This window comes from Dysidea avara, chromosome 6, assembly GCF_963678975.1.
Source record: "Dysidea avara chromosome 6, odDysAvar1.4, whole genome shotgun sequence".
NCBI classification, from domain to species: domain Eukaryota; kingdom Metazoa; phylum Porifera; class Demospongiae; order Dictyoceratida; family Dysideidae; genus Dysidea; species Dysidea avara.
The window spans coordinates 14,933,281-15,005,369 of record NC_089277.1 but is presented as its reverse complement, the minus strand read 5'-3'; the positions used below and the strand labels follow the sequence as shown (position 1 = coordinate 15,005,369).

At 38.0% G+C, this 72,089-nt stretch overlaps 6 protein-coding genes and 2 long non-coding RNA genes across 14 annotated transcripts; 3 read left to right on the top strand and 5 right to left on the bottom strand.

The window, feature by feature from the left end:
• The first annotated feature begins 2,190 nt into the window (after window positions 1–2,190).
• LOC136258074 (uncharacterized) lies at window positions 2,191–6,386 on the top strand. The gene is made up of 3 exons (XM_066051379.1): window positions 2,191–2,305; window positions 2,354–2,644; window positions 3,630–6,386. The coding sequence occupies exon 3, from the start codon at window positions 4,971–4,973 to the stop codon at window positions 6,282–6,284; it is 1,314 nt and encodes a 437-aa protein (XP_065907451.1). The 5' UTR covers window positions 2,191–2,305; window positions 2,354–2,644; window positions 3,630–4,970; the 3' UTR covers window positions 6,285–6,386.
• A 103-nt stretch (window positions 6,387–6,489) lies between these two features.
• On the bottom strand, window positions 6,490–9,492 carry LOC136259280 (uncharacterized). Its single transcript, XM_066052770.1, has 2 exons — window positions 9,395–9,492; window positions 6,490–7,477 (listed from the first exon to the last, which is right to left on the bottom strand). The coding sequence occupies exons 1-2, from the start codon at window positions 9,490–9,492 to the stop codon at window positions 6,490–6,492; spliced, it is 1,086 nt and encodes a 361-aa protein (XP_065908842.1).
• Window positions 9,493–12,529: 3,037 nt separating this feature from the next.
• Window positions 12,530–14,183, top strand: LOC136258107 (uncharacterized). The gene is made up of 3 exons (XR_010702586.1): window positions 12,530–12,778; window positions 12,831–12,886; window positions 14,059–14,183. It is a non-coding gene; the product is annotated as an uncharacterized lncRNA (long non-coding RNA).
• A 1,822-nt stretch (window positions 14,184–16,005) lies between these two features.
• On the bottom strand, window positions 16,006–29,276 carry LOC136259147 (tripartite motif-containing protein 2-like). 4 transcript variants are annotated; one of them, XM_066052585.1, is made up of 4 exons: window positions 28,776–29,276; window positions 28,628–28,718; window positions 28,084–28,578; window positions 16,006–18,538 (listed from the first exon to the last, which is right to left on the bottom strand). In XM_066052585.1, exon 4 carries the CDS (start codon window positions 18,530–18,532, stop codon window positions 16,343–16,345), a length of 2,190 nt encoding a protein of 729 aa, XP_065908657.1. In that variant the 5' UTR covers window positions 18,533–18,538; window positions 28,084–28,578; window positions 28,628–28,718; window positions 28,776–29,276; the 3' UTR covers window positions 16,006–16,342. The 4 variants fall into 4 exon arrangements, with proteins under 4 accessions (XP_065908657.1, XP_065908658.1, XP_065908656.1 ...); XM_066052586.1 differs by having other exon boundaries at window positions 28,073–28,578; window positions 28,628–29,276; XM_066052584.1 differs by having other exon boundaries at window positions 28,628–29,276.
• Window positions 29,277–29,403: 127 nt separating this feature from the next.
• Window positions 29,404–45,401, bottom strand: LOC136259149 (tyrosine--tRNA ligase, cytoplasmic-like). Of its 2 annotated transcripts, XR_010703227.1 has the most exons (20): window positions 45,228–45,401; window positions 44,895–45,041; window positions 43,645–43,746; window positions 43,524–43,597; window positions 43,073–43,118; window positions 42,892–42,975; window positions 42,138–42,218; window positions 41,544–41,595; window positions 41,440–41,480; window positions 41,021–41,159; window positions 39,814–39,899; window positions 39,693–39,743; window positions 38,292–38,373; window positions 38,062–38,186; window positions 37,733–37,784; window positions 37,568–37,672; window positions 33,109–33,145; window positions 32,973–33,052; window positions 31,023–31,115; window positions 29,516–29,653 (listed from the first exon to the last, which is right to left on the bottom strand). XR_010703227.1 is itself a non-coding variant. In XM_066052589.1 (19 exons), exons 1-19 carry the CDS (start codon window positions 45,399–45,401, stop codon window positions 29,493–29,495), a joined length of 1,719 nt encoding a protein of 572 aa, XP_065908661.1. In that variant the 3' UTR covers window positions 29,404–29,492. The 2 variants fall into 2 exon arrangements, 1 of the variants encoding a protein (XP_065908661.1); XM_066052589.1 differs by lacking the exon at window positions 31,023–31,115 and having other exon boundaries at window positions 29,404–29,653.
• Window positions 45,402–45,437: 36 nt separating this feature from the next.
• Window positions 45,438–54,323, bottom strand: LOC136259148 (alcohol dehydrogenase [acceptor]-like). Its single transcript, XM_066052588.1, has 2 exons — window positions 54,166–54,323; window positions 45,438–47,367 (listed from the first exon to the last, which is right to left on the bottom strand). Exon 2 carries the CDS (start codon window positions 47,364–47,366, stop codon window positions 45,582–45,584), a length of 1,785 nt encoding a protein of 594 aa, XP_065908660.1. The 5' UTR covers window position 47,367; window positions 54,166–54,323; the 3' UTR covers window positions 45,438–45,581.
• A 5,012-nt stretch (window positions 54,324–59,335) lies between these two features.
• Window positions 59,336–66,500, bottom strand: LOC136258171 (L-sorbose 1-dehydrogenase-like). The gene is made up of 2 exons (XM_066051491.1): window positions 66,399–66,500; window positions 59,336–61,334 (listed from the first exon to the last, which is right to left on the bottom strand). The coding sequence occupies exon 2, from the start codon at window positions 61,331–61,333 to the stop codon at window positions 59,525–59,527; it is 1,809 nt and encodes a 602-aa protein (XP_065907563.1). The 5' UTR covers window position 61,334; window positions 66,399–66,500; the 3' UTR covers window positions 59,336–59,524.
• Window positions 66,501–69,449: 2,949 nt separating this feature from the next.
• Window positions 69,450–71,017, top strand: LOC136257859 (uncharacterized). 3 transcript variants are annotated; one of them, XR_010702217.1, is made up of 10 exons: window positions 69,450–69,497; window positions 69,646–69,689; window positions 69,740–69,914; window positions 69,969–70,004; window positions 70,136–70,244; window positions 70,295–70,435; window positions 70,486–70,566; window positions 70,618–70,705; window positions 70,759–70,827; window positions 70,879–71,017. It is a non-coding gene; the product is annotated as an uncharacterized lncRNA (long non-coding RNA). The 3 variants fall into 3 exon arrangements; XR_010702215.1 differs by having other exon boundaries at window positions 70,060–70,244; XR_010702216.1 differs by having other exon boundaries at window positions 69,969–70,008; window positions 70,060–70,244.
• The last annotated feature ends 1,072 nt before the right edge of the window (window positions 71,018–72,089 follow it).

Below are 72,089 nucleotides of genomic sequence, written 5' to 3'. Positions count from 1 at the left end.
CCACTTGTACTTGTTCAAGCACTTTCTTCTTTGGAATATATACTAAGGGGCAGATCTAAGATTCACAAGGGGGTGGGGGGATGCTAGTGCATATATAGTAGCATAATATATAAAAAGTGGCAAAAAAAAAAAAAACAACTGTAGCAGCTAGATATATAGTACAGTGTCAGTGTGCAAATCACGCTCAGCATGCTCCATCTATATAGAGGAAACCATAGGGATAGAACAGACAATTTTTGTGAATTTAATTTTCTGAGATACGTTTGACTGCACTTATTGAATATAATAATTCACAAGTAATAAGCCAGTAGCAAAAGCTGAAGGTAGTGTAAGAGCTAAATGAGGAGTAATCTTATCATTGGTTCCCCACACATTTTAACATAACATCTGTTGTCACCCCTGAAAATGATCACTATGATAAAACACTTGAGTACTTTGACCATCAATAATATCTAACAAAAGATGTGATCAAAAGGACTGAGAAGCTAACAACTTCAAAACCAGCATCATCCCCTTCTGCTATCGTGAGTGGAATTATGGTTGCTATGGTGGAGCAGGTTCAGTACATGAGGGACATTGGGAATTCTACAGAATTCTACAGATTCCTGGACTGTCAAGAGAGTCAGGTCGGTATCGTGTAGTGGAATTTAAAATAAAATCATTGCCATAATCATTATGATGAAGACACTTTATCATTCTCTGTCAATATAAAAGTAAAAGAACTTAATGGTCATAGTATTTATCTGTGTGTCATTGATACATCGACTGTGTGTATGCATATGTACTGTACATGTGTGCCAGTGTGCATACTAATATATAGAATCACATCAACTGTAGTATATAGTGTGTAATCGATACAATTCATACCGTATAAAATTCTGTTCTATTCCTATGTATATCTCTGCTAAGGAAAGGTCTGTGTGTTGGACTCCACGAATGACTTACGGCACTACATACAAACAACAAACACTTGATCTCCAAACAAAGAATTTAGCATATACTGTATTCATATGTCCACAACTTGAATATGCTGCAACAGTCTGTGCGACCCTGGCTACCCTGAAATTTCAACTACAACATATCCAACAAGTTGGGTACTTGGACTGATCATGAAGGAACAAAATTTTGAAGCTACAATTGGTCTAAAAATGAATGTGGGTCCATATAATACCGTGCCGGATTCTCTGTGGATCCGATATTTCAGGAAAAGTTGGAAATTTTTAAATAGCAACATCTGTGAAGTCCACAATATTTTTGACCAGGAGGAGTAAAACAGAGCTGTCATTTAACAAACCAATGCAGAGATTTGTCCAGTCCACAGATAATTATACCCCCAGTATGCCTTTGGAAACTAGTTCCCCTTGTGCCCCCTCTATATTTAGAATGCTATGGTTATATGGGTAGCAATTTTAGGGGTTTTGAGGTGGTTTCCTGGAGTTCCGGAAACCCCCTTTGAAATTTGAACTCATACTTGTAGCAAGAACATCAAACCAATACAGTTTGGCTGCACAAATACACAGAAAACTGGAAGAACTACAGTTAGGGAACTTGGTTTTAGGGAGAACAAGAGTATGAATTTAATTTACAAGGAAAATGTTAATAGAGATACTCTAATAGAACATTCATAATGGATTGCAGGTATAGTGTTTAAGTATATGCAAGACTAGCTTAAAACATTAAATTTTGAGTCACAGTGTTTTAAACTGGATAATTTGGATATAGCTATTTGGATCACTGCAATACTCCTGGCCAGCCATAAACCCAGCCACGGCATAAATATTGATTAATTGATAGGACTCAAACTAAGGATTAAAGATGGCATATATTAGTAGTTTAATATCCATAGAGCATGAACTAGTAAATTTTGAAGCATTTGATGTTCAAAATCTGTCAAGCCAAATCTGAAAACCCGTCCATGAAGAAATCCTGGATATGCCCCTGAATTTGCAATTGCTAGAGATTAGATATACAATAACATAGTCATAAAATTGCATCAAAAATGTTAGAATTATGTCTAAGGTGCCTAGCTATATGCGTTCAATGAGCAACACTATAAAAAATCTTGAAGGGGGAGGGTGGGCACTGGCCTCCCCTAGATCCGCCCCTGGGAGCGAAAATTAAACCACTGCGGCAACTCCATTTTTGTCACCACGTGATCGCATTATTCTAGGGCCGTATCCGAAATTACGTCACAAATAAAAATGGCGTCTTTAGTAGGGGGACACGTGAACTGATTCAATGGAAGATTCGAGCGATTTGGAGAATATCTCCGTAGTAGTGGAAGATATTAAGAGTCTTTCTACAGGTAAAACAGCACCATGGTATAGCGAATTAATTTATTCCTACTGTACAGCGCGAGAGGCACGAGGCTGCTCAGCTGATGTTGGCGATTATGACGGTGCCGAAAACTATGACGGCGAATTCGGTTGCAATGAAGAAGTGAAACATAGACCGCCCACCAAGAAGGCACCAAATGATTGTAACAAGCCTCCGAATGGCGATATTTTGATGTTGACTGAGACTGATATTCCTGGTGCCTCACTTAATGGAAAGTCACCGAACCAACTGACTGTGGTGCAGCTGAAAAGGTGGCTGGTTTGCCGTGGTGCTCCAATTTCAGGGAAGAAATAGATCTTATTGAGAGGTCAGTAGTAAATAGCATGCTTTTTCCAGAATCAGTGTCTAGACTGTGTATATGCAACATATCAAAACTTGAGTAAGATATTCCGGATTTCCGAATGGGTTATGCCCGTTTCGTATAAAATAACACCGTCCTCTAAACAAGGCGCCATAACTTCCGCATACTTTGGTTGACGGACATGAAGTTTGGTTTATCAGATTCCTTGATGAAAGGCGATTCGATTCATGTGTAAGTTCTTTGTGTGGGAAGCTAGAAAGGAGCCTTGTACCGCAAAATTTACGTGTTCAGAATTCCCGTAAAAACACGTGTTTTTAAACATATTTCTATAACCTAACCTGTTTAACAATTTGTACGGTCGGAGTCTTATTAAGCATCCTTCGCTGCGTAGAATGATACCAAATTTAGCGAAATTGGTTGAGGATAACAACTTGTAAATTGGGATTTTCCCGACGAGATAATTTAATTTCCAATAGGTTAATGTATGGAGCGCGTATTATATCATCATCAGCAGTAAATAACTGTCGCTATGACGACATTTTCCCATTTGTACGGTCGGAATTGGATAGAGAAATTCAAGGGCTTTCTTTTATTGTATGGTGTGCTGTAGAAATTTTGTGAGTTAAAGGTTGTAAATTAGTGTTTTTGCGTGTAGTGTAAAATACATGTATTTTGTATTGGACAAAAAATGACAAGGAATGATGAGATTTTATGATCAGCCTGTTTTACCAAGTTGAGGTTTCAAAAAGGATATTAAACAGATATTAGATTTATTTAATGCATAATTCTTAATTTTTAAAGGGTTAACCCAGTGTTTGAAAACTTTTAATGTTGACCACCTGAAAATGCTTGATTTGACAAATCCCATATGTTTTGATATGACCTCAGGCCAGTTCTTGTACGAAATATATTTCAGACAAGTAATGGCTAAAGTATCCAATGTTTCCTTTACACAAATATTGTATTATAAATCTCTTTTCTATTTTACAAGGGTGCAATGCTATATCAATTATGGATGGGACCAGCACCTGGTTGATCCTGACAAAGGGGCAAACAGTCGAAAAAAGCTGGCTGCTGCTGTTGATGATCCTCAGTCCTTGCCGTCAAGGTTGCTTCATTCTGTACCAGCTGCAGATGATACATTGTGGACAAGTAGATTATACAAGATTCCAAAAATTACCTTTAGCACAATTTATGATTTCTTAGTTGATCGTAAGGTGTTGCTTAGACGAGTCAGCTGTTTAGAGGGAATTGCAGACAAACGGGCAGAAATTATATCAACAAACTGTAAACAGGACAAATCAAAATTAATTCCAAGTCCTGATGAGCAACCAGCAGTGCAATCTGATTATGTTTACGTTCCTGTGGAGTATACCAGAACACTGGACAAGGCATATCGATTTTACAAAGATGGTCATGTACAGAACATCAAGTACCACCCAATGCCAAGTGCTTTTGGTTATGTTTGTATTTCAGCAACAGTATTGCCATCAATGAGGAAAGACCGGATATATCATGAGTCTATTGTTATCGATGAGTCCTCTGCTCGTGTTGTTACTGCTTGCTGTGCTTGCCCAGCTGGTCTCTCAGGATGTTGCAATCATGTGACAGCCACTCTGTATTGTTTAGAGGACTATATACACTGTGGTCTCCAAGAGGATGAACAAAGAGGTTGTACAGAGCGGCTACAAGTGTGGAACCAGCCAAGAAAAAGGAACGTTGAATCCAGGCCAATAGATGATGTGTGTCTTTCAAAAGAGGAATATGGAGTACAAAAGCGACTCAAGATACATCACGTAAATAAATGGGATTATCGACCACTGTCTAGAAGGATTATTGACCCAAATAAAGTAAGGATTCTAAAGGAACGGTTATTTGCCATTGAGCAAAATAAGATTTTATCTGTTAATAATGCAGTTCAAGTGGCAAAGACACCAGCTGAAAGAAAAAAGGCAACTCAAGCAAGGTCTCTCCTAATGAAATATGGGTACAACTTTTTGATGATGAACCACCACCACTGGAAAGTCATTTTGATCAAGTAAAAAAAGAAAGAGTTGCACGGGCTGCTGCACAGAAGAAGAAGTTTCAAGATGATTTAGCAGCTCAAGTGGTTCATGTGAAGCATGATCACTGTTATACCCATGAAAGGAGTGATGCAAATGATATAGAAGAGAAAGAATCAGTGGTTCCACCACATCTCACCGATGTGCTATACAGAAGCCATGTTGTTTTAAATTTAGAGCAAAGAAAAGACCTTGAAGCTGCTACTAGATTGCAGTCAGATTCAGAACTCTGGTTTAACGCAAGAAAATTACGAATCACTGCTTCAATCATGAAAGAAATGTGCCATAGAAAAAGCACCACCACATGTGAAGCATTTATACGAAAAAAGCTTTACCCATCACAAATTAACACTGCAGCAATTTCTTATGGAAAACAACATGAAAAAGATGCTATCTCTTTATATGTGCAGTACCAGCGTAGTCAAGGAGTAAATGTCCTGGTAACCAAGTGTGGCTTGATAGTAGATGAGTTTGAATCTTGGCTTGCAGCAAGCCCAGATGGCATAGTGACTGATCCCAGTCAGAATGAACACAAAACAGGCTGTTTAGAAGTCAAATGCCCCTATGTTTGTGGCAAGATGACAATAACAGATGCTTGCAGAAAAGTTTCAGCATTTTGCTTGGTGGAACAGAAAGGAGTGATGTGCTTATCTGAATTGCATACTTATTTTTACCAAATCCAAACACAGATGCATGTTGGAATCTTTAAGTGGAGTGATTTTGTTGTCTGGAGCCCTAAGCAGGTTTTTGTTCAGCGGATTTGGTACAATGCTGTTTTTATGATGAAAGCTTTACAGATTGCTAAACTATTCTACTTTGAAAAGTTTCTGCCAGCTGCTATACCTTATATGATCATCAAGCCTTCAGTAAAGCAAGCTTGTCAAGTGATGGTACAAGATGCAATAAATATGGATAAACCTGCACCTAGCAAAATTGTGTTGCCACCATGTAAACTCTTACCTTGTCCCAGTAAACTTTCATCACAGAATTCCACATCGGACCCTGGAAAGTGTAGTACAACTGGTGACGTGCAAATTTTAGGATCAACCAAGACCAACTCGCTTTCATTACAAGCTGCTTTGCAGTGCATGGATGTCAAACAACATGTGGTAAAAGGTGATGGAAACTGCCTGTACCATTCAATTGCTCACCAGGCTGGGCTGATATCCCGAGTTAGTGATGGTGATGGAGGTATTTGCCAACGCCTTAGAAAGGTGGCTCAGTCTATTATGTGGAAGTATCCTGATGTTCGCAAAGAAAGCGGACTAACTGTTGTTCAGTGGTTACAAAAATGTCAAGAGATCCCTCTAACTACGACTTGGGGAGGTGATATTGAACTTCGCTTACTTGCCATTGGCATGCAGAGAGACATAGTTGTTTTAACTGCTACAAGTGACCAGACTTGTACCTTTGCACGAAAGTTTGTCTGTACACCTCCACCAGTAATGCCCAAGATGAGGGGAGGAATTTTCATTCCACTGACAACAGATGAATTGTGTAACCAATGGAGCACTGTGAACCCACAACCACTTTTAATTATATACAATGGACAGAATCATTACAATTCTACAGTGTGTGATTAATAATAATGTAAATATTTCTGTGTTAAAGTTACAATGTAATAATTTATGATTCACTGGACATATTATGTACAATTTCTTTTAAAACGTAACAAGTAAAAGCAATGTTAACTAACTAAGGGAGGGCTGAAGTTGGTTATCTTGCAGCAAACATAAACAACTTCATTGATTGAATCCCACATGGTGGCTGGAATTGTGTTCTTTAAAATTACTCTTTTACACGTCCAATTGCCCTTTCCACGTGTACTCGTAGATTGGCAATTTTCTTAGTTACAATCACATCACTAGCTGCCATTTGTGCTTTACTTGCCAGAAAAGGAGGTATAGTTAATTGTACTCCAAGTGGTGCAAGCAGGTCTTGGATCTGAAAACCCTTATCAGCCATGATTTGGTCCCCTGGTTCCAGTTTTTCCAAAAGACCACTAACTTCAACCAACTTTCTATCAGAAATAGATCCTTCATAGCATTTGGAGACGAAAGAAATGACACCACTTGGAGTGATCCCTATAAGAACTTTAACTGTGTTATTGTTTTTGTAAGCAGAAATTGTACTGCACTGTGATAGTAGTGATGATGGACGCTCAACATAAAACTCAGTCGCATCTATAATCACTCTAGTATCTGGATATTGTTTCTTGAACGACTCTGGCATGTACTTCTTGACTATGTGCCAAGGAGGGAATGTTTCAATCCCTTTCAGAGTACGGTACAACAAATTGATCCATGTGGCTGTTATTCTTGAGACTGTGGCCTGTGATATATCAAATCTTTTAGATAAATCATATTCAAAAAGCCCAAGACGTAGTCTCACTAAAGTCAGAAAAAATTGTTCAAGTAATGGCAACTTGCAATGCCGTCCACGTTTGCTTTCATCATCATAGTTACTCTTACAGTTCTTGCCATCCCACTGACTCATAACAGTTGCATCTGATTCTAAAAGCACTTCAAAGAAAGCTAAGAGAGTAGTGTAATCTGGAAATCCTGTATAGTATTTCACATCTTCATCATTATCTTTGATGTTCTGTAGGCGAAAAAGTGACTTTGTGGCGGCATCCTTTGCCAATTCAAGTTCAGCTTGTAACTGAGAAACTTTTTCCCTCAAATGGTCAACTTCATCCAAAAGAGTCAATATTGTTGCTCTCAATGATGGAAGATGGTAAGTTGTTCCAATCCTTAATTGATCTGGAGAAAAAGCTCTGTTGGTATGAATAGGTAGATGAATTTGGTAGAATAAAACGATGTGAGTGATATAGTCTTACAAATTCAAGTAGCTGAAAAGTGTCCAACCAATGCCAGACCTTGCCACCGTGGGTTCCGGCCCTGCTTAGTACTGAAACTTTACTTCAAGAAGACTTGACCAAAGTTTATCAATGGTCACAGTTATGGCAACTGAAATTAAATCCACAAAAATGTGAAAGTATTTGTATATCTTATAAGCGATCGCCACCAATGTGCAAGTACTATCTTAATGACCAGCCTATTCCATCTAAATCAGTAGTTCGTTACTTGGGGATGTACATCAATTATCATCTTAAATGGAGTGATCATGTCAAACATATAATAGCTAAAGCCTCCCGTTCACTCAACTATTTAAGACACACTCTTTTTGCAAGTCCATCTACTGTTAAATCTGCTGCCTACAATTGCCTTGTTAGACCATTACTAGAATATGCCTCACCTGCATGGTATTTACACACTGCCAGAGACATTGATAGACTAGAAGCAATTCAGAGACGAGCTGCATTCTGGGTGTGTGGTAGCAGATGGAATCCTCATTCACATAACTGGTCCAAATCTTCTACTTCTTGTTTGCAGGACCTAAGATGGCCTGTGCTCCATACTCGTCAGTCCTATTTTACTATAACTCAAGTACACGATATTTTACATGACAGAGTTTCTATCCCATTCAACTCACATTTCAAGTTTTCAAGCACCAATACTAGATCCCATTCACTTTCACTTACCACATCATCATCTACCATTAACGCATACCGTTTTTCTTTTTTTATAAATTCTCCATTTCTTTGGAACTCAGTACCTGTAGAAATTTTACAAATTTCCAAAGCAATTCCTTTTCGGATGGCACTTCGTCGATTTCTGCTCAGCTAACCTGATTTTGTAATTTTCTCTTTGTTTTCTTTTTGTATAGGTATGTAGTTGTCATGTGTCATGTTTTTGCTGTATGTTTTATTTTGTACTTGTAACTGTATGTATGTATGTATGTATGTCTTTTTAAGGGGAGCACGTTTGCAGGCTTTGCCTTTGTGTGACCCTTGTCTTTTGACAAAAATCGATAATCTAATCTAATCTAATCTACAGCTATGTGTGGTACAGTTATGTTGTTTAGTAATGTTTAAGTAGAAAATTCGGAGTGCCAAAACTCAGGCCTGCTCAGCCTGAATTGTTGAACATTTTTACCGAGGCAGCTGCCTCGGTTGCCTCAATGGTAGCTACGCCACTGGGGTGGTGATGAATCACTAGCTCTTCTGAAGATAGATATGAAAAATGCCTTTAATGAATGCAGCCGCACTGCTTTTCTCAGCCGTGTTTATAAGGATTTTCCTGAAATATCTCGTTGAGTGTACTGGTGTTATAACCAGCCTGCAGAATTACGATTAGGCCACCGTCGTATTCTTGCTTCCACTGGTGTACAGCAGGGTGATCCACTTGGTCCTCTGTTATTCTCATCAGTTTTGCTTCAGTTTCTTGGTTCCAATCCTCTTAGTGAAAATTGTCTCCTAAGTTTGTGGTATTTAGATGATGGCACTTTTATTGGGTCTAGGTCTTCTCTCCTTGCTTTACTATCATGCTTTACTCAGTCTGGGCCAAGTTTTGGCTTGCATATCAATCTATCCAAATGTGAGTTGTATTGGCCTTCTGGAGATAGCTCTTTCCCTGAATTTCCTCATGCAATTAAACAAATTAATCCTGAAAGCAGTGGTTTGGAGCTTCTAGGGTCTCCTGTGTGGGGACCACCTACTTTTTTTGATTCTTTTTTGTCTAGTAAACTTGAAAAAACTGCATCTATTCAGGAGAAGCTTGCAGAACTTGGAGATCCTCAAATTGAATTGAATTTGCTTAGGATCTGTCTCAGTGTTTGTAAGATCACTCACATATTGTGCCGTGTCCCTTCTTCATCATTAGGCTGCTTTCCATCTGTGTTTGACTCTAACCTACGCAACTGTCTTAGTAGAATTTTGTGCTGTAGCATCTCTGATAATGCTTGGTCTCAAGCTACTTTGTCATTCCGGTTAGGAGGCTTGGGTTTGCGTGAGTCCCAACGCTCTTCACATCCAGCCTTTTTGGGTTCCTGTAACTCAGCCCGGATTTTGGTGTCCCGTTTAGCACCAATTTTTGATGTGACTTCCTTTTTTCCAGGTGAAAATTGTGCTATCTCCTATTTCCAAAGTCTATCCATCTTGCCTTCTAACTTATCTTCCCAAAATGACTTACAGGCTTCCCTTGATGATCAATTATTTGCAAGCATTTTCAACACCTCCACAATCTGTGACCAGGCTTGTTTACGTGCTGTTGCTCACTCCTCTGGTGTCAGCAGTGGCTGGCTGAAGGCCATCCCTCAACCAACATTGGGTTTGGCCTTTTCTCCACATGAATTTGTTATCGCTGTCCGTTTATGGTTGGGTGTTCCTCTTTTCCCATTGTTACCACTTTGTACATGTTTGTCTGTCATAGATCAGTTTGGTGACCATCTTCTTGGTTGCTCTCATGGCCCACTACGTATCCAACGCCATGATGCTCTTGTTTCTATAGTACATCATGCTCTACTGCAAGATCACCCTGGTGTTCTCCGTGAGCAAAGCATTGCCTCTGATCAATCTCGTCCTGGGGACATTTACCATCCTGATTTTACTCTAGGCCGTCCTGCTTACTTTGACCTCTCTGTCAGGTGCACAACTCAGCCTTCCTTTATTTCCGCTGCTGCATCTAAGGCTGGGGTAGCTGCTGCTGCCGGTGAGGAGGCTAAGGATGACCATTATTTGGAAACTGTTAACAACCATGGTGGTGAATTTTTTCCCCTGGTTTGCGAGTCGTTTGGTGTTTGGACACCCTTTGCTTTATCAACCTTATCCACGATTGCCAACCGTACCACTGTTAAAAGTGGTATTCCCAGACAGTTAGCAAGGAAACAATTGCTTCAGCGCTTGTCAGTTACTCTCTGGCGATATAATGCCAAAATGATCCTGAGGCATTATGGCTTATGCCCAGAAGATGGCATAGACATGTTGAACTAAGTTATTAATTAAGGTTGTTTTGTAGTTAAGGTAGCTAGTTTTGTAGTTAAAGTACTTAGTTTGGTAGTTAAGCTAGTTAGAATTTTGCATAGTTAAATTCTTACAGAGAGCAAATTATGTGGGGGCGACTAAATTCAAATTTCAAACTAGCCATTCTCGAAAACATATGTTTCAATCTCAACGAAATTTTTAGAACAGTTTAAAGACACATTGCCCTACATGCCAAGCGAGTATTGCGGAAAACAACAATATAGGGTTTGTATTTGGCCTCTAGGTCGACTGAGGACGACTGAAACTTCGTTTGGTGCTGAAATTATGACTGTAAGGTAATGATGTATGGTGAAATCAATGATGTGAATCTTGAGGCGATCGAGATAGTACTGAAGCGATAGCAGGGCAATCAATGTTCGGAATGCACAAACTTAACGCAAGGCATGTACCTGTGGTTGCGTCTAACCGCATGCAAAAAAAAAACAAAAAAAACTTCCCCTTTCATGTCGGCAATCTCGATCCCGAAAGGGTAACGCTATATTCACCCAACTTGATGTGGTGCCTCAAAATAATAACGCACTTTGTAAGCGCTTAGTCATTAGAGTGCTCCTTTAATACACTACGCTGCAGCGCTGGATGTCAGGGGGGTGTATTATCTATGATGCCAGCATAGACTACTTTGGACTTCGCTAGAGATGGTAAGCAGGGTATACCAACATATATGACAGTAGTTTCGTGAGTTGCTAGATACACTACACTGTAAACTAGAAAGTAAAATAAGAGTGGGAGGGGGGGAGAAGGAATGCAAGGTGCTGACCCCGAGGTTCATTGTCTGCTCCAAACTTCACACAGCTCCACCTCTTATAACTTAGCCTATATCAATCAGTTAAATCCTAACATATGTTTAGCTTTAAAGATTTGTGGTGAAAAATGTTATCAGATTTAATCTCTGATCACTACATGATTTCCTGGAGGAGCATACCTCCAGACCCCCAAGTTTACATGTAATAGAAAATTGGAAACCTGTCACAGGGTGTCACAAAAAGGTACACTGTAGGTATAGCAATTTAAGAAAAACATTTTGGTAGGTAGCCACCAAAACATGACACATCGTGTGGGGCAGCAAGAACCATCCATGAATACATTACAGCAAGCCTGTACCAGCTCTTTTGTGTTCAGAAGTGATAACATAGAAACACATATAATAGACTTACTATAAACTGGCTATATAACATTTATGGACTTATGCAACTATCAATGTATTGCCCCACCCACCCTCAAACTGAGGTGGGGCTTTACGGGTGGAATTGACATATATGGAATTGTTGCCCCTCTACAGGACAATCCTCCAAGAGAGCTCAAATATCTTTTTGTTGGTAGCCGGCTACATTTTATACCATGTCAAAATCCCTGCACTTCAACAGGGGCTTAGACACACTATATTTACTCTACCATAGTATATCCATGACTCTACTATTGGGCATTTGACATTCGGTTGTGACAAATCCTACCAGCATGCCAGAGGGAGGTGATGGGGTAATACATTGATAAGTGCATTATACATGGACTTTCATTCATTCATCTTATCCCTTAGTAGGGTGTCAATAGAAATAATAACAATAGCTGCAAGCTGGGATTGACTTTTGAATAGTCAATCCCGTCACTGGCTGAGTAACTTATGATCCGACCGCAGTTCGTGCGCGTCTTCAAGACGATATTCAGGATTCATCACCTTTGTGCATCCTGTCCAGCTGTTCTTACATTTTCTCTGATCGCGTGCTCTACTTCTCTACAGTCTAACGTCCTCTTTAGGAAGTCCATCTTGGAGTATTCACGTCCACGTGATCCAAATTGTTTTGCAATGAGAGAGAAGTGGATTCATTTGTTCCTCGCTTTGTTCAACAACAAGGACCTTGACGAGGCCGAACTAACTTTGAGGCCGAACAATGATCATTATGTTGTGCGCCTTTTTGCGCGCCATTAGCTGCTGTAAATGTTCCCTCGGCTGTGTCAGTCGCTTACCTTCTGTGGTTGGAGTTTCGTTTCGACGAAGCTGCGTTAAACTATGTGTTTGTACGTACCAACTCTCGTCACTTTACTACTGTACGATTGTCTTTCTTAGAGAAGAGCGGGCTGTCGCTCAAGTTCATTCGGGGTGATCCGCACTGAGAGATTTCCCATTCAAGGACCTATTGTTGCTTGCTGAATTACAAGTAGGCAAGGAGCGTAAACAAAAGACAGTCGCAAAAATCAGTAAGAGGAGAACAATGTTAATTTGTGTAATATTTGTCTGTTATGTACTCAGGCAGAGTTTTCCAAGTGATGTCATGGCTGCTGAACAACAAGCACAAATCAATATAAGTAAGTGAAAATATCAAACAGTACGGTAGTACTGTTTAAGTAGTGTTTGCATCAAAAGTGACGCGCGCCGCAAAAATACCGACCTTAAAAACCAGCTTAGAAACTTCTTACGCGACGAAAATCACCTTCACAGAATAATATTAGTCCATCCAACATCAAATGTAGCATTAAAAACAAGAAAACACTCACTGGCGGCTGGATATAGAATTTTTTTTAAAATCGTCAAAACTCAAAATTTTGTCTCACTCACTCACTGACCACAGTTGCAAGCCTAGAGCCCAAACGAAGCAGCACACGGTCACCATTTTACGCCACAACAACAAACTCACCGATGGGATGTGCCTTTTGGGGTTCCGACGAGTGTGCGCCTTGTCTTTTCTTTTATCTTCAATCAGGCTGCTTGTCTTCTTCATCCAACGAAACCATACCGAGGCATTAATTTTCCATATCAACACTTTCTTTAAGCAGCATAATAGACGCCACAAAATTATTTAAGGTGCTTAGACTACGCTACTGTACGACCCCCGACTATACGGAGGTACCAGTACTCCACGATAGGTAACAAAGTCATGCCCATTCTTTATTCTACGTATTATCAATCTATCGATCGAGACCACAATGACCACGCCCCTTTTTCGTTAGCTGTTGTGACCACACACCCTCAAGTTGGTAGGCTGATTCGAGATACTCTAGTCTAATCGATCGAAACCACGATGACCACACCCCTTTTGGGGGCAAGCAGGCTGACTAGAGATGTTCTAATACAGCAGTCACCCTAATAAAACAGTCACATGTTTATAGCTAGCTGTATGCTTTAACAAAAAAAACTAAACAAACTAGTATATTAAAAATTATAAATTTAAAAATGAAGTAGGGTTTCAAGCTATAGAAAGTAGTGATGAACAATGGTAGCTATTACAACATAGCTGAGTGGGAAATCCCTACTTTGGCATTGAACACAAAATATTTGTTATACCATGCCAAAGTAGGGATTTAACACTGAGCTATGTTGTAATAGCTACCATTGTTCATCTCTTGTTTCACTACTTTTTATAGCTTGAAACCCTACTTAATTTTTAAATTTATAATTTTTAATCTACTAGTATTCATATTAATGTTACATAAATTGTGTATTAGCTGTATACTGGCTCAAGAAGAAATTCTCTTGTCAGACAACAACTCATGGAGTCACTAAGGTTACCAGAAGCTATGCGAAGTTGAACCACTACATTCCAGTATCAAACAACAGATTGACATGAGTAAGTAGAATTTATTCAAGTTAAATGATTACAAATGATCCTGACTAGGTGCTGGGTGAAAGAACATTGAAAGCAAGAATGAGAAAAGCAGGTCCATGCATGGAGTCACCAAGACTACTATGGCCAGAAGCCAGACCAATACATTCCTAGTAGACATGGTGAGTTTAAATGTTCTAATTTATGAGCCCTTGAATGTATGGAAGCAATCCAACCTCGTAATGTTCTGATCTGCTGTAGATAGGTACATAGTAAGTGTAGCACTATATCAAGCTTTAACACCATTTGATATTCAAAGCTTGAGGTTTAAGCACTACTGTAGTTGTTAACAGCCTTTTGGTTACCCTGTAAATCTGATATACTTACATATTTTAGAATATAGCAGCTGTAACTTATTACCATTCTTTGTGTGTGATAAGGCTGGCATCTTGACCAGCTGACTGCCACCCTCTGTGTGTGGTATGGTGTAACCTAGGAAAGTTGACATTTAATTTGTCAAAGCTGCTCAAGAGGGTGGTGTAACCTACACCACCCTCTGTGTAAATTTATTGGCTTTTACACAGAGGGTGGTGTAACCTGCCACCCTCTGTGTGCGGTATGGTGTAACCTAGGCAAGTTGACATTTGGATTTGTCAAATTTATCCTTTCATCAAAATTTGTGTCGTACATTTATTTTCCTGATCATCGATAGTTTGAATGTCTTTGTTGTCATGTGTTTATTTACAATGTGGTAAACACTTTTTGTTTGTTATTTTCTAGTTTTAAGTTAGACATAGATAGACCTGAGAGATGCAGACAAATTTTTGTTATTCCATTAAAGTAAGTATGGGGCTAAAATAATTGTCTTATTTACATCATTTGTGGTGAAAGTTGAAGCTTAATTTGAGCTCTGTGTACCAATGCATTTTTGGTAGCCCATTTTAAAATTATAACACTGTAGATGTGAATATGATAAAGTAAATTTTGTGACTTGTGTGGGCTTCTGATGAAGAACTAATGTTATAATGCACTGTTTCTCTTTTCATATCCAGGTGTGGCTCTTGCCACTTCAGTACAAGTGACTTTCGGATGCACAGGTAATCCAAAGTAATTTTGTACATTACTTTTTAATGTTTTTTTTTCTTTTTCAGATGAGCTACAGTGCTGTTGTAGTCATAAATTTATCATTGTGGGCAAGAAAGCACCAGCAAGGCTACATTGTTAGCTTGGTGTTATCTTGTACCACTGTGCTAAAATTATGGGTGTGAGGAAAATCCATCTATCCACTGCTTTCCACACATTTCCAATGACACCTTTCCAACTACTTCCAAACTGGAAAGGTAAGGAAATATGGCCCTTCCAAACTATGGAAAGCCATGGAAAGATCATATTATTTCCAAAATATTGGAAATGCACTTAAATGTATGGAAATATGGTATTTCCATAACCTTTCCAATAAAAGTAAATCTAAGGAAAGGTGAACACACTTTTTGCTGTGTATTGTACTCACAAGTCAAGTTATGGATTGCCATGGCCAATTGCAAGTACGTGCAATTGAAAGGCTATAAACTACTTTTTTGCATGGGCAGATCTGGTCACTTTATTGGCTTTCACATAGCTCTTAATTTTTTTGTACCACATGCACATCAACAATTGGAGGCTTATAAACTTGGAGCATGGAGAAAGCAAAATGATTCTAGGCCACGTTCATGTCATTATATGGCCAACTTTGAGTGTAGTGGCAGAAAATTATAAGAACATAACTACATAATATACACACATCACTTATTAATGTGGCACAGGGTGTATTATTGTCTCACACGTACACACCTGGTGTTGTTATTTCCTTTGATACATAGTACATGTACACTAATGATGAAACTGTGAAATTTAAAACATTTTATATTAATTAATTTAGAAACACACATCCAAATATGGTATACAAACAATAATGTGATGTATACAAATCATTACAATATTATGTAGTGTAGTGTTGTACAAGATGGTAACTATAACAACCAGAATAAATTACACATAAAGGTAACCTAGCTACAAAAATTGGCCGGAATATTATAACCACAAACAATAAACAAAAATAAAATGAAATAACTACTAATACAATTATCATCAAAACACAACAGTGTTAGTGTTACACTACTAGTGTATAGTTTACATAGTCACTTCACTTCCTGTAAAATATAAACACATTATTGTTATAAGGTCAGTAGTTGGTAAAGATCTGAATCCTTTTGTTGTCATGGTCACTAACATAGATGCTACCATTAGGACTAAGAGCTATGCCAACAGGAGCACTAAACTGACCATTAGCAGATCCCCCAGATCCAAAGCAATGAATGAAGTTACCAACATGGTCAAAGACAGACACACGATGATTATGATCACTAACTAAGATGAAGCCATTCACATCAGTGGCAAGACTATATGGACTATTCAACTGACCCCTATTAGATCCTTGTGTACCAAACTTGCCTACATAATGACCATCAAGAGTAAAAGTGACTATGCAGTGATTACTATAGTCAGCAACAAGCAACTGATTATTGACATTAACTGCTACATCATAGGGTCTAACTAACTGATCAGAACCAAAAGAGATGCAAAACTGACCATTGTACTTGAACACTGATATACAACAGTTATTCCTATCAGCAACATACACTCTACCATTATGTGTTGTGATACCTACTGGACGCTGTAGTTGACCATCACCTGAACCACGACCTCCAAACTGTAGCAAGTAGTTACCATTGACATCAAACTTCTGTACCCTGTGGTTACCCTTATCAGCCACATACAAGTGATTGTCATTATTCAATGCAACACCATGAGGATAATTGAATTGACTATTATTACTACCACTGCTACCAACCTTCCTAACTAACTTATCCTCACCATCAAATACATACACACAATGGTTGGAGTTGTCAACTACTGCCCATACTCCATTCCTACCCAATGCAACACCCCAGGGATGACCCATGCTACCATTATTATTCACTATCTTGTTAGGTAGGTTAAGTGCTTGGTAATTCCTAACCACAATGCTGTAGGGACTTCCTCTAATTTCCTGACCATTTATGGACACATGTAACTTTGTTTCCCCAACATTCTCACCTACTAAAGAAGCCACATAACTACCATCATTGTTATCTCTCAACTCCCCAACAGTCACATTTCCTGTAAATGATTTTAATTGGACAAATACCTTGTGACCTCCTGTGGAACAATGATCTCCATTGCTATCCTTGGTGATGATGGTGACTTCTACCTTTTTACCTACAGCGATGGATTGTGGAAGATCAGCTACCTCAGAAAGATTAGCATTAGCAAAGAAAGAGCAAAACTGTGGAAAAGGATCTTTACTAGGTGTAAACTCCATTGAGGCTGATTGTACAGGATGTTTGTTCACTTTCTTGTACTTCTCAGTTAGTTGCTGCATACCATCAATCACTTGCTTCTTTGCAGACAATGCTTCTTGGTCAGAGCTCTTCTCTAGAGCATCATTCAGTTCCTTCATGCTCACAAGTTCACCCTGTGTTGAATCCACTTCATCAAGTTGTGTTGTAAGTGCCTTCTCTTTCTGCGACACTGTGTCACGTACTTGTTGCTTCACTTGATCTTTCTGCTTCATCAGCTTTTCAACCAGTACATTATAATGTTGATCAACTTGCTTGTTCACTTCTTTACCTTGTTTTCTTATCTTCTTCACCATCTTGTCAATGTTATCATGTACACCAGACAGATCTTGGATCATTCCTTCTACTGGAGTGGTGACCTTCTTTAACTGAGACCGGTGCTTACTAGCCATCTTGTTCACAGTGTCATGATCATGGCCATTGTGATCTTTCATTGTACAATACATACACACCAGTTCATCACATGTCTCACAGTAGTGCTTCAGTTCATAATCATGTTCCTTACAAAGTGGGATCTTCACCTTAGCTTGTATGGCTGGTGTCTCTTTGTTTGATCTCAGTTCAGTCAATGGCACTACAGCATGGCCACGAAACCTCTTCTGACGATTATGACTGTCATTACAAGCACTACATAGGAATGAATTACAGTCAGGACAAAATGACACCACAGGATCATCTTCATCACAATCATCACAATTCACTTTCTCTTCTCCAGTCACTTTCTTCTTCAGAATCAAATCATCAACTAGTCGGTTGATGAAGAAATTGGTGGCAAATTCCTTCACTCCTCCTGCAGGAACCTTAGCTTCCTTCCTGCACTCAGGACAGATGATCTTGGATTGTACCTGCATCTTCTCCAGACATCCTTCACAGTAGGAATGATAACAAGGCAGATACTTGGGGTTGTTGAACAGTTGATAACAAACTGGACAACTTAAATTATTTTGAGCTTTCTTCACCTCCACTGCTGACATTGTTCACTATAATGTGAAGAATAACAAAATATTACACACATGATAACAGTAAACAGATTACATAAAAATAGCTCAAATGATACAACAACATACTCTGTGGCTTTACTGTTAAATTGTATTACATAGTGTACTGTGTAATACAGTGTACTTGCAGTAATTGTGTACAGATAAGACAAGTCTATCTGTCAAAAACGGCAATGCAGGTAGCTAAAATAACATCAATCACCACAGCATACAGTTACAATTAGTAAATTCCCTCATCCTTGAAATATATACTTATTTTTCAACAAATAGATGGTTTCTAATACAAAACAGCAAATTGTAGGTAAAACTTAGGGACCCGCCGATTATGCTGGCATAATTATGAGCATAATAGGTGCCTGAAAGCATTGAGAATAATGCTAGCATAATAGGTAGAATATTTTGTAACAGTATGAATTCTTGCTTATAACCCTCACAGAAAAATTGATATACTCTAATAGAACAGTCAGTAACTCTAATAGAACAATCACATAGCTGACTGTTCTATTAGAGTATATTGATCTTTTCTGTGATATGCATTTTAACAAGTAAGTTTGTGCTTCAGCTACTATAATTTATCCATAAATGGAAATTATTAGCAGAGCATGGTAACTGAGGCATAAATAATTGGGCATAATTTGAGCATAATAGGTAAGTATTGAACATAAATTTAAGCATAATAGGTAAATTTTTGAGCAGTGCAGCATAGCATAATAGGTAAAATTATGAGCATAATCGGCGGGTCCCTAGTAAAACTGGATTAGGTTTGTTGACCCACTGACCCTAATGGCAATCAGTGTGTGACTTGGAATGATCGAACGCAACTCACTACAATTAATTATAAAGTAACAGTCCAAGCCTTAGTAGATGTCCTGGTACTCAGAACAGTGTTTGACGCAAGTATAGTATCACTTCATGTGGTTGTAGACAAAAAGTATACCACATGCAGTGAGGCTAAAGGCATACAGGCAGCCAGTGTTACATGGCTAAACAGAAGTGTAAAGTTTCTTTTAATCATTGAAGTATACCTGTATAGGAGTGACTTTATTAATTGCAAGTTGTATAACAATTAAAAACTGATCTTGTTCCTCGTCATTGTTTGTTAAGAACACAAGAAACTGCTAGAAATTGTGTTGTGTATTAAAAAATGAGCTGAAATAGACAGTACATTGGTTAAGTTTATTGTGGATCTGAATGTACAATATGCTCATCAGACTTCACATGTCAAATTAGGTGTGTGAACTTCTCAGTAATTGTTTGATTCACACTAATCATACAGTACGATAATACTGTATATTAGGGACATCGAAGGTGTGGGGGCGATCCGTGATATAATATAACCCAAAAACCTGCCACGATGTTTCCTCACAATGACAGTATTTGTTGGGTAAAACCAAGCCCAAAAGTGTCTTCAGATCAACCCAAAACATTTCGTTCAAGTTGCTAGACTTTAAAAAAAAATTATTCAATGGAAATTTCTACTGCCTGCCTGTCTGATGCCTTCAGTCAAGTGTAGCGGAAAACTGGCTACAGCTACAGTCCTAATTCTTTTGCAGAAACATTTCTAGTTTGCTTAAGAAAAAACCTTTGGTATATTGATAAACATACAATGCTTGCGCTATTGTTTTACCTTTTATCCTTCTTTACCATGGCCATCAATCAAGGTTCTACCGCTGAGTGTTAATAGACTACAGTACGGCTTCCATCTACCAGTGTATATTGTAATATTGCATCAAACTATTTGAATACATGTGGTCGCCTGTTGCACCAAACTATTTGAATACACGCGTACGTGACTCACTGTTGATATTGATCACTGAGAGCAGCTCGCAACGAACTATATAGCAATGTGTAAGTCAATAAATATAGTTTATTTAGTAACAATGTTAAACCGAGTTGAGTCATCCAGGTCCCGCTTTACAGATTATTCAGGACTGACCCCACGTGCTAAATTAAATGTGGACGTGTTAGTACACGTCATAGCGTAGCCCTGCTTCTTTCATGAGCCAAGTTCACTTAAATCAATTACTGTCTGTAGACATATGGTAGCCACTCCCATTCCTCAGTCTGTAGGTATGCACGAATCCACGTCCATTATTGTCTGCAGGCTTATGTAGAGCCATGCCCACTAATCAGGAATTTTAAATTAGAGTAGGGACAGTGTGTAGTGTTGCAATAAAAAGTACTGAAACAAGCTGGATCGGAGTAGTACATTATGTCCAAATACTGTAAAACAATAAGAAGTGAATATCCCTACTGTGCTTATACTTGTAGCTATAGATATTGGATTGGAAGTATCTTGCCAAGATATACAGTTGTAGGCAAATAATTCACCACAGAGTTACCGCGCAATCTGATGTGTTTTGTGCTAAAAAGATTCAACCCTTTTCAACTGCATGTCTAATTATTTCAGGACAAGGCATCTATATTGGCATTCATGCGCTATTCTCTCAACTGGGAATATGCACCTTCACCAATGCAATCCAGTTCATTGTAAGACTTCTCAAGAACTACTACATGTCACGAAGGAGGTAGGACATGCAATACAAGTGCTACTTATGTATATATACTATTAGGTAAGCTTCACTGAAGTATAAAACCTGCAAACTATGCTTGTATATACATTTCAATAAAAGCTATTTTATTTTGTAAGAATTGGTTGGTAAAAAATCATCATTGTGCTGCTTGCTACAAGAGCTCTTACAAATCAATATACGCGCATTTCTTTGAAGCTTAAGTAAAGCAACTAACTAAACACCTACTGAGCCCTATAAACCTCATGTTTATTTTGTACTGCATGCAGTTATTGAAATTCACATGAAATACTAACATGAAATTAAAGAAGGCCATGCATGTCCTACTTCCTATGGCATACTCAGATTGCTGTTACATAGATCCCCAACTTCAAGGTGACCAATCATTCATTACAAGTACACAAAAAAATTGGAATTTTCAACTAGAGTAGGGACCATATCACATCGATAAAAACAAGTTTGAGTAGCGCACGATATTAAATTACAGTAAAACAAAAAGAAGTATTATATCCCTACTGTGCATTTTTATTATGGTATCATCTGCACAGTATATTCTTATTGTTTTACTGTGATTCAATATCATGGACTACTCCAACTTGTTTCAGTGCTTTTTATCGATGTGCTATGGTCCCTACTCTAGTTGGAAATTCCAATTTTTTTTGTGTACTTGTTTGTTAACTTTTTTGTACATAATTATTGTGACTGGTGAACCCATGCATACTGCATCTGAAATGGCAATCAATTATCATCTGAAAAAGTGAAGTACCATTACGCTTCGTTGTCAGCTATGTTCAACCTGTTATACAGTATTACAAACCAAGAGCTATTCAAAAAGCACTTCTGCAATCTACGCATACCAAAGGAAAGAAATGGCACCACACACAGGGGCGGATCCAGAGTCTGGAAAGAGGGGGGGCACCTTGCTGAAAAAAAGTTAAAGAGCAAAAAAAAAAAAAAAAAAAAAAAAAAGGTCACAACAATAATAGCTAGTTATCCTTTACCAAATATATTATATCACGTATGTTATGTAAAAATAAAATCCTATTTATAGCTTCCTAAGTAAGCTACACTTCCCCATGAACACTGTGACTGCTTTATTACAGTGATTGGTGATTGACTGCTCTATTAGAGTATCTCGATCTTATATACATTTTTTTAAGGGAGGGGGGGGGGGGGGGCACGTGCCCCCCCCTGGATCCGCCCCTGACACACCCCAGTTATATCAATTATCATCTGAAAAGTGAAGTATCCATTATGCTTCATTATTGGCTAGGTTTAACCCGTTACATAGCAGTATGAATCGAAAACTGTTCAAAAAGCACCTATAGCCACTATGAAAAATACTGATGATTTCCATTACAAGGGAAGCCATCACGTGCTACCACCAAAACGACACTTTTGTTGTCAGCAAAGATGAATGGGACACAAAGGAGGACACTGGTAAGTCCATGAAGAATGCATTGTACGTACTGCGGTATGGAAAACGCACCTGTCGGGCCGAAGTGACATCAAACAGTGAAAAAATCAAGCTCGTAGCCTTAATTATTATTGAGTTGTGGCATCAGTCAGTTAGACAGTAGAAAATCCCATTACATAATTTTTTAAACTAGGTATGCGCCCACAACTGGCTGAAGGCCGGCTGTGTGCACGCGCCTGGTTTACTGAAATTGTTTTCGTAAAAGTGTGTGTGCGTGTACCTATATACCTATCTATGTTTGTCCGTACGTACCCACGTGAGCAAAATCGTTAAATAATGGTAAAAGCAGCTTTTACATAAAAGTAAAAGCGAAATGAAGTCTGTATTAAACTTTTGCACAGGTGAACTTTGCTCTGAGGTGGTTTCTTTTCGGCAGACTGAAATATGGGTGTAGCGACTTTTTTCAGGCTTAGTAAACTACCTTCCTTTTGAGGTTTTCAGGCGTTTAACAACTGAAAAACAATGGTGCAGGCCTCGTACACTACTAGGAATAGCCTATCGCTTCGAGTTGAAAGGGGGCATATCCCTTACGTATGTGAATGAAAATGAAGAGCAGCTATGAGGCTTTGAAGAGCAGCTATGACAATTTGCGGGGAAAAACACAATAGTCAAACTATAAAATAGTTTAGAAGACACTTCTGTGTGTAACATTTTGGTTAAAGCGATTTGTTTAACAAGCGCTTCCTTAGCAGTGCATAGCAACATAATTAAACGAATTACAAAAATTTCATGAAGTATGAAATATGAGAATTAGCAATAATATTATTGCACAACCCAATTGTAAGATAGTGATACACACTTGGTTAATTCATAGTAGCATATACTATCTATGGTTAATTCCAGATGAATTAGCTAGCTGCATGGCGCCTGGTTTTTAGGGGTAGCACAACATCAACTTGTTTTAAAAATCATAGCAACTTGTTGAAAGCATTTCGGGTCAATCTGAAAGCTTGTTTGGGCTTAGTTTTACCTAACCAATACTGCCTCATCATTTTGTGGTAACGGTGAGGCTGGTTTTGGGTGATGATATTTCATGGGCTATATACACCCACTCCTTTGTGGTCTCTACTACACAATACTATCGTACCGTATGATTATAGCAGCACCAGTTCTACTCTCTAGAGGGCTACTGCCAATGCAATGGTGGAAACAGCTGATACCAACCCCACATTAACATAAACTGACCACACAAGGAATACAATCCACAACATCAAGATAGTAACAATAGTTAATGTTACATCTCACAGCACAGTACCTCTATAGAAAAGATGCATTTTAGTGCACTTTTAGAAATAACACGCTTGTTGCCTACCAGCCACCCACATGCTGTATCACTCAAAAGTTGTCTGGTGGCTTATTGGCCCAAGTGAAATAAATATTGCTTAAACATGCTTGTTATGTTACATTCAAATGCATAAATTTTGCAGCTGTTTACAGTGTGACTTTATAAAATTGCTGGCATGACTAGTAAATGCCGACTAAAACTTGATGTATAAAAACCTTCTTAAGGTGGCGCTAAAACAATAAGCGCATTCTTGACAACAATCTGCTGTGTCTCAACATGGTCTCAATTTAAGACATATTGAAAACCAGTACTTAATTTTGCATACAAATAAACTATGCATACAGGAATCTATCATTCGTAGAGAGTATAAAGCATAGAACTGCTCTCAAACCAAGAAATTGGTGGTACTTGGTGGACCACGGAAGACACATTATCTCTCAATAACCTCAAGTTTTAGCTCCAATACTTCACATGATGAAAGCACACTATTACAAGAATCATTCTACGAATCAATAAGTGGATGTGATTTACAAGTCGAAATGCATAGCGTTTACAAGCAGATGAGAGCCTTGTTCCACAGTTCGCACCAAGTGAAGAAGCCATAGAATGGACATATGATATACTGATATGTAGAATTATTCAGACACTATTGCTTACCATTCATAGGAGGTTTCATGGCTGTTCAACCCATGTCTACAGAGAAAAGATAATGTTTGTAACAGGCTGTAAGGTGAGTCGAAACAAATAATAATAATTATTAGTGGCACTTGTTTTCACATTGTCAAGGTTATCAATTTGTTGTAAAGGTGAGTTACATTCCACCAGAACGGTGTAACAGCAGCTGCTTGTTGTTTTTGCTAACAACTCACCTGTTATTCTAGGCTGTTTTTACACCTGGTAAGTCTATTATGGTTTTGCGCCAAATTAGCCAAACTAGCCCACCTGATTTACCACAAATTGTGTAGTATATGATATGTTAGGCCATATGTATTTGCTATGGCTTCTTTATGCGAGTCATTGCTTTATCGCCACCTTAACATTTGACTTTGAACAATAAAGAAGACCTTCAGACAACTACTAAGCTGCTTTTTGTTGTACCATTTAAGTATGGATCGTGGTGAATGTTTTGGGCGCCGCCCAAAATTCTGCCTTTAAAAATCATCCTACAGACATTTTACATGGCAAAAACTTTACGTAATAGTACTAGTCCATATAATACATAAAATACAACAAAACATTTACAGGTGGCCAGATATAAAATTTTTAAAAATCACCCAAAACTCCAATTTTAGTCTCACTGCCTCACTCACTGCCTGACCACAGTTATAAGCCTAGAGCCCAAATGAAGCATTGCATGGTCACCATTTTATGCCACAACAACAAACTCACCGGTGGGATGTGCCTTTTGGGGTTCCGCAAGTGTACATCCTGTGCGCTTTGTCTTTCCTTTTATCTTCAATCGGGTTGGTTGTTTTCTTCTTCAAACATCGAAACCATTCCAAGGTGTTAATTTTCCATATCAACACTTTTCTGTAGACTCCACAAAAATTATTTCAGAAAGTGCTTATGCTGCTGAAAGAGCAGGGCATTTATAATTTCAAGTGTTGCGAGTGAAACATTGAGGCTGCTGAGTTGTCACTTTGACTTTTGCCAACGACTGGACTGCAATCAACAAAGAGATTTGAGGCAGACTGATACTCAATGGCTTGTTCCTCTGAACACACTGACTCAGCCACTCAGTGCCGGATGGCGAGATTAGTGAGTGATTCACATGAGTGGATAGTACTTGAGTGGAAATTGTATTACTTCACTCTGTTAGTTGAGACTAAGCTCCAGACAACAGAAAGGGCCTGTTCGTTCGGACAACTTCCGGCTGTGGTGAATACAATGTGGACCATCGTACGGAGACAAGTCATAGATCTGAGCGCCACTGCTACTACGATCAAAGGTAAGCTATGGACGCTACTAGGGGCCTATGTCTTTCCAATTTTGGTACAATACGTACTTTAATAAGCTATAACTAGCTAGCTGTGCTACAACAAAAAGCTACAACAAAACAATAAACAAAGTAGTATTTTAAAAAATTGTTAACTTAAAAATGAAGTAGGGATCTATGCAATAAAAAGTAGTGAAACAAGAGATGAATAATGGTGTTACAGCATAGCTTGATGGGAAAGTCCCTACTTTGGCACAATTAGCTATAATTTTACTCAATGCCAAAGTAGGAACTTTCTCATCGAGCTATGCTGTAACTCCATCATACATCTCTTGTTTCACTTTTATTGCATAGATCCCCAGGCCTGTATGTAGGAATTTCAAAAGGGGGGTTCTAAATTGAAGCGGTAGATGATCCCAGATGCTGAGGGTCTGGGGGCTGTGCCCCCAGACGCTGAGAAAAGTTTAATATTCAATGTCCTGAGAATAGCCTGAAATATAGAAATGCACGCACTGATTAATCTCAACGTGGAAGTTTTCACAAAAACTATTCGAGAGTGCACTTCAAGTTTAGTCTATTCAGCCGGTCAACCCCACTACTCCAGGCGTGTAAATCGCTCTTGAAATCTACGGGGATCACGTGTGTAAGCGTTAGCTGGGTGGAATCCATGTGTAATACTATAGCGATGCCCTATGTATGTGTTTGTAAGCACAATAATTGTTGAAGAAAGCAATGTGCATGCTAACAAAGCCTCTCATGTATTGAAAATGAAGAGCAGACGCCACTAGTTTGGCCTCACAGAGAATTGAAAAGAGAATTAGAAAGTCACACACCTGCCTTGCAATAAGAATTGCTGTTCCATATCAAAACATTCTATTGGGAATTGTAAACCAAAGCGGTCTAAACAAAATTTTGCATAACATCAAGTTTTACTATTACATCTTATGAATTATGTAATAAAATAGCTTAAAATCAACTCCACGTCATTTTGGTATTCATAGCTTAGTCAAACCAGTTGGTTGGAAAACATTGTCGGCAGCCATTATTTCTTCCCCCATGCAAAATACATGGATTTTATACTAAATACAAAAAATGCAAAAAAGCAACCATTAGCACCCATAATCTCCACAGGACATTATACAACAAAATAAAGCACTCGAATCGCTCTACACAATTCCGCCCGAAGTAACCCTCTATCGTTACCATAGTAACAGTTATTTACTGTTGATTACAACATAATACGTGCCCCCATACAATTTCCTATGGAGAATTTAATTACTCGAATGGGAAAACCCCAAAAAAGCAACGTGTTACCCTCAACCAAATTCGCTAAACTTGGTATCATTCTACGTATCAACACTTGCTGATTAAGAATCCGCCCGAAGTAAATCCCTAACTAATTGTTGTACGGAGTTACATTGCAAAACATATGAAAAAACTGGTTTTTTCTGCTATATTATTACGTATCTGAGCACATAATCTAGCAATACAAGGCTCTATCCTGCCTTTTCTCTCAGTTACTTCACAAACTCCTATATAACACTCGAATCGCCATTGATTAAGGATTCTGATGAGCCATAATAGATCTCCGTAAATGAACCTATGCGGAAGTTATGGTGCCGTATTTAGCAGTCGGGTGTAACTTTTGTGTATTTTTTACTTTACGAATTTTTATAATGTATGGTAAAAGTTGACAAATGTTTTGATATGCATCTTAAGAAGCACAAGGTAACGTGGTGTGGATACTGCTAACCATTTATTCTATCACTTACTCCTTGTCACATATTAGAAATACACAAATTAACAGTAATAAATTTCTGGAGCGCTTGTATCGTGTCCAATCTCCTCTGGACCAGACTTTATTTTCGGGGCGCTTATAAGCGCCTAAATAGGGTCGGCGGCGCCAGACGAACGCCTCCCCTTCCAGGAAAAGTTTCAAAGGTTTGAAAAATGGGTGCTAGCGAGATTGAATCTGGTGACACTTTTTGCAAGTAATCAATTAAAATCTTTCAGGTACAACATACATCCTTCCAGTTTAGAAACCACGACATTTAATCACATGTAACGTCACACAAGGCAATTATTAGCGGAGCTCTGTCCCTCTCATCTGAAATTTGGGGAGGCTCCAACTCCCACCTCGGCACTGCCACCAAGGAGTGAATTGAGTGATGATTGCATGCGTACGAGAGTGCCCACGTCTCACGCGAGAGTTAAAATCAATTATGATAACAATACAGTTCTACCGATCAGTTCAATGAGTACCAAATGTACATACTAATACAATTACCTGATGCGCACCTTCGAGGAGTAAAACTTTTAAAAATCAAGTACGGCTTCTCTTGATCTGTTTAGTGCTACAACTTCACGCTCACGCCCAACTAAAATTGCGGGCTAATCACGTGCACAGTTTTAAAGTGCTCCCCAGCCACCAACCTCTTTTAACATCAACTGTGTATGTCTCCCCTTCACAAGCTTGTGGTAGAAGAGTATTATAAACATCGATCAATAATCGTTGATTTAAAAAAGGAAACAAAACGAAGCATTCACTGCAAACACACTTTTACAACAACTACAAAATGAATCGTGTGTGTGTGTTTTACATGTTGTTTGTACAGGACATAGCTAAATATATTATTATATTACAATATTATAATAGTGCTAACATATCTTCTTCTCTATACAATAACAACTATAAGGACACTCTGACCGGCAATAAAATAATATCATGATAGTAATAATGATGTACAAAAAACATGTTCGATGGTTTGTGATTGCTGACAGATGTGTAGTACACTAGTGAAATATTCTAATAAAACAGTCACTAGTTACTCAGTTCTCTTACCATCATTGGCTTCATACAGTACAGTTACAGCTCTTCACTTCTCAAGCTCAGTATCATTCTCACTGAACTTCTTAAAGTTGACCTAAAGACACTGAATTTATGTGAAGTAAAGGTATCTATGTTAATACCACGCAATTAAATTACATACCATGTTCTCAACCATTGACAGAAGCACCTAGTCATTATCCATACTACTTTTATCACACAAGAACTATGGACATTGTACAGTAACACTGTAACTGACATCATTTATTGTCTGTAACTCACATGGCACAGCTAGTTAGCTAGCATCCCCACGTACTGTGCATGGTAGTTATGTAGCTATATGCCTTGACTTTTATGCATGCACAAACTAACCCTACTGGCATTCATTATGTAAACACATTTAAACAATGTTTCTAGACCAAATCTTTATAGATATGGGTGATGCAAAACTGAGTGCACTGTTAGTTTGACTCAGTCATGGGAATAGATAGATCTTCTACATTCACTGGTACATACAACGTACTTACTAGCTTGTTGCAGTACAGGCAGCCTGTACTGCAACAAGGAGCTAGTAAAAATGCATTGTACATCGGTTACATTTCCATGGTAATGAGTAAGTTTTTGATAACACTGTTACAATATTATACAGGAACAATAGTCACTTCTGTAGGCCAAATACATTATAACATACAAATTCACAAGATGGTAACCATAACATTGCGAACTCTGATGGTACACTGGAAATATACATGTGTAACCACTACTGTTATGTGCCTCATTTAACGGAAGGCTAAACTGAATCTAAAGTATCATGTATTTCACAACAAATTCATCACTAATAAATAGACTATGAAACAATGTCATGTACTAACACAAAAAATTATTTTATTTTACAAGAAGCTAGTGTCTTCACAGTGACTTCTCCTAGTGCGGTTCTCAGATTACTACCCTTGTACTGAGCTACCAGTGAGTCTGCTGTGAGCAGGTCCACTTGTACTTGTTCAAACACTTTCTTCTTAGGATTCAACTGACCATCTGGTTCTGCGTAGTAGACCACACGTGAATGGTGTGCACATAAACAAGTATAAAGACATATAAGTGTCCACTAGTATATCTTAGGTGTAGGTGACCTCCCTTGTTTGACAACTTTTTATTTCCTTGATCCTTAATTGAACCTAAATTTCCCTTGTACTTGTTTGTTTACTTTTTTGCAATATTATTATGACTGGTGAGCCCAAACATACTGTATTACAAGAAACTACATGGTGCCAGGCTTATTGTTGTTGTCTGAACACGTGCTCCAACTGCTGTCAAATATTGAAATTGCAATGTGGCCAATACACTTCGTTTTTGGCTATGTTCAACCCATTACACATTGTTACAAAGAACACTACAAGAAGGACCTCTGCAATCAATCCAGTCACAATGGAAAACTCTGATGATTCCGTAGGGAAAAGAAAATTGTCACGTGGCATTACTACAAATCAACACCTTGCTCTGTCAGCTAAGATAAATACGACACGAAGGTGGATACACGCAAGTCCATTATGCATGTATTGTACATACTGCGGTATGCCAAAAGGCACCTGTTGGACTGATGTGAAAAAATCAAGCCCATAGCCTTAGCTGTTATCAAGTTATGCTTATCTGAGGCATCAGGAAGTCAGTCAGTCGGTCGGTCGGTCAGTCGGTCGGTCGGTCAGTCAGCCAGTCAGTCACTACAACATTTATTACAGTTGCTACCACTAGTAGGTGTAAACATAGTTAAGATGTACCTAATGGATAAGGTTATTCATTAAGGCCAGATTTTGTGTTCCCATAGGTGATCCTAATCAATGAACTTTCACTATGATTGACTCAGTTAAACCATCATATTTAGTATGTAGGTGAAGACCAAATGCATTCTCGACTTCTACAATGTAACACTAAAACCACAAAGCTGTTTTGTAGGGTCATCACCAATTTTTGAGGCACAGATATATTTAATATATTGACATCTTTATGCGATAAAGTGATGAAACTTTGCTTGGAACATAGACTATTGTTCACCCAAGTTCTTATGTGTAAGTATTCAAAAGAGTAAGTTATGCAGTAGATCATAGTTTGTTGCGCAATTAAATGCTGACTTATAAAGTTTACTGAACTTCATAACATAGATGCTGTAAATGATGAGGGGAGCCTGTCCCCATCTTCCATAGGGCAGCTTGTAACAGAAGATCGAGATACTCTAATAGAGCAGTCAAATTTATAAATTGGTTATAGGTCTACTGAACTATCCAACTGGGAAATTAAAGTTGGCTGGCTTAATAGTACAGTACAGATTTAATGCAATATTGCACCCTAGGATGAGGCTCTTGAAGGAATGAGTCACACACATAGCCATTATTTCCGATACAGTGGATCAAGTCACCTGGGATATTTTTTCTGCATTCAGCATAGTTTTCAGTTACAAGTTTCTGACTCCCTGCTTCACAGGCTTACTGTTAGCCTCCTTGCCAGGTCCCTAGAGGGATAGTTGTCTAATAAAATAAATAAGTTTTAAAAAATCAATTTCTAGTGATAAACAAAATCCCTAGAGTTCATAAGCCAGTTCTACGTGACAACTAAAGCTCTTGAGGGTGTACGACAGCTAATTAAAATCTTATAGCACAACTAATGTAATTACTAAACGACTAACACTAAGGTACCTTGATTTAATACTCCTAGGACACAAACTCCTGAATGGAAATGAATGTGAAACACTGTCCATGCCTGAATTTAACAATAGTAGATGGCAAGTGGGCATTAATTGAAAATTATGTTGATATCCAAATACTAGTACAATTTGTGTTGCACCAAAGGCAGGCCTTAAATTAACGTGCAGTCAACGGACAAAATCTGCACAAATAGCACAATGTCTGCACATAATTAGTTTTGGGCGGACACACATCCTTGCAAAACGGGAGTGTATAAACCGTGGAATGGAATACTGGAATGGTGGAATACTGGAATGGAATTCTTTAAAGCTCAATATCATTTTTTACATCCAAATAAGTACAACTCCTCCCCTTATGTATGCAAATAAAAAGTCAGCTTATTTAGCATATTTCACCTCACCATAGACAAAGTTTACCAATATATTGTAGTGTAAAGTCAGTTATGAACATACACAATAGCAGTTTATTGGGAATACCAAGAAGACTCCTGACTTAACCCTTGTTCCCAAATGGTAAAAAGTTAGCTAGCCAGCTGATTACATGAATGCATTGTAAAAGTACATTCACTGTACAATGAAGTATTCATTTACTATCAACTTTACCAGTTAGGCACTGGAGGGCGAACACAGAAGGCAGAGCCTGTACGAGGTGTTTACCACTAACCTAGGAACCTAAGCAAAAATCATTGGGAAAAGTGAAGCTTGTAAGCATTTACAATGAGCCTTTTCCACAATTATGTCAGAAAACAAAATTTAAGTCAAAGTTCTGTGGCGGTGCCATGTTGCACACTCACAGTTAGTTTCACACAAGTAATAAAGTATTGAGTTAGAAGTCATACAAGTGTTGTGGTGAGGAAAATTTTAAAGTATGCTGACTTCAAGGGGAATCCTATTTATTTGCTTACATAAGGGGAGGAGATGTACTTATTTGGATGTAAAAAATGATATTGAACTTTAAAAAATTCCATTCCACCATTCCAGTAGTCCATTCCACTGTTTATACACTCCCTTGCAAAACCAATAGTGGTACCATAAAAGCTGATGTGTACACGTTTGTTTGTAGTGCTAACAATAACTGTCACTTGGTTGCTAGAAGATGCTACATTTTCCCAACCCATGGATTTACCAATGCCACCTCCCCTTTATGTACCGCTATCACCAGCAGCTGTTATGACCACAGCCTGGTAATATGTTGCAGCTATGTGGTTGTGTTTAACCTCAAAACTTTCAATGGAAACTCCCTATTCCATTTCCAGCAGTGTATATAAAGTGCTCCTCTAGCTCATGTCTGTACAATTTGACTGTATGTCTGTACATTTGTGAATATGCAAGGACATTTGTCCTCGTCACCTTATAAATTAAATTAAGGCCTGAAAGGTGACACATGTGTGTACTAGATCCGTTATCACTGTGAGTAACTACGAATATACATAAAATATTTAATAATTTGTAGCTGATTGATTGTGAGGGCGTTGCTCTTGAATTGACCAAGAGGGATACACGTTGCATTTTTCTTATTGGAATTTGAGTGTAGTATGAGCAGTGCTGCATGTGGGTGTGACGTTGCATTAAATCTGTACCATATATATGAGGCCACAAAGACAGCTACCACACAACATACAGTACTCAGTAAAGGGCACATTATACACACAGAATCACCATTACCATTATCATATCCCTCAGCATACACACGATCACCAGGTTTAGACTCAGCAGGAGGATTCAGTGGTTCAATATTAGTATCACTACACAATACACCACATAGTGAAATATGTATCATTCATTGTTATAATGACCTTACTTGAATGCTGCAAGTAGCATGGCCTCTGACCTGACACCTATGTAAGGTAAGTATACATGTAACAAGTGCAACTAATCATTTTCATGCCTGCAGACAAATATCTACATGTACAGGAGTATGTTCAATTACTAAACCATCACATATGCTGGTATTTAGGGGATTTTCACAACTGGTCATTCATTTTATGGTTATGCAAGTCCCCCAGAACTAACAAAAAAATCTTCTGCCAGTCATTCCCATACAATACATGGTCTTCCTAACTAACAAGCAAGTATTACACAACTCACTCTCATCAATGAATCAATAGCAAGTTCACAGAATCAATAGCAAGTTCACGTGATGAGAATCAATAGCAAGTTCACGTGATCGTGGTAGTGTAATTTGCGGCAGAGAAGTAGTCCTATTTACTACAACAAGAACTGTCTGGAAAATCACAAACGAGATACCTGGTACCGTGGTGCGACATTTCAAACTCGTGTAGCCGTAAACGGTACCTGGAAAGGCAAGACTTTTTCCAATTAAAGAGCCGTTTGTTGCTGCTTGTTGTAAAAGGCTATCCACGGAGCTGAAGCACATCATGTTGCCCTTCAAAAGACCTAGAGGAGAATCTACATCGCCAACCAAACCAGAATCGAACGTGTGTACATCGTGCGAACTTCAGTGACTGATGGTGACTCGCTGGAATGTGTTTGGTGTGAGCGCCTGGAGCACAGGAGTTGTGTTAAGATAAGTGATGACCAATATTGTATATTGGCGAATCTCCCCACAAATATTGTATATTTTTGTACACCATGCTTTTGCAAATTGCCTGGTGCTTTAGCTGCCTCTGACAAAACTGATGAAGTTAACTCCACAATTGATAAAAGCTTAAAATCATTTGAGCTAAACCTTATTAATAAGTTTGACAGACTCTCTGATCAAGTCCAGCAAATAGCAAAGAACAATCAGCTTGAAACTATTAAGTGTCAACTTAAGGAATCAAGCAAGCAACACCAAGTTACTTTTTCTGACCTCAGTGCTAAAGTTGACGCCTTAGCAAAAGACATCACCTCCAATAGCACCCAGCTCGTGACACTGAAAAGTCAGCTAGACGAATTGCATAAAGAAAGTCCAACGATGGAATTAGAGGAAGGTGTCTTAACTGATACTACTAGTACACTTACAAGCGAGTCAATAACTACCATCACCGTTGGTGTTGTAGATGAGCAGAGAGAACAAGACAGGAGAAAGCTAAATCTAATCTTCCACAATGTACCTGAATCAGCAAAGCAGAGGGGTCCTGAAAGAAAAGCAGATGATATTAGTACAGTTAATGGCTTGTTGCATCAATACCTTGATTTTAACCCTACAATTTCTAATGCAGTCTGATTGGGGAAAAAGTCTGATAGATCCAGGCTCCTCAAAGTTTCTGTCGCTACAATTCAAGAAAAATCCACCATCCTGCGCAACTGCTACAAACTGAGAAATAGTAAAAACCCTACATACATTCAAAAAATCTTTGCCACACCTGATATAACTCCTTTAGAACAAAAGAAAGACAAACTCCTAAGACAGAAATTGGCTGAAATGAACAAAGATGACAAGATATACAAGATAAAAAACGGAGTAATAGTGCAAAGGGCCTAAGTCAGGCTCCTCGTACTGATAATTTAACTAGTAGAAAATTGATTATAATTAATTGTCAAAGTCTATTTTCTAAGAAAGATTCTTTCTCTTACTTAGTTTCTGAACACAACCCTGATTTTATCATTGGGACTGAATCATGGTTACTGAACTCTGTATTAAACAATGAAGTCTTCCCCCCTAACTTTACAATATTTAGAAAGGATAGAGACAGTGGATACGGCGGGGTATCAATTACATTGCAAATAATTACAAGAACTCCACTATATGGTTTGGTGGTGACCTTAATCTACCAAATATAAACTGGACTGACAACACCATCAGCGGCACTAATTACCCACTCTCACTATGTAACATCTTACTCACAAGCCACGGCTTCACACAGATGAATCTACACCCAACTAGACATAATCACATATTAGATATTTTCCTTACAAATCATCCAGCTCTTATATCTTATGTCAAAGTTATACCTGGAATAAGTGATCACGAGGCTGTGTGTGTTGAATGTGATCTAACTGTAAAGTCTGTATTACCTGTTAAAAAGAAACTTTATTTGTGGAACAAGGCAGATTTCACATCTATCAATCACCTAGTAACAGAATTCACCAACTCCTTTCTTGATAATACCATCAATACCCCAGTACAAGATTTATGGGATGCCTATAAGTCAATGTGTATGAACTGTTTACAACTAGTGCCCACCAAAACTGCTCCTTCAGGCAAATCCAACCAACCTTGGGCAACCCCTTTAATCAGGCGTCTTTCAAGCAAGAAAAAACGATTGTTCAATCGAGCTAGGAGGAGTGACTTAGTTGAGGACTGGAAGGAATATCGTGCTGCTAAAAATCTCATGCAGAAAGAGTGCCGAAGAGCTCATAATAGGTACTTATGTGATATGTTTAATCCTGACTCTGACAGAGGTTACAAGAATCTATGGTCCTATGTGAAGTGCAAAAAACGTGACCAAGTGACTATTCCACCACTGGATGTTAATGGGCTAACAGTAAGTGATTCACAAGAGAAGGCTAATGCTATCAACGCACAATTTTTACCTGTTCATACTGAGGAGGATGTCTCTACTCTACCGGACCTAGGGACTTCCCCATACAATTCCATCGCTACAGAAGACATAACCGTGGAGGGTGTTGCTTGTTTGTTAGCTGATTTACAGAGCCATAAAGCCCATGGTCCCGATGAAATTCCAACTCGCTTATTATAAGAGACTGCATACAATATGGCTCCACTACTCACATTAATATTTAAGGCATCACTGCACCAACAACATCTCCCTAGTGATTGGAAAACTGCCCACGTTACTCCTGTCTTTAAGAAAGGATCACGCAAGAATCCTGTTAATTACAGACCGATATCTCTGACAAGCATTCCATGCAAGATCTGTGAGCACATAATATATAGTTCAGTATATAAACACCTTGAGAATAATGGAATTTTGTGTGATTCTCAACATGGATTTAGAAAGAATCGCTCATGCGAAACACAGTTGATCACAACGTTACATGACCTAGCCTACGTCTTAACTCTGGAGAACAGGTCGATGTTCTTTTTCTAGACTTCTCAAAGGCCTTTGATAAAGTGCCTCACAATCGACTACTCCATAAACTGGACTACTATGGCATCCGTGGAACCTACCTAGAGTGGATTAAACAATTTCTAGTTGGTAGAACTCAACAAGTTGTTATTGAGAACAAGCTTAGTGACTTGACCCCAGTAACTTCTGGCATTCCTCAAGGGTCGGTTCTAGGCCCTTTACTTTTCCTACTATTCATTAACGATCTACCTCGCAGCATTGACTCTGTAGTTAAGCTTTATGCTGATGATGTCCTGATGTATAGGAGCATCAAGGATCCTAGTGATCATCAAGCCCTACAAAATGATCTGAACAAGCTAACTCATTGGTCCACAATCTGGCAAATGCCTTTTAACTTAACTAAATGTGAATATCTCATAGTTACTAACAAGTCTTCCCCTCTCATGTATCACTATAAGTTGAATGACTATGAAATACAGAGAGTACAATCAGCAAAGTACCTTGGTCTAACAATCTCAGGTAACCTATCTTGGTCCACACATATATCAGGAATCATTGGTCGAGCTAATTCTGCCCTGTCATTTTTTCGAAGGAACTTTGGTCAGTGTACACAAACCATCAAAACTAAATGCTATCAAACATATATCCGCCCCATCTGTGAATATGCCGCAGTCATCTGGTCACCCCACTTACAGACTAACATCCACCAATTAGAGATGATTCAAAGGAAGGCTACTAGGTTTGTGTTCAATGATTATTCTCGACATTCTAGTGTTACAACAATGTTAAATGAACTTGATTGGAAATCATTAGAAAAGCGAAGAGATGACACAATCTTAGTTATGTTTCACAAAATCATTAATCAGTATGTAGATATCCCTTATGATCATATCCTTCATGAAGTCCCAAGCACCACCCGTAGTAGTAGTAGCAAGAAATACCTACATTTACCCTCAAGAATTGATTTCTACATGCAATCATTCTTCCCTAGAGCAATTAGACTATGGAATCACCTACCTGATCACCTCGTGGAAACTGATAATGTTGATACTTTTAAATCTTTACTATTATTGTTACAAGTAATTAAGTTTATTAACGTTTAGTTTGTTAACTAATCATGTACATTATACTCGTGATTGAGGTTTGTACATTATACAATAACAATACTAGGACACTAAAATATAACAAGCAAATAAAGTTCTACTGTATTGGGCAAGGCCACTAAAATAAGGTGGTCTTATTAAAGAGGTAACAAGTACATTAAATTTTACTGTACTAACACACCTCTCATATTTGCTGGCTTCAGGTTACACACAACAGCAACCAGTCGATCACGTAACTCCTCCACTGGGACACACTTGGCTAGTCCACTGACCACAGTCCTCGGCTCTACATGATGGACAACATATACAGGGTGATACTGAATGACTGGTCTGTGTGTTGAATTACCTTTTTCTCCTATATCAATCTTCTCCACATACAATGTGTCAGCATCATGGTGCTGCAGTAGAGAAAGAAATTAACATGTGATCTTCCCTATTATTGTAAAACTAGAAATTATCGGGCTTTAGCGATTGCCATCAGCGCTCAATCTAAAATTTTGATGACAAAAAAGGTAATTTTATAATTTCACCCATAGAATAGCATACATTCTAAGTCAGGACATGTAAGACTATCATTGCATGCACATACACATACATCAACACTGAAGTAGATTTGTAGTGTAAACACTAACCATATGTGTGTGTACTACAGCACCTAATAAAGTGATGATTTACCTTTTCTACAGATACGACACGTCCCACTCTGATATCCAGTCGTGATATATCTACTGGCCTGTCTGTAACATTTGTGCTTGTTGCTGATTTAGTAGCTGCTTGTGCTGCTGCTTCGGCAGTTGTTTCTGTAATAAACAGTATACAATACATGTACAGATAAAACAGAAACAAGCTACAGTTAGAGGTCATAAACCATTGCATGGCTAATAATTGGGGGTACATCAACTAACTTTCTCCATCTGGGTAAGCTTCATCCCGTAACTTCTGGAGTTGAGCATCAGTTTCGAACCTCTTCCTGACAGGATCCAACAACTACAGCAGACAAACAAGAATAATATACTGTACAAGTGTTACAAATTCTGTAGGATCATAGAAATAAAAAAGTAATGAAACAAGGGAGGTCATCTACACCCACAGCTATATTAGTGCACGATTAACTCCTACATCAGTTATATACAGCTTGTCAATATTGTAGCTAAGAATGGATTAGGAATTATACACCCACTAGTATAGCTGTAGGTATAGATGACCTCCATTGTTTCATTGCCTTTTATTTCTATGATACCTACTCAAAATGTAAAATTTGTAATTTTTCCTTACACTAGTTTGTTTACTTTATATAATTTATGACTGGTAAACTAACACATACCACATCAAAGGAAAGAATAGTGCTGGCCAGACACAGTATAAAAATCAATTGAGTGATTGTACACATGCCTTGTCTATCAATTACTGCAGCCATATATTCCCCTTCATTTTCAGCTATCTTCCACCCGTTTTTCAGTGTTACAAACAAAGAACAGTGTGAGAAGTGTCTGCAATCCAGTCAGTACAAAAGTTTCAAGTAGATGTGCACCTCAATTATCAGTTACTTATGTTACAATTGAGTAATAAGCACCTCTTTGATCAAATCACTGATTGCAAAAATTACAGATGATTCTCATAGAAACCATCACATGTTACTGTGAATCAATGTTTACACAGTAGTGGAGAAAAAAATGAGACACAAAGGAGGACAAAGGTAAGTCCACGATGCTGTGGTTGGCAAAACAGCATGAATCGATATTGAACAGTGAAGCCTGTACTATTACCTATAGTTTAGTTGAGTTATGCTTGACTGAAGGCATCAGTTAGTTAGTGCTAATAGAAAATTCAGTTAAATAGAAACTTGTTGGAAGGATTTGTGGTTGCTCTGAAGTTGGGTTTGAATAACATGCACACTCATACACGCACGTGCACATATACAAAATGCAAACTGTACAGGCACAGTCACATACCTGCATACACGTTATTATTCAGGTGCTATGAGTTTGCAGGCAAATCCTCCTGGGACAGAACTGGTATCCCACAGGAGGCACACCCACACATGCACACAACATGTACACTATACACATACAGTGCTGCTCAAATGTAACGTCGTCTTGTGAGAGTGCGAGCTATTAAAAAACTCACAAATTAAGGGCGTGGCACCCACTTCACTTGTGAGTATTAATCTCGTTTTGTTTGGGATGAATACTCGTGAGCAAAACAGGTGCCACGCTCTTTAATTAGTGAGTTTTTAAATCACTTGAATTCTTGCGAGACAATGTTATATTTGAGTGGCACTGTACATTTACATGTTTAGCACACACCTTATTCAAATATGTCAAGACTGCATTCTTCAAGTCCAAAGGATAGATTACCTGAGTAATACACACAGAGTAAAGTATTTTCACACTACTGCACATGCACAACAATTACTACACAACTCACTTCTTTTGCATATGCAACTTCCATTTCTTCGTAGGTGGCATATTTGACATTACCACCATACTTCTGATCTCGTTCAACTAACAGCCCTACAGTATAACAAACAAACTAGTAAATGGTCCTACAGGAATATAAGCAGACAGATATAAACACACAACACTGGAATCTCAGTGAAAACCAAATACCTAAATACTTTATATTAAATATTCTACTTGATTATCCAAAAAGCAAATTCTCAAACATCAGAAGTGACTGTTCTATTAGAGTATTTGCCAACATGTGTACATAAAAGAACCTCCTCTCTGATCCCCAGAAAGTTTTACAGTATCAGCATTAAAATTTGTTCATCTTGTTCTGCAACAATACTCCACTATACAACTTGGATACTATACTAACCATTAATGGGAACACTTTAGCATGTCGTAAATTATAGCATACTGTATATTACGTGGTTGATATAACCTTGCTGGCTGTGATGGAATACTTAGTGGAATACAGTACGAATGTTCATACACCCGGTTAGTCCTTATAATTATAGTGATAGCCACTATGTACAGTATGTAACCATTGATTTCGTCTTCTTTCAGTTTCTATCAAGGCCGGATTAGGAACAGCACCCCTAGGAGCAGCGACCCTAGGATTAGGTTAGGCAACTGTTTAGAAGTCAATTTAGTGTTTTAGGGAGGGCTAGTAAAGTTGGAAGGCCCTTATAGCTGAGTTTCCCTTGCATTGTCTTCGTTAGTGCTTGATTTTTATAGCTAGAATTACTTCGAGTGGTTATAGTAGTAAAACGGTAGTGCATGAGACTTATGGTCAGTTCGATTCTCCTTTAGGTCACTTTTTTTAGTTCAAGACTCTTTCAGCCACAATGTTTGTAAAAGGCTGTTACCCACCATCAATTTCAGCTAGGAGGTGTATAAAAGTGATGCACTGAAGTCGTGACTTGATGTAGCCTTGGAGCTGCAGGTCCAGAGTAAACATACCTGGACTATTCACGTATCACACAAAAGTGTGACATCATTATTAGCTCATGTGAGATCACGTGATCTCATGTGAGCTTAAACTACATGGAGTGCTACAGTGTTCTCCCCAATGGCTAGTGATACTATTACAGTGGGTGGTCCCCCCAGGGACCAAGATATCTGAGGGTCCCTCTGTGTATAAATGATTATAAAGAGTAAATGACAGAGTCTGGTACTATTAAACTCACCCTCTGGGAATAATGGGAATAGCACATATTTAGCAAATGATAGTATTCCATTATCTTGTATGTTGCCGGGTTCACAGAATGCTTTCTTAAGTTTTCTTTTAACCACAGCTGAACTGTCTAGCATGTCTATCTTCGAGTCCTACAATGACAGAAAGTTAACTTACATTCTTGTTTACATACACTGTATACAGAATCCGCACCATAGCAACAAACACACTGTGTATGGATATGGGTAGGTGGTGTATACCTGTGTATCTGTGTGTGTGCATGCACACATGCATATGTGTGGTGTGTGTGTGCGGGTGTGTGCATGTGTGTGTGTGCGGGTGTGTGCATGTGTGTGTGTGCGGGTGTGTGCATGTGTGCGTGTGTGTGTGTGCATGCGTGTGTGTGTATACTACTTTACAACATGTACTCACGGGGTCAGATGCACTCATCTTAGTGCCAGTCAGTCCAGGAACTATAGTGACACAATATCACAATACTAACCATCACTACACACATATGTACAGACATTACCTACCCATTGGGTTCATCAAGTGTATCCTCTTGTGGTAACCAAGGTGAGGTAGATACTGTAACATCATCAACATTATAACGGTATTGAGTAAGTAATATACATAATAAAACTTTGTGGGTGTTAAACACTTAACAGATATACCAGTTCACATAGTCATGGGCGATACTGAAAATAATGTTACTTGATATATTGACAAGCTTATATTCATTATATGATTAAATATTGAGTATAATTAGATGTCGAGACTGTTACTAGTGACATTACATAACACATTATTGCATCATATGATATTATCATAGAATATGAAATGGTGCCAGACAACAGCTGGAATTTGCCCATAATCAAACTGCCATTTCTTGTAGGTATATAGCAAGTACAAGAAACACAACCACTAGCCAGATTTAATTAGGTGATATTGGTGACTATATTGTCTAGCTGATATTATTGTGGCTCTATAATTTACCTCTATACAATATATTGTGTAGTTCAATATCGCGATATTGCCAATATATTGAAATATTGCCCAGCTCTAGTTCACACACAAGAGTGCATTAACTACAACAAACATGAACGAGAAGGAATAATTTCGTGACTAACTTTTTCTGCAAAAGTAAATATCTTCCTTTGATCCACTCCACCAAACTGTGCGTCCACTCCAAGGTAATGTTCATCGAGGGCCTGTAAATATGGTATGCATTAAATAGGATGAACAGTACACAAAGACTTGATTCTAGGCATGGGGTAAAGTACTTTGGTTCTTGTACACTTAATTACACACTGTCGAGTACTCGCATGTACTTAAGTCCTAAGCAATGTAGCTACTAAAATACTTTGAATACACCAAAGTACAATCACATCTACACACACCATGCACATGAAATGAGAAGATGGATATTACTGCTAGAACATTGGCAAGTCAAAGTGACCTCACATGAGGTCACTAACTATATCAACCAGTGTGAAGATTTCAAGGTGTCATCTAGTCATGTATGATGCTCGAAGTAATGGTAAGATAACCAAAAGAATTATCGTTAAGTGTAGCGAAAATTTCTTCCATCTATTTCTACTCAAAAAAGGTATTTAACACTGAAAGATGTCACTCTAGATTTAACAGTCATGAACACTAAGAATAGTATTCGTATTTGTGATTGCTGTGTGTACTTGTACTTCAATACTGGCCATCAAAAGTACTTGGATTTTATGTAAGTACTTTACCAAGAGATGACTTGTATTTGTACTTGAGTAAAACTCAAAAGCACTTGTACTTCACATGTGTAAATAAGCATTCTCAAATTACCTTGTCTCATGTCTATTTAATTCACGTTTCTAGTACTTATTTTCCAGTGCCCACCTGTAGGCCAGGGTAGAGTAAGCCACTCAGTAGTGCGTTCTTCACTTGTTTCACTACCTCAGCTCCTGCCTTCTTAGCATCGTGCTGTAAATCACCAATGATGATGTATGTTACAAATCACACACACAACACTACACCCGTGCAATTATGGACACACACATACACACACACGCACACACACCTCAGTTACAACAGATGTCATCCGATACACATCCAGAGTATATTCCCTGTGGCAAGCAGAAACACATTAGAATCATATCCATTGTATATATGGTACATAATAAGAGACCTTGTCAACAAAAGCTACAGATAATTAGCCTCAGTGTTGTTATTCATACCCACACAACCACTATATCTCAAAGCAACTCTAGTAAACTAAAGCTAGCAATATGTAAAGCTTCTTAGCCACATATTTTCATTTGACCAAAATATCCAATTAAATGTACAGTTGTCCCATTCAAATGTTGATCTCATTGGTCTTCAATTTTCACACATTGGTTCTTAACAGAAAACACTACTCCACATGGACATGGACAAAACAAGGAAGCCCCACCCCCCCGTTACATAGAACGGTGCACATCATTCATGGACCAGGCACAACACATAGTCACACACTACACAATGGAGCTTACTTGCTTAATTGATAATCAGTTCCTCTAACAAACCTCAGTTTATCCAATGGCACACCAATGGACTCCAACATTGACTAGACAAACAACACACTCAACACCATCACCCTCACAGTATACACACCTTGATGATCACTTCATAATACTTCACCCTTAGGGTTAGCAGTTGCCATGGAGCCTTCTGGTTGTCTAAATATCCATGGAGATCTGCAAACAGTATGGTGACCTGAAGTACAAACAACACATATGTATAAACACATGACACACACAGTACGGTGGCAAGCATGCATATATACTTACTTTATGTTTCAAAATTTAAATACACATGCATGCACATACTACTGTATGAGCTTTAGCTTCACTCACTTTATGTATATAATAAGATTACCAAAACTGGATGAATATATTGCATTGTCTCAATTAAAAATAACCTACACTAACTACAAAGGAAGCTTCCTTGCATACAGAAGCCTTATAGAGGATATAAACACACCAACACATTTTAACAGTTAAAATGATCACAACCTAAAAATGTTTTATTTCTTACTTGGTATCTCACATCACATTAATAACACACAGTATGGTTGATTTTATAGTTATAGCATGCTTATGAGGGATACGACTAAAATATATGTGCAATCTCCTGAGAGTGTGTATATTTAGTCATATCCCGAGTAGTCATGCTATAACTGTTATATTCTACATCCCAGTAGATGAAACGATTATAGATAGTAACACAGCACCAGCTGGAGATCGAAATCAGTGGAAATACTTGATGGATCAGATGTTTTAGACTCTTTTGCAGTGCCACGCCCACCTAGTTGTGATTATCCATGAAGGAGACAAGAGTTCATCAAAAATCCTTTTACTAGCTGAGGTAAATAATTAATTTAGGTGCTTGTTATTAGAGACTTGTTTATGGTTTAAATAAGGATTTCGCGGAATATGTTACACCATATATGGTAAGCGTAGCCACAAAGGATGGTATCAGTTATATATCACAGCGTGGCTGGCGCTTTTGATCTCCACCACAGGTGTAGTATATATTTAATACAAACAATAGCCATGACTTTCATTACACAAATTAAGTGTCTTGATCAGTGCATAATAGCACCAACCTAAATAGTGCCACAAAGGCTTACAATGGAACCCCTCTATTACGGATATTTTGTGTCCAAAGATTTTTGGCCATTATTTTGCTGTGATATAAATGTGACCCCACTTTCTTGGGGTCAAGAAGTGTATGGGCCTCATAATACATCATTACAAACCCCATACTTTTAAAAGATTTGTCTTTGTAACTATCCCTTTACAGCTTGCATACAAGATAGCAGACAAACACAATATACTGTAACTCAAAACAGATCTTCTTACATGACATCCAGCACGAAGGAAGTCAGCAATTTTTGCCATGGGAACAAAGTAGGCAACATGAGGTCGACCAGTAGTGGCAGTACCCCAGTATATTCTAACATCTCTCTCGGTTAGGATGGTCTTCAACTTGTCTTCTCCAAGTACCTCCTAGTAAAATTATATCATGGACGTTAAAGTTGGTCAATTGATGCTTTTAGAATAGTGATTAGTCTAAATAAATATACTGAAGGGTCTGTATCTCTCGTGTTATTATATCTTTTGGGGTAAAAAGCCTACGTGTGTACAGAATCGCAATACATTATGCATATTATGATCAAGGTCAAGCCAACTCACATCGAGATTTCGCTTTATCAAACTCAGTTTCTCATCGACAGATTGTTGATCAGACGTTGCCATTGATGACGAAGAGTTTCTCGCTACCAAGCGAACACTCAATGATAGATTACTACGACAATGTAGGCAACGACGACAAACTATAGGAAAGATACGTGCACGTGTTAACCACATGTGTGCACTTCAATTTCTACCGGAAATTCGAAAATATTTCTAATTCCACGTAGGCATTGGAATTTTTTATGTTGCGAAGTACATACCTAGCTACAAAAAAGGGGGAAAAAAGACAGAAAAACAAAACAGCTAACAAACAAACATTTCGGTTGCATTAGCTAATGTCAAAGAGTAGCTAGTTTATTTGTTCCAGTCAGCTTTTATCATATCGGCAGTTTTCTCAGCTATCATAATTGTGGGTGCATAAGTATTTCCAGAAGTGATTCGAGGCATTATGGAAGCATCAACTACTCGTAGTCCTTCAACACCTTTCACTCTCAACCTGGGATCAACTACTGTACTAGGATCATCCACTGATCCCATCTTACATGTACCAACTGGGTGATACACAGTGTTTACCCCTCCTCTTATAAACCACTCCCAAAACTCATCTGTGCCGTATTCATGTGGTGCCTTGGCTGTTTCTACAACCAGGTTAACTCCTTTGCTGTGAAATGCTGAGGTGTTAGCAATGTCTAGTGCAACCTGGATTCCTCTTTTAAGCACTTCCAAATCGTGAGGGTCTTCTAGGTAATGAGGGTCAATTATTGGACTGTCAAAAGGATGGGTGGTGTTTAGGTAAATTTCACCAACACTTTTAGGATCTAGAAGAGTCGGCAATATTCCATATCCTCGTTCTGTTATTTCTCCAAACACCTCCTCAAGTGCTGGAATGTTGACTCCCAGTGGACCTAGTTCAATACCAATCCCACCATTAAAATGCAACTGGAGATCAGGGTAAGTCAAATCCTTATCAATACCTGAATTGAGAAATCCCATGGCCTCGATTTGACTGGTTGAATATGGGCCTGTTCCAAATACATAATGTTGGAACAAGCTATATAAGTTATCAATGGTCACGGCACTTAGGGTTTCATCATAGCGGTCACTTTCAGAGGTAACAGCAAATGCCACATATACAAGAATATGATCATGCAAGTTTTTCCCAACTGGGAGATCTATTTTAGTTTCTATTCCTGCCTCCTTGAGATGTGATGAAGGTCCTATTCCTGATAACATTAAAATGTGTGGAGAACCAATAGATCCAGCTGATAAGATTACTTCTCGTTTAGCTCTTACACTACCTTCAACATTGTTTGGTTCTTGTATATAACTAACACCAACTGCTTTGTTATCCTCAATAATCACCTTCCTTACTGTTACACCAGTTCCAATATGAAGATTACCCCTACCCATTATTGGATGTAGATAACTAGTAGCTGTGCTGACCCTTTTACCATTTTTAATTGTCATTTGTCCAATAGAAAATCCAAATGGTGACTCCCCATTATAATCTCCTACTCTATAGCCCAGTTCTCTTCCAGCCTCTACAAAAGCCTTAGCAGCTACAGTAGAATATGATGGATAACTGACTGTAAGTGGACCACCTGTTGAGTGGTACTTGCTGTCTTCTCCAAGTTGTGAATCTTCTGATTTAAGAAAGTACGGTAGTACATTATCAAATCCCCACCCATCAGCTCCCATCTCAGCCCATTTGTCATAATCTGCTGGACTACCTCTCACATAAAGCATGCCATTAATAGAACTAGAGCCACCCAATACTTTGCCTCTGGGCCAGGGTGATTGCTGGCCTATAAGTCCAAAGCATGTGTCTTTTTGTGGAACAGTTTTAAATTGCCAGTCGACATCAGTATGTTGTAGGTACCACATTCCATTGGGCACATGTATATCAGGATTATTGTCAACAGGACCAGCTTCTAGTAGTAATACTGTAGTATTGGGATCTTCAGTTAACCTGTTAGCTAGTACGCATCCAGCTGATCCAGCCCCAACTATGATGTAGTCATATTCAACATCTGGTGAAAATGTGTTAATATGGACAGGACCACTATTCCTCATCCACTGGTACACTATCACTGAAATGATCACTACCAGTATCAACATGAATAACTGACCCTTGCCCATCCTGTAAGAGCACATACAATTACATAAAAATTAACACAAAGGAACATTTTAATGAACAAAGGCATACATTAAACTAGCTATTTATATAGTTGAAGTTAAGGTATGCAAACTGTACTTTTATACATACAAAGGGACAATATTATCATGTTGGGCAAGTTACTTTGTAAAAGTAACTAGTTACATATTGCTTGCAACTGAACTATTTAGTTACAGTTATTTATTACCCATAAAATAAAGTAACTATAATAATATTACATATTATATTACTTTGTGTCCACAGTCTTAAGCTGTCACGTGTGAAACTATCACTTTATCACGTGACATGATTGTGTTGCTGGACAATGTGCAAATCTTGGTTATATAAGTAAGAAGGTAGGCTTTGTTACTTTGTTGTAGCTAGGCGTTACTCAGAGGTAACTAACGAGATTAGTAACTTCGTTACTTGTAGTAATAATATTACGTAATATTAGACTCGTTAGTGTAACTATATTACTTAGGTAACGCGTTACATTTGTAAGTAAAGTAACTTGAGTTATATTACCCGTTTTATAGCGTATTTCGTTATATTACTTAGTTACCACAAAAGTAATAATATTACGTAACGCATTATGTAACACGTTACTCCCAACACTGAATATTATACAATATGGTTTTACTGTATCATGAAGATTTGCAGTTAATATCCAGCTCATGCGTCTTCCCTTCATAATGACTTTGAAGCAAGTCAAATATGTATTCAGAATGACCAGAAACAAGTTTTTACAGGTTTATAAAACTGAATTTTCTACTGACTGACTGAATGACTGACTGATACCTTTAACCAACTGTAACACACTATCTATCCGCAGTGCTCAATGTCACTTAGGTTAGGCATGCCTTTTCTACATTAGCAGTATCATTTCTTTCTCTGAGGTGTTTATTATTTTGTGGGTAGCACATTTGTAGTTTTTGTTCATCACATTTATGACAAAAATTGTTTGCAATTTCTGTATTAAGTAATTTGATAGCAGAGACATTTCATATACTGCACTACAACTGTATCAGGCAGAGCATAGCTGAAAATGAAGTGGTAAGTGTGGGTCCAACATATCATAATGTAATTATCATCTACAAGGCAATTTTAAGTGTGACATTATACAAAACCCAAGATATGCATCACCCATACCCGGTATATACTAGTGGACATTTAATCTCTACTTCAAGTCACGGCTTTATGTACTACTGACAGACTATATGAATGAAGTATATGTTGTGCACTAGTGCAATCTGCAGTTGTTAGTGACATCTTTTCATGTTTCATTACTTTAAACATATAATTATGTTATACAGTATCATCAGTTGTTGTATTGATGTGACTATTCTATTGGGGTGTCTCAAGCTTGAATCTTATAGTAAGCTTTCTGCCAAATACATACCACCTCGGTAATTTTTAAACACTATACCCTCTGAAATTGAATGTGAGGACGTTTTTAACAGTAGCTACCTGAATATTTGCCTGACTGCTGTATTAGGGTAACTGTTCTATTAAAGTATTTCGATGTATTTATGATGTACAATAATTGATGCCTCCCAAGTCGCCTGGAGCCTCTTTGGACACCCAACAAAGTGGGAACCACAGTAAAATGCCCCAATCCCCCCATCGATGATCCTGTCCAGAGGTTTTCTTAGACCAGTGCTTTGCCCAGCTTTCCGAGAGAACACATAGATCTGCCTGGCATAGCTACACCCTAGCTTGCACAGAACAAGCCTAGGCAATCATTGCTGGTACCTGGGCAGTAAGCCTAGTGAAGGCAGTGCCTGCCACTAACACAAACTACAGTGGATCCTCACTAATCCGAACAGTTCTGTTCTCAAGTTGACAAAAGTCTGTTCAGATTAGTGAATTTGTTTGGATTAGTGAACCCATTGATTATATACAGAACCTAATTCAATTACTCTAATAGAACATACATTTGTTTGCAAATACTCTAATAAAACAGTCACTTGTACTGTTCGGATTATCGAGCGTTCGGATTACTGGAGTTCGGATTAGTGAGGATCCACTGTGTAATAAATATTATTTGGAATGTATTATAATACTTTCACTAAAACATGCTATTAAGGATTGCCTATACTCATAACTTTTATATAATTAAGTGTGATTAGAAAACTGTAGTGAAACAAGGGAATAGCTAAAAGTTGTGAAACAAGGAAGGTTGCCTATACCTGCAGATATACTAGTGGACATTAAATCCCTAAACTTCAGTCTATAAGCATGAGATGTCCACTAGTATATCTGCAGACATAGGCAACATTCTTTGTTTCAAAATAATTATGACAAATGAGCCAGCGCATACCACATTAGAAGAAAGGATGGTACTAGGAATGTCATAAAAAGTATTGAAACGTGTGCTCCAGCAATTAGTTACAAAGAGGTGGCCATTACACTTTATTTTCAGCTATGCTTCGCCTATTACACAGCATGACAAACGAAGAACAGTACAAGAAGTCAATCCAGTCACTACAGAAATATGGGTGATTAGCCAACACAGCCACAGGAAAGTCGCATCGTGCGATCACAAATCAACACCTTGCGTTGTCAGTGGAAGACTCAAGTAGCAAGTCTTATGCCCTCCATGTCGGAGGCAAGTTTCAGCTCTCTCAATGTTGGGTATGAAGTATGCATAAAGAGCTGTACGCAAGGATGCAAGTACAGAAGAATGAAAGAAGTTGATGCTGAAGCTGTGATACGTCACGTCTTTGTTTACTGAGTTTAGCTTCTATATTATTCATGCAGTATTCAAACAGCTAGTGAAATGAGTCAAAACTACACGAACTAGCAGTGTAGTAGTCAGTAGTCAGCTACGTACATGTAATCACTTTAAAAACAGTTTCCAACAGCAATTGTGTAACAAAGAATCCATAGAGTATTTGTCTTACTAAATAGCTTGCATGGAGACAGATCTTGTGCCCGAGTATTCCTGAAAGTTAGTTATGCTCCTGCTAATGGTCATACTCTACACTAACTTACATTGACAGAACAGAGGTGGCAGATTCTTTAGAATCTTTGTATTAACTCTAGTGGCCTTACTACCAGATCAGAGCAGGGTCAGAAGCTAAGAAAATTGAGTTTGTCAGGCCATTGTAGCTAGATGTTGAAGTTGCTACTAATATGTTGTTGCACAGCGTGCTTTACTGTGCAAAGCACACTCTGCAAAGTGCAAAGCATGAGCATTCTGGGGGCATGCCCCCCAGGGAAAATTTTGAAAAATCAGACACTTAGATATGCAATTTTAGTGATATTTCACTGCTAGCTTTATTAAATAAATGTACTCAAGTCACCAAGCCTACCTTGTTGTTCTCTCAGACTTATATAGGTAAGGTAGGTAATTGCAGACCTGACGTACAGCATGAAACTTGCTATATGGCTGTACATTAAATTAGAAGTTCAAGAGAGTCTGGGGGTGCAACTCCTAGAAGCTACAGGATTTTTGCAATTTTAAAGGCTTGAAAATGCCTTAACTTTGATGCTAAAAACTAGCAATGCCTTGCAACCTATTTCCCAAGATATTGAAATTCAGGAACAGCCTATGATTAATTTATTATTAGGTAAATTCACTGTACAGCTACAATAATAAAAGCTTTATGTATCTACACAGCTACAAGAATGCAGTATACTTACTATACTGGTTTGTTTGGAAGAGTATAGTCTGTGTGGATCATCATGTAAACATACTGGCGGACAATCACAAGATCAATCACTATTCAAAAATAGTGCGCTGTGGGATAGGAGTATCTCGACCAGATTGAAGAGATTTTTACTCAAAATCACATCTAGATGGCTGCCAGGTGATGTATGGGTGTACAGCTTCCTGCCGCAGATTGAGGTGGCTATGTTGAATACCAGCCCTTTGCTAGGGTTGGGCAATCTAGCAATATAAATTTGCTTATCGCGATAAAAGCAAGAGACAATAACTGTATCGAGGCTATTTTTATGTATCATGACATATTGCTTACAAAATGTAATACCATTAATGTAAACGCAGCAAATCACATTTAATATGATTATTGGTCCAACTAGGGCCTGACCAACCAAACTGTCTCCTCTGGCCCTGCAAAGACTAGTCTGCCCAATGACCATCAGGGGCATAGCCAGGATTCATTTGAAGAGGACTCAGATTTAATGTCTTAAGGGGAAGGCCTGGGTGCTTCCCCAAACCATGCATGTTTGAACGAAAATGTTGCATACACAAAATGTGCCCTTAGGTAATAATATAAAAGGTGCTATTTGTGCATCTAACTAGCTAAAACCTACATGCTGCTGTTTATGCAGCTTACAGAAACTATAAACCTATTGTAAAACTAACTAATCTTCACTTTCAGACAGCATACTGACAGCCAACTTCAATTTCCTAGCATACGGAAGCCCTCCACACTCGAGTCCCTTAGTTGGCAATACTTCTTTCCAGCTATACATTATTCTCAGCCGGTCCCCCTGTTGATGGTCACTTCAGACTTGGCTTGTATTCCAATATGTTACATCGGGTGCCCACAACATGTAACAAATAAACAAACCATTCATCAGGTAAATATTTATCAACAATCCACAGTTTGTGCTAACCTGACGCATGTATAACACGACCACTCAAGTTTAGCAGCTCCTGCCTTGTAACATGCCATTGAACAGTCCTCCTATTTCACTCGCGCCATTTCAACCATGCATCACGCATCATGTGCACAATTGATCACGTGATGCAATAGATATGATTTGCAATGGTTTAGCATTAATGTGATGTGACCTTTAAGAGTAGTACAGAGAAGTGCCATTGGGCAAGCAGTTACCGGAGAGCTCCAGGACTATAAGATTTGGTGTGATTTTTAATTTTTTTAAATTCTGCCTCTGAAAGGGGGGTTCGTCCAAACAATCCAAACCCCCCTGCCTACACCCTTGACCATCAGCTGGATTCCTGCTGCACCAGCTGCAGTGAACATATCCAAGACCCCCTAAACAAGTGGGCATGCCTAATGATAGTGCAAGTGCACTGCAACACATCCACTCATCAGTAGTGATGAGTCATGTCAGCAAAGTCTGATTGCCTGTCCTGAGCCCAAAAACACTAGAAGCATGGAATGAGTCTCGCATGTTTTCACTGGACTGGACTACTGGACTCAGGTTTTTTTTCAACTGGTTGCAATGCTACATTGAATGTAATAATTATATGCATGTCTACTTGGTACTGCCTGTTCATCTTAGGATTGCGTGCAATTTACATGACAATTCTCTTGGCATAATTTCTATTGTACAACTACCATTCATTTTATAATGAAGTACAAATCATACAGTACATACACCATGTGTACATAGTGTTATAGTAACCATGCATCCTAGTTATAGTCATCTATTCAGATAAATTAAGCATCAGTGTTTATTCTAGGGCTGTTGGGGGGGGAACTCCCCCCCCCCCTAAAATCTCAGACTCACCCCCTAAAATTGTGAGTGGCTACTACACTACACTTAGGTTGAGCTTTTTATGCGCACAAAACTTATAAAAAATGCTCTCAGATTCAATCTCAGAGTGTTATCCCAGGTTAAAAATTACCTTATCTGGAAATGCTTTTAGATTCAGTATCAGATCTTTTAATTATAAAAATCTCCTAGGGTACATATACAACTAACAAAAATTCCTACTGACATAATAATTATAATGATGGCTACTCAATATCAGTTTCATAGCTTATTTTTCTAAATAGCATGTTTAAAATTAATGTCAAAATGTCCTTTCAGAAAGTGTGATTTTGTAAAAAATTCTAAGCCCCCTTGCTTTCAAAATGCCATGTGCAGCAGCCAGCAATACATGTACTCCCAGATTTAATCTTAGAAAGCCTGATTTAAAAAATTTCTGTAACCATGAAAATACCCTATAATATTCAATTTCAAATAGCCTATTAAAGTTCTTGGAAAAAATCCCACCCATGCAGATATTTTAATTTGCTAGTGCTTTGTGGTATCATACAATAATAGTCAATACATGATCTCACACAAATTGTTTGTTCAACAGATTCAACATATGCAGTGCATTACAAAAGAAATAATTGTGTTCATGAGGTATACATGATTGTCCAGGTTGTACATCATTGTCATCACTCATGCGTCAAGCATAGGATCTGGCTTTCCCAATCACAAAAATCAACACTTATGATACAGTATTAAATGACTAACCAGTTTGACAATTAGTCAGAGACTTTTTTTTATGTAATTGTGAACTTGGACAACTATATGTAGGCTTTCACCTGGTCACCCCCCAAAATTCCTGATTCCCCCCAAAGGAGAGATCCTAGAATAAATACTGTTAAGCATAATCGATCGATCGATCTATCTCAGTTGGCTGTCTTGCTATTCCATAGCTGCTCGTATAATATTATAGCTGCATGTTAACACGTCTGGCACGATCATACCTTCTTTTTTGTGTGCATGCATGCATGACAGGTTTCTGTATGTGCAGGGGAGTGGTCTAACCAGCTACAGGTGTACATGACAACTGTGACCAGTTTTCCCAAACAGTATTTGGTAATCAGGGGAAAATGCCCAAGTCCAGTATTCCAGTTCAGTGATTGTATACAACCATCTCGCGCAGCCAGAACTCGATTGTTTTCTTTGTCAATAGGTTGAGGGGACAAGTTCATACTCAGCATCAGCCGCTATTCCGGCACTGACTCGCCCGGTGCCTGAAAACCAAGTTGCTGAAAACTTTGTCAGTCAGCCGGTATTCGCGTTCAGTACGATTACAGCTACACTAATAGTAAAGTACAATCCACTTACTTATTCCCTGTACTCTCACTTCACTGTATATGCCGGCGATGTGTCACGCCAAGTCAAGTCGGGTGAAAGAATATGACGTCATCATGATTGGGCTGACCTCATAGGAAGTGGTTACATGGTTAAAGTGCCACAGCCTCTTACCGATCAAACAATAATTATATTATTGCAAAATTATCCACCACCCGCATCTATTTTTGGCCGCCGCCGGCACTGGTATTTATATTGTTTGTGGATTCATATTTCCAAATAATTTGACATAGCTACATTGTAATTATTGGTAGGGGTGTGATAGAATAAATTTAGGAGCTAAATATTTCAGCAACTTGAAAAAGGTATATAGAAATATACTCTAATAGAACAGTCTGCTATGATATTCTAATAGAGCAGTCATTCTATGTAGCTACTCTAATGGAACACTGAATCATGATTATACTTTAAGTATGCACATGCAGCTTTAAGCAACATTGATACAACATTGATGAGTAATAGTGGATAAGTTACTAAGCTACTGATTTGAAGCATATAATAGCACTATGGCATCAACAATCAGATCTGTTGGTGGATTGCAATGAGTAGCTTTATATATAGTTGGTACTTTTTCTGACTCGGTGTCTGTTCAGTATGAAGTCCCTCAGGGGACAGTCCTTGGCCCAAATGTTTCTTCTTTCTAGAATATATAAATTCACCATTATGACTATTTGCTGATGATGCCTCCATTTTCTAAAGCAGCTTCATTCAGTTCAATCATCGTTGAATGGTTTATTCCTGTCAATGCAGTTTTATACATGACAAGAACAGTCAAAGGATTTTTATTGATGAAAAGGTTTTTGACACAAAGGAGGACATATGTGAGCCCACAATGTGTCCTTTGTGTGTAGCTACTGTGGTGTGCCAAAAGATGACTGTCTTCTTATTTATAGAGTTATCACCACAAGAGAGGATGCTATTCAACTTCAGTACGACCTTGACCAGTTATACAAGTGGGAAACTAAGTGGCAATAAAGTTTCAATGTCGTATCCAAATGTACTATAATACGCTTTACCAGATTCAAACAAATGCACTGACTTACCTTAATGTTATATTTGACAAAAAGCTATCATTGTCTTCACACATCAGTAATACAGCTGCAAAGTCCAATAGATCATTAAACTTTCTTAAGCATATAACCTGAGTAGCTGTTCATTTGAGATGACAAAGCATTAGCATACCTTACATTGGTTTGTCTGTCAATGGAGTATACGCTGCAGTTATTTGGGACCTGTATTATCAAAGCAATATCTACAATAGTTAGAGAAAGTGCAGTCCTAAATGATTTCAATCGATGTAGCTCAGTTACATCTATGATACAGCATCTCTCTTGGCCAAGCCTCCAATTATGAAGGAAAATAGCTAGATTACAGACTCTCTTTAAGATAACGCATCAAGATTATACTCACTATCAATTCCTCCCTATTTTATTTCAATGGAAAGATCGATAAGGTTATATCATCCATAGCCCATAGGTACGTAGAATATAATATCTACAGGGTGTACCATCTAAGGCATTTCATTTTTCCAAACTCATCTACTTATTCGCACCAACAAAGTTTCTACTCCAGAACAATTACAGATTGGAACAATTTACCATTAAATGCGACAACATTGCATGAGAAAGTAATGTGTGGAACTTGATAACTCATTTTTGTAACTGCGTAGCTAAATATTATAATTGAATTGTAACATTTTTTCCTGGGAGTTTCAGTTGTGCTGTCTGCCCAGTAACAACAATTATAATAAGTAATAATAATAATGTGCTGAGAATCCACTAAATATATCAAGAAAGTATGAGAATTTTGGTATAACACCTATTATGAAACCTATACGTCTGCATGATCTCCTGCAGACAGATACGTATGGTTTTATATTATTAGTGTGAACAGTGTAGCTAACTTACAAATTAACAAACCCCTACTGAGTCTATTGTAATAATTTTCATACACCTATTACAGATATTTCATTGTTATAGCATTTCTTAAAAGGGATGAATTTCTGTGAAAAAATAATGTAACTCCCTAACTGCCCTCACCACTTCAGAGATATAGATGTCTAGAGAACAGGAAACAACACATTAATGAATGTTGGTCTAAATGCAGTTTCTGGAAATCTCATAAAACTGCATGCCTTATGACCTTTTTGCCTTCATTGCTCAGCTGTGATGTAGTTAGCAAGATTGCTCTCTATTAGAATATCTTGATCATTTGCTCAGCAAAGTTGCAAAAGTATTTAGTTGTTAATAATAAAGTTATAACTTCAATGTATAGTCTGTTCCCACCCCAGAATGTATACAGTAGGCAGGATCCAAAATATTTTAGTTTAATTATAATTATAGCTGTACAAGTGCTGACAAGAGCTTCAGTAATTCATTCTATTATCCCCAGAAAAAGGATGGAGTAATAGGTTGTTTGAGTGCTGTAATAGAGTCTATCCATGCAGAGTAAAACCATTTGGAATCATGTGACAACAGACAACATGTGATCAAACTGTTTTTAGCACCTGTTGCAGTTGTGGTAGAATATAGTCATGATGTAGCAGATTGTTGGCCTACCTGCATTTCGCGAATGTTCATGCATGGTAAAACAACAAACACAAAACCTGTGTATCCATGCATTGTCGCATCAGCTGGCCTGAGGGAACCTAGACAATGAAAAAGAAAGAGTCATCTAAACTCAATGAATAGGGAAAAGGAGGAAAATTAACAGTAGCTGTTTCAAGCTAGAGCTGACATGCTACAGAGCTCTGAGACTACAGTTGTAATACTGTATTTTATAGCCCAGAAACAGGAGTTTAGCAGAAAAGTAATAATAGATGAATGCAGAGATGCTCAAACCAGACTTGTGTAATTTCCTTAAACCAGTGCATGGTCAACCCAATGGGAGTACATTTACCCACAGTATTAATATTTGAATATATAAGTGAATGGAATCAGTGGACATGTGAATTACGTTACTATGTGAAATTGCTGTACTGAGCAAGAAGGGGCTGCACTGCAAGAAGGTTTGACAGAGGTAGAATTAATGAAAAATAGAAATTTTAAGTTTGATTAGGGATCATAGAAATAAAATGTAGTGAAACAAGCCTACACCTGCAGATACACTATATAGTTGACATTTGATCCCTTATGTGCCATGCAAAGCTAGGGATTAAATTTTCACAAGTATGGTGACCTCGATCGATCCCTACGTTTTGACTACTTTTATTGTAACAAAGTCATTCATGACTGGTGAACCCAACGGTTAACTTGTGCATATCACATGACAATAAATAATTCACCTGTGCATTATAATCACACAATTCCTGTACAGTACACAATACGTATGTGGCCTACGAAAACAGGGCATGTGGGCACAAACTACACCCCATCGCACTACAGGCCATATCTCAGTGCTGGAACATGATATTTGCATTCTGTAACTTGCATCATATACAGCCAATTTTACTAGGTGCTAAAAATGTCATTGCCATAGTCTATAGGTATAAGTGTTATGAGTCAAGGAAGTTTGAAAAAGTAGGCAAAAATTGTGTGCCCACATACCCTGTTTTCGCTGGCCCAGTTACATAATGTAACAAGTATAAGGAGAAGTTAGGAATTTTAAGTTCAATTAGGGATCACAGGCATAAAAAGTAGGTTGCCTATGCCTGCAGATATACTATAGCTAGTGGTCAACATTTAATCCCTATATATATACCCAATGACTGAACACTTGACAGTATCTTTCTCTGAGTGGCAACAATGTTTCTAAATGATCCAAAGATGAGCATTGCTGTACATGGGAGGCATTGCCAGTAATAGTGTATTCAAAGTGATAATTATACCTGAGTTAACTAAAAAACTATAACATTACCACCAAGAAATAATGACATCCAATCCACTGTAAGGTAAAAAGATTACATTTTACTGCACTAGTATTATACTGATTTGGTGCCTGTGTGATAGATAATGATCAATGTTGAAAGTCAATATACTCATGTGGGCTACAGAGATAAGCTGAAATTTAAATATCAGAAACAGGACAGCAACAGCAGCAGCAGCAGCAGCAGCAATTTTGCAACTGGATGCTGGAGAAAGTCTAATTTACTGTAATAGGGGAGCCATTTTAGCCAGGTAAATGCACTGCCACTGTATATATCATTGTGACACCAAATCTACCATGCCATGTGGTCTAAAACAACAATGTGAATTGTGAACTAAAGCGTAAAACAGATCTACAAATGATAATCATTGCAACATGCTCCCATAATTATAAAGACTGTATGTCAGTGAGATGTCCTTAATGACTTAATGACATTATTCATATTTGAAACATAGTCCGTTAAAAGGGTTCTGGATTATAACTGAATGTGTGGCTATGAGACATGGCATTGCACCATTCAGAGCATCTTAAAGTTTGGAGGTGATAAGGTGAACACACTGAGGAGCCACTAACCACAATTGGCACATGATACTGGGAAGCTTGAAGCAACAGCAATTGACTCACTGCAAGGAACAATTGATAACTGGTATTAATGTGAGAGTGCAGCATGAAGCAACACTAAGGTGTATACTGAATATTGATATTATGGCATGTGCTGCACTAAACATACAGACACAGCCTATTTAGGAGCCAAGCATAATGGCAGCACATAGCTGTACCACAAGTCTTAGTGCTTGCTATGGAAATACTCTAATAGAGCAGTCAGTAATCCATTAACAGTTAGTATTATATAAGCTGCCAAATAAACAGCTCATTTGTAGGCAATTTTGAATCACAGGCTTAAACAATACAATACTATTATGATCATAATAATGCTCGATATTTATGTCTCAGTTCTTATTGCACTTTGCAATAATAGTAACTTTTAGCTAGCCTGTGACTCAAACTTGCCTATGGATGAGCTGTTTATAATTTTTATTTGGCAGCTTAATGTAATGAGTGTTAATGGGTTACTGACTGTTCTATTAGAGTATTTCCATAACCAGCGCTTATTTGTTTTAGCACTACAGCATAGCATGAGTAAAATTAAAAGCATAATATAGGCTGGTGCCTAGCTGTAGAGGAGATAATATGCAGTCATCCAGTTAGCTAATGCCCAGTTGTATGCAGGCGTGCATGCACAATTGCAAAGATGACTAAATTCTAGTAGTGCCATCAATTAACTTTTATATAATTTCAATAATGTTGATAAGATACAAAATATATCAGCAACAATATAAACAGAAAAGGGATGCATTCACAAAAAAATCTAGAAGCAAAAGTACAGTTGTGAATAAAAGGGATATAACAATACAGTATTATCTGCTCACAAAATACATTAGTGAATGAATTTACAGCCGTAATCCAATTAATGTTTTATTTTGCTCCAGTCAGCCTTTATCATATCAGCAGCTTTCTCAGCTATCATAATTGTTGGGGCATTAGTGTTTCCAGATGTGATTCGAGGCATTATGGAAGCATCAACCACTCGTAGTCCTTCAACGCCTTTCACTCTTAACCTTGGATCAACTACTGTACTAGGATCATCCACTGATCCCATCTTACATGTACTAACTGGGTGGTACACAGTCATTACAGCTGCTTTAATGATCCACTCCCAAAATTCATCAGTACCATACTCAAATGGTGACTTAGCTGTTTCAGCAGCCAGCCTTACTCCTTTACTATAAAATGCAGAAGTATTAGCAATCTCTAACGTAACCTTGATTCCGCGTTTCAGGACTTCTAAATCATGAGGGTCTTCTAAGTAATGAGGATCAATTATTGGACTGTCAAACGGATGGGTGGTGTTTAGATAAAGTTTACCAACACTTTTAGGCTGTAGTAGAGTTGGCAAAACTGCATAACCTAATTCAGTTATTTCACCAGCGTTAGGTCCAAATACTTGTTGCAGCAATGGCAAGTTGAGTCCCAGTGGATCTGCCTCTATACCAATGCCACCAAGAAAATGGAACTGGAGATCAGGATAGGGTAAGTCCTTATCATTAACACCCGAGTCTAGGAATGCTAAAGCTTCAGCTGGGCCCGTTGAAAATGGACCAGTTCCAAATGCATAATACTGAAATGTGTTGTAGATATTATTGATGGTCAAAGCACTTAGTGTTTTATCATAACGATCACTTTCAGGGGTGGCAACAAATGTTAAGAAAATTAAAATGTGGTCATATAAAGTTTTACCAACTGGAAGATCAACTTTAGTTTCTATTGCAGCTTCCTTGAGATGTGATGAAGGTCCTATTCCTGATAACATTAAAATGTGTGGAGAACCAATAGATCCAGCTGATAAGATTACTTCTCGTTTAGCTTTTACACTACCTTCAACATTGCTTGGTTCTTGTATATAACTAACACCAACTGCTTTGTTATCCTCAATAATCACCTTCCTTACTGTTACACCAGTTCCAATATGAAGATTACTCCTACCCATTATTGGATGTAGGAAGGCAGTAGCTGTGCTACATCTTTTGCCATTTCTTATCGTCATTTGTCCAATAGAAAATGCAAATGGTGACTCCCCATTATAATCTCCTACTCTATAACCCAGTTCTCTTCCTGCCTCTACAAAAGCCTTAGCAGCTACAGTAGAATATGGCGGATAACTGACTGTAAGTGGACCACCTGTTGAGTGGTACTTGCTGTCTTCTTCAAGTTGTGAATCTTCTGATTTAAGAAAGTACGGTAGTACGTCATCAAATCCCCACCCATCAGCTCCCATGTCAGCCCAAGTGTCATAATCTGCTGGACTACCTCTGACATATAACATTGCATTCAGTGAACTGGAACCACCCAATACCTTGCCTCTGGGCCATGATGATCGTTGGTCAATGAGTGCAAAGCATGTGTCTTTTTGTGGAACACTTTTAAATTGCCAATCAACATCGGTACGTTGAAGGTAGAAAAATCCATTGGGTATGTGTATGTTAGGTTCAGTATCAACAGGACCAGCTTCCAATAGTAACACTGTAGTATTGGGATCTTCAGTTAACCTGTTAGCTAGTACACATCCAGCTGATCCAGCCCCAACTATGATGTAGTCATATTCAACATCTGGTGAGAATGTGTTAATATGGACTGGACCACTATTCCTCATCCACTGGTACACTATCACTGAAATGATCACTACCAGTATCAACATGAATAACTGACACTTCCCCATCCTGTAGAATAACATCAGTACCATAAGGTCACTTTATATACAGATAGCTATTTAGATACATACTCTTACTACTGTATACGCTATATTATATATATCTAGGCAATGCCAACTTTAAAAGCTAGTTTTCACATATCTCTTACTGCACTGATGGCCAAGATAATAACATTCATATCCTACTAAAAATGCTCTTGACAATCATTCCATGCTGGAACCCTTTTGTCTTCTGCACTTTGCACACTTACAGGAGTGCACAGTTAAATGTCTTATCACTATTGCAAACATTATCTCTATATACAATGCACCATGAGTGCTGAGCACTTCAAATACAAGCATGGATTAGTTAAAAGAAGTATATTGCTATACAACTGACACACATTTTTTACTATAGCTGCATGGCCCACCATGCAACTAATATCAGTGTCAATGATTTGATGACCACATTATAGTCAGGCTATTGTTGTGTGAAATTACTCATGTGGCTTGGATTGGTGGTTGAGATAGGTCGCACAAACGTGTTACACTGAACTAGCCTCTTTTGTATGCAATGTGTGGGTACAACTTGGGTAAGTAAAATTCTAGGACAAAAGGAATGGGAGAACAGGAAATGGGAACCAATGGAAAATATCTGACAAAGGTCATTATGTCAATATACAAGTTGGATTTTAAGGCACAATGTTTTTTTGCAGCATTATTGGATCCTTCCACTAAAACAATCAAAATACTTTAATAGAGCAGTCAAAAATGTTTTGTACTCCCAGTAAGAAGTGGGAGAATACAACAGTATGTTTGTCAATCTGGAGTGGTTTCATGACTGTTTAGAGTCCTCATCAGAGTTACTCATCAGAGCCACTCCAGTTTGACAAGCATACAGCAGCTGCCACATGCACCATCATGTGATAAGCCTCTTTGAAGTGTAATGGTTGAAAGTTTTATGTTTATGGTTTCAAGGGAGTATCTAGCTTTCAGTTAGTGCAGCCCTAATCTTTGCCAGTTGTGTTCACAGGTGTGAGATGTCCCTCTGGTAGGATATCTAACAAACCATTTTTGATTGCTCTATTAGAGTATTGCAACCATTTTAGTGGAAGGATCCAACAATGCTTCCTCTGTATTGACATGATGACGTTCATCATGCTTTTCCAATGGTTATTCCTGTTTCTGCTTTCCATTCCTGTCCTGTTCCCATTTTCCTAGAATTCTACTTGCCTGTGTACCTCTTAGGGGCAAATTCCAGCTACTTTGGCTCATGCCTAGACTGCATGTTGCTGGGGATCAAGTCACCATTGGCATGAGTTTGGGATTTTTTTCCTCCTGTTTTAACAAGCTTTAAGCTTTTTCACAGGTCCTAGCATTCACAGAACAATTGCAATGAAAATAGCTACTTTCAAAGCTGTATAAAAACCATACGCTCTTTACTATTGCATCCATCCCAAGTATCTTTTAGGGGTACTTATCTTTTTTTCTGAAAGTTAATGTCATTTGTATTCCAACAAAAACATTCAGTTATACCACTCCAAGTTAATTTCTTGTGTATCTTCCTTATTTTTTTGGCATGGCAATGGGTGGAAAGTTCCATTATCCATTACACTTTTGTACAAGTGTATCTAGCTACCTACATGACTACAATAATTTTTTCATGGACTCAGTATGTGGTCTAAAACTCATAAAATACAGTTAGTCTAAGAATTTTTAGAGCAATCATGCAGGTAGTAGATGAGCCAATAATTCATGTTCTTCTGCCTACCCCTCTTATAGTCCCACATGGCCAGACCACTTTTTCTCGGCACGACACTTATTGATTACATTATAAGTACCTGCTTGAAAAAGGGTCTGGGAACAACTGAATTGACAAGTTGTTCTTGCTTAATTTGTCAGTGCCACCTGGAATTACATACATAAATCGGCATCAATGCCACCTCTGCCAGCCACACAAGAGTTAGATTTGGGAGCAGGCGCACCATACAACTGCTGCTTTAAAATCGTTATCTACACAAACGTGTATAGGTAACAAGAACAAGTTGTCAATTCAGTTTTTCCCAGACACTTTTCAAGCAGATGCTTAAAATGTAATTGATTGAGAAAAAGTGGTCTGGCCACACGAGACTACCCCCTCTTACACAAACACATAAGCAAACTTCTTATTTAGCTGCCCTCATTAAAATGATTTAGTTTACTTGTTCATTGCAACCTAATGTCCTTATAGTATGACTTTAATTAATGCACATGTCTTGTTATTATGCATGCACAACAATTAAGTATGTGGGTGAGTTCAATGTAAACAGCTCAGGCTATGATCTCAATAAATTTGAAAACTAGTCCACACAGCAGCTATTACTTGTGTACAAGTGTAATAACATGTGAGTAATAGTTGCTAAATCTGCCACTGCTATAGGTTCAATTACATTATGCCATTTGCGTTCAGTATCACAATTGCACCAATCAGGATTTTGCCCTACATGATATTTTGATCTTCTGTAAGTGGCATAGTATCTGCAATTGCCACAAGTGTTCAAACTCTAAAATGCAACAAGCGTATTTTATATAACAATGTTTGTATTCGCAGGGCAACAGTAAAGGAAAGGATTAAGATAGCCCTTAGGATTTATGTGGTAAAGGGAAATGAGACAGGTAGCTATATCATGGGCTGGAAATTTTTATCTACCATCCTCTGAAGCTGGTCAAGCACAAACAAGTCCACACATAGCATCTAGTATGCTATTATAGGCTAGCAATGTTGTACAGTATCTGAATTGAGTGGAGTAAAGTCCGATATTTAAAGGATCTTTTAATCACATCAACCTTATAGCTAGGGTACTTTATTGGCTTTGACACAAATTGACAGTGGCTTCAGAAGCAGTATGATTGTAAAACTTGAGATGGAATAATACTATTAAAGGTGTTTATGGGATGTTCAGTGCGTATATATCAACTGCAAAAGCATCTTTGATTGCCACAGTGCTGTGCATGCGGAGGTGCTGCGGTTGTGGTTACCAGCACTAGAATGTGACCTTATATGGTCTCGTCCTGACAGCTATACTGAACAATAATAGACCACTTTATTCAAAAAGGCATGAGGAATTTAATTAAGGATTGGCAATATAATGTCTGGAGTACATATGTTCTAAGCCACACACTGCATGATTCCCATGGTTCCCATACAAATTTGTATGTTTGTTGAAAGTGTCTTACAGACTTACAGTTCCTTGGATTGAAATGAAACTTAGACATAGGGTTTACCACCTATAGAACTACCAACTGGCACAGAGTGAAAATAGCATGTTCATAGGTAAAGATATGGCTTCAAGAATATAGTACATGTTGTGGTGAAAAATAAGCATTAGTCATAGAAACGCTTGCTGAAAAGATAGTATCCAGTTCTACAAGCCTTAATCAATCCTAAATGACAGTGCAGTAAAGGAGATACTTTGCCCTGTTACTAGATACTTTGCTGGGGTCTGTAACTTACTGTGATAATTGATTTTGGTTAAAACTGCTATCCTGTGTAGTCTGTGGCAATGCTAATGTGAGTGTGTCAGTAGTAATAAAGGTTGAATTTTATCAAGTCATGTAGTGTAACAGGTAATCGATGACTAGTTTTCATATCAAAATGATCACAGTGCAGCAAGCATTATAACTACACTAGTACTGCTGTTATGTGTTCAATGGTTTCCCTTGCTAATGTAAAACAGTATTTGCAATGCTTCAGAACACTTTAACAGGGTGATAAAGGAGTGTTTATTACCCATATGAAGAAGTTGTTACATGAAACGGACATAATTTGGCTTAACCACAGAACACTGTAATTTTTGCAAACTAACCTGCAGAACTAATTCACAGTGCTTTTGTTTCATTGTAACACTAATTTAGTGAAGGTTGTCAAGACATCGAAATACCTTGTAGCATTCCCTTCCAAATATTCTCCATTCAATTCGCCATAGAAACAGTAAGTGATTTTCAATCTTAAAATGACACATTTAAATTTCCTCTGGTTTCCTTCTGCTATAGCTCATCTTAATCGCTATTCACTGTTCTTTCCAAATCTGGTTTGGAATCTGAGGTATCTATCACGTGTCGTGGGTTATTACGCCTTTTGTTGCAAGCCCCAAAATGCCCAATACAAAATGTATAGAGAAATTTGCTACACCCGGTTGGTTTAGGCCATTTTCACATGCCTAAATTTCCGTGAATTGGACTTCTTTTGGTATCATTGTACACGCAGAGAGTTGCTCTACACGTATCAAATTCGGAAAGTTACTAAACAGACTCGAGGTAAGCGGTACACAATAAGTAATTTAAAATTTTAATGGTTTTTCAATTGAAATGTATGGGATATGCCTGTTCCAGCTGGCATTTTTGCTATCGACAAAAGTATAGCAAATGTCCGCAGAATTCTTGATATGTATGCACACAAATTATTACCACTGAGTGCACTCATACAAGCAATGAGCACGGCTCTGATTGACCTTGTCAGTTATCCCTATAGACCATAACTGCATTAGTGAAACTAGTTTCATAGACTTGTGGCAAAGCATAGTCCAAAAAATAACATTTTTCAAGAAGGAAATCTGATCTGCCATAGCACTCCAGTGATTATATGCAATAGCTAATTTATTATCCAATAAACATTCCATGCATGGCTTAATTCTGGTAAAGTGGTCTGTAATAATTCTGACAATTTTAGTATGACAGCTACTGATTGAAAGGTAAAGGGCACTTAGTCAGTAGAGGTATTTATTTATTTATTTATTATTTATTGTTACTGGGCAGACGGAAATTGCCGGGGGCGATCAACACCCCAAAGAAATCACACACACATAAAATATACGGCAGCAAACAATTAGATAGACAATAAGTATGTTTTCTGATTCTATGACAGATAGTCTACTGGCAAGCTGTTCCAATCTTTGATTGTTCTTGGAAGGTATTAATCGAGGTATTAATGCAACGCCAATCAACCCAACACAGAAGACGCGACAATTTACTGATGTAGCCGGCTATGTTATAGCGCGAGGCTAGCCACTAACGTATTATACTGAGTCCATAAGCAAGTCATGTATAATAAACTTACTTGTGTGGTCCCAGATCGCACAGTCCGAATGGCCACAAACTGGCTAGGCGAGAGTAGGGCGTTGCCTGCTTATAATTGGCAAGTCACGCCGCGTGCTTGATTAAGTCGCGTGCTTGATATGCGCGGCCGGCCCGCCTTACACACTAAAAACAAGTGCGGTATAATTAACACGTCCCCAGTTTCAGCACACTACACATGTGCTCATATAGCACACAAATGTGTTCATTGTGCACAACATGTGTTGAAATAGCATACTTAAAATATCACATGTGAAATTTAGTAGTGAATTGCTCTGCCACAATCCTCACTACTTTTAGTAGTGAACGTCACTACTTGGTGGTCAATGTAGTGACGTTCACTACAAAAGTAGTAGTGAACGTCACTACACAAAAATAGTGAGTATTGTGGCAGACATTAGTAGTGACGTTCACTATATAGTTTGTTTTTACTGTGGTTAAAACAGCACACTGATCAACTTGAAAACAGCACACTGGCATGTCAAATTAACACGTTAATGTGTTGTTTTAGCACACTTCCATTTTTAGCACACCGTATACATATACCGTGTTACATGTGCTAAATTAGCACAAATAGAGTAGCACATGCATGTGCTGAAACTGGGGACATTTTGGTGTGTTGTATTAACACACCAGTTTTTACTGTGTAGGTCCTAATAGTGTGAGAGAGGCCATGCATTCATATATGTACTACATCTAATGGCCACAGGTGTTTCAGTGTAGGTAAGTCAGAAGAGGAAATTGATGGCTGTGCATGCATGTTCTGCATTCTTAGAATATATGTTTACTATATAGCCTATAGTACTAGTGTACTACGCATCCATGGCAATGGGCCATCATGTAATCGTCTACTTTACCATTTGGGCACGGATTAGGGTGCATGAACACAGTAGGCAGAGCGTTTACCATGGTGAGTATGTATTCACCCAACACTTCAAAGTGTTGGATTAGGGTGCATGTTGTCATAGTTAATTAGTCTTTAACTGATCTGTATGATTCCAAACAAAAACTGCAGTCAGCACATTCAGTTTGTGATAGTGCAATAATATGTAATAATTGCAATGTTCATATATGCAAGTAATTACGTCATGCATAGTCATGCACATTTAAAGCCATAAGGTGTTCATAGTAAATCTGCATCTATATAAGTGACATCAATTACTTGTGATGCAATTAAATACACACCCAGTATACAGTCAAATTAAGCCTCAATACCTGTCCATGCTGTTGTGTGCCATATTGAATATGATCACTTTAATTTGACACCTTAACTAAGAATGATGGAAAATCATTAAGTGAAAATTAAAATTTAAACATGCAAAATTATGACAATGTTTGTTTAATCCAACACCTTCCTTTAACATAATGGATTGTATGGCATCGAGGATGACAATAACTACATACCATACGGGCATTGGATATTACTAATAAGCATTGTATACCGGTATCACTGTGAAAAAAGAGGAATATAATATGGTATATCTAATGGCTTAAACTATACAAATAATCTCAGTATAGCCTTGCATTATACTAACTATCTTATACTTTAGTATAAACCCCATCTTATATTATGGGAAACAGATTATACTTTAGTTTAATACACATTCTTTGTATGGCTTTGTTTACTTAACTAAATGTGATAACTTTTTAGCTTCACCATTATTGTCTCATTTTTAGCTTCACCATCTCATTATCACCATCTCATGTGACTTAAGGTTTTTTTTACTGTACCAAACAAAGTCATGATGATTTTACAATAAGTAGCTACACTTCTGTTAATCACTATAGCTAGCTAACTATAGCTATAGCTTCAGTTTGTTGTGATAATTTCATACACACACATTTTCATACAGCAAAGCATATAATACCAGTAAAATTAATTATTCAGTCTAAGAGCCATACAAATCTAGAGTTTCTTGCACAGTTAGCACAGCTGCAAAAGTTCGTAGTAATGCTTGTTTTAAAATTGAAGGGGAGCGCATGCGTATTACTGATGCAATTAAGTCGCCATCTTTGTCGCTATTGTTGTATCAGAGGTTGTAAATGTGAGTGATACGACGGTGTATCTCGCGGAGAGAGTGTACGCGATCGGCGCCATCGTCCAATGAGCCACGATGATAGTTATGGACCACAACTGTACATCCCTGCTGGCTGTAGTGGTGAAGTGGCGCCGCCAAGTGGACCAGTGGCGTAGCCAAACCCGGGCAAGCCAGGGCATTGCCCTGGCATCAGACTTCTTTGCCCCACCATCAGCTCCTAGAGTAATTATAAAGACGTGGGCTGGATAGCTCGAGATTTTGCTAAAGTTAGCTACTTAACTAATCACTGCACAACTTATACAATACTCACCGTGCCATTTTCGCCGATGGTTTCCTTCTTTTTGAACAGAGATGGGGTTATCCAAGGGATTTTCCCTACGAGTAACTTGATTGTGCACAAATAGAGGAGGCAATAAATAGAAGCAAGATCACGTGATTACAAAAAACCGCGCAGCATTGTGGCAAGGACTGAAAGACAAAGAATTGATTTCACTATAGTGGGCTGGATTACATTTGGATTAAGTGATCACGGTAGCTATTGGTGTGGTCAAAACTCGGGAGGCAAAGCAGTCTAGAGGTATTTGTGAAATTAGCACCCATCTATCCGTGTGGATACTGCTCAGTTCAAATGGTATGGAGTACTTGTTCAGTCAGCAATTCTTTTCTTTTTGTTTCCACTTTTCTAGACTAACAACTGTAGTGGCAGAGCATAGTCATCACGTGATAGAGCGCCTCGTGCTTTAATTCAAGAATCTTTGTAGTCTGGTATTAAGACACATGTAGCTAGATGTATGTAATATGTTAGAAGGCCAATAGCTAGCTAGGCGTTCGCTTCTATTAGGTTGATATTAGTCATCTTGCATACAGTAGTGTAGGATGATACATAATGCATTTTAAAATTTTTATATTGATGTCCATATGAAGATGGCATGTGTACGTGTGTTGCATGGGAAATGGCTTGCCCAGGCATGGCGAAAAGTCTGGCTACGCCACTGAAGTGGACAATTCCTTCGATGGCAGCAATCAAAAACAGCTCTAGATGAGTAAGTATTAGACTAAAATGATAGCTTGTACGATAGGTTTAGCCGTATTAAATTGTTTATTGTGTATTGTATAACAATGGCCTGCAAATGATTCAACTTTGGTGTTGCTGTGTACGTATTACATGTTTTATATCCTGTTATATCTCAGCTTATGGCGGATGACGAGTGGACACAGTTCATCAGCCATCAACGGTAAGAGTATGCATGGTCTGCTCTTACGATTTTGTATATTATCTCTTCAGAGGTACAGTTTCTTGTCGAACCTCTTAGTTCTACAGGCTGTCAGTGTACAATATCTGCAGTGTTAGTTTCCTTCAATGGCAGCTGCTTCCTTTAAAGAATCTGGTAGTGACCATATGTGGACAGTTTTGTTCTTTTTTCACGGAGTTGTTCAACGTCATCTAATTACTTACAGCTGTAAGTGCATTAAGCCTGATTGTGTTTTTATTCATTTTCTTTTCAATGGGGTAGGAATTACAGACTTGGTGATTCTTATTGCTAACATCTGTAAGTAAGTACACTGAGAGTGTCCAGTATACAATTTATATTTACCTTCGTTTAGGTTTGTGGAAACTGGTCTCATTTCTTCTGGGAACCGGTCTCATTTCTTCATGTTTTTCACTACTTTTTATCAACAGCTGACGGCTGCTACCTTGTCTGGCACTGTAAATGAGTTGAGTGCTTTCAAGTACCTGTTTTGTCTTGTTTGTCCTTATTTCACTGATCATGCTCGTATTGCTAACAAAAGTAAGTTCACTGAGAGTATGGAAATTATATTATATTTAGTCTTGTTTCAGTTGTACTTAGTGGTTACAAGATTCTTGGACTTGGTTATGAGTGTATCAGATGCTTCTTGTGAGCTTACGTAACACGTTAGCCCAACAAAGTCACATGCTAAGTGGCTGTTTTATGTCTGGTTAGACTCACTGATAACACCTGTAAGTACACCAAATAATCCATAATATGAATTATGTTTGCCTCCATTTAGGGTTGTGAGACCTGGTCTTATCAGACTTGTCTTAGATGTACATGGATTGTCGGTCTCAGTTTTAAAAGATTGTTACAAACTGTAAGTATAATGGTTGTTCAGTATACGCATTATATTTACGATCTTTAATAGAGTTGTGGGACCTAGCCACCATTCTACATGGTAATACTAGGTTTCCAGACAAGGTCGTGGTTTTATGAGATTCTTATTGTTACAAACTGTAAGTCCAACGATTATCCAGAATACACATTATATTTACCATCTTTGTATTAGAGCTGTGGGACAGTTCTACCAGATGACTAACAGATTGTCACAGAGTTCTATATAGTGATGATAATACAGGTAATTTGTAATGGAACTTGTGAATTGTATTTACTGCCTTACCTTCTGCAGTTGGATAAAGACTGATAAATGACGAAATTGATTTGATACTGCCATGGCCAAGGAGACATTGATTTACTAGCTGTACCTATTGTGGTTTTAACATATTTACAGAATTAAATTCATTACAAATATAATTATAGAAATTATTTAATTAAGGTAGCCACAGATTATAGGAAAGTAAAAAGTACAGTAGTATAGTAGCCAATATATGGTTGAAATAGGCTTAGTATAGTCTGATAATACACCGCAGTATACTAGTGATTTAATCTCTAATATATGACTGTCTTAAATGTATTCAATAAGCTTGTTATAGTAAAGTCCTAATCTAATAATATTATGCTGTACTATTTCATTCCAATACTAACATAATAAGACTGTTATATACCTTATTATTCTGAGCTTTTTTCACAGTGTATGTCAGATCACTCAGATTACAGAGGTATGTATGTAACTTGATAATCTAGCATGCAACCTTACTAAGTTAGCACAACTGAATATTCGGCATGTCATTCAGCCAGTTCATATACAACTGTAGGGCATAACTGCATGAAACTATTATACATTGTATACCCTGTTTGTAAATGTATACACATTTGTCCACACCAATTTAATTTCTGGTCTTCCCATGAATATTTGAGTGTTATATCAACCTTTCTTTATTATATAGCATTTTTCATACCCTATTGCTCAATCTAAGGGAGCATGGTAAGCTCACATAAAGATGTAGTGCACAAAAAGTAGTTAAGCTATTGAGACATGGCTAGCTACTGTCTTGCATTTATTTAAATTTGTATTATTACATGACAAAAGTACATATAAAAAGCTGATAACTATCTTATTACACAGGTCCCAAAGTAAAGTAGAATTCTAGAAAATGAGGATGGGAACAGAAATTAGAAAACAATAATTAGAATATGCCTGATAAAAGTCATCATAATAGGTTGGATTTTTTACAGCACAATGCTTCTTTGCAGCATTGTTGGATTGATTAAATGCTGGGCAGTCAGCTCAGCTGGTTATCCCGGGGAATGAAAGCCCCAAATGGTACAATTACAGCTAATTAACGATTACAACAATAAAGATTAAGTAAGTAAGTAAGTAAATTCATCCACGTCTCTTGTCTATAATATTTATTGGCAAGTTATTCCAGTCTTTAATTGTCCTAGGATAAAAACTTATAAGTGTTAAGGATGATTCAAATGGTGTTATCTTGTGTGAAA

Coding starts and splice junctions, on each gene's coding strand:
- LOC136258074 (XM_066051379.1), top strand. CDS start 4,971: ATGAAAGAAATGTGCCATAGAAAAAGCACCACCACATGTGAAGCATTT.
- LOC136259280 (XM_066052770.1), bottom strand. CDS start 9,492: ATGCTACAGCACAAAATTCTACTAAGACAGTTGCGTAGGTTAGAGTCA. Junction 7,478..9,394: donor GAAGGGACACGGCACAATAT/GTGAGTGATCTT, acceptor TCATACCAACAG/AGCTTTTTCTCCAGATCAAT.
- LOC136259147 (XM_066052586.1), bottom strand. CDS start 18,532: ATGTCAGCAGTGGAGGTGAAGAAAGCTCAAAATAATTTAAGTTGTCCA.
- LOC136259149 (XM_066052589.1), bottom strand. CDS start 45,401: ATGTGGTTAACACGTGCACGTATCTTTCCTATAGTTTGTCGTCGTTGC. Junction 43,119..43,523: donor ACTGATTATCAATTAAGCAA/GTAAGCTCCATT, acceptor TGCTTGCCACAG/GGAATATACTCTGGATGTGT. Junction 29,654..32,972: donor TGCTGAGGGATATGATAATG/GTAATGGTGATT, acceptor TCTACTACGCAG/AACCAGATGGTCAGTTGAAT.
- LOC136259148 (XM_066052588.1), bottom strand. CDS start 47,366: ATGGGCAAGGGTCAGTTATTCATGTTGATACTGGTAGTGATCATTTCA.
- LOC136258171 (XM_066051491.1), bottom strand. CDS start 61,333: ATGGGGAAGTGTCAGTTATTCATGTTGATACTGGTAGTGATCATTTCA.